At 34.3% G+C, this 72,089-nt stretch overlaps 1 pseudogene; it reads left to right on the top strand.

Moving 5' to 3' along the window:
- Positions 1–31,322: 31,322 nt before the first annotated feature.
- On the top strand, positions 31,323–49,029 carry LOC149164539 (uncharacterized; annotated as a pseudogene).
- The last annotated feature ends 23,060 nt before the right edge of the window (positions 49,030–72,089 follow it).

The raw sequence follows: 72,089 nt of genomic DNA, 5'->3' as shown, positions 1-72,089 counted from the left end.
GATCGAAGTCGGAAAGCATTCGGGCGAATCGGACGGTGGACAACAATATCGGAAGGTCGTTTGTCACCGAACTTTATCGCCCGAGAAAATTACGTTGGCTGATGTCAGGGGTGAACCACGCATCAGCACCAAATCCCATCGGAGCCAAGTATACGGAAACTGCTTTTCGCTGGAAGGCGGTCCGAGATAAAAGACGGTTTTTCTGAGTGGTTTGGGGGATGTACGTCTGCGTTGAAATTAGATTTGAACATAAAAGAAATATAATGGTTTTATTTTCCCTATAAATGAAGGAGGAGTTGATGCAGAAGGCTTCACGTAATTTAATTGAGAACAACAATCAACTAACGGAGCACTCCAAGGGTGCCCAACATCTTCTCAATTAAGGTCCCGGCTTTCCATAAAGCGGTTTCGCTTGCAAAAAACTATTCAGCGATTTAGTTCCGTTCTACACTGTTCATAACCCATTTCGCTTGCAAAAAGTTCCGTTTTACACTGCTCATAACCCAGCGGCGGAGGTCACAGCAACAGTAATATCAACGGCACCAACACCGAAGGAAGCATCTCAGTCAACACAATGAATAACCACGCATATAATCAGCATATCCACCCATTCTCACATACAGTAGAAACTCCCCAACCCACGAAAAAGTGTCCATTTACAAAGGAATTAAGTCGTAAACAATTAAAACTACCTCATATGCATTTGCTTTCTGAAAAAAGGGTACGTTTTCTTTTTCAAAAGAAAAAATTCTAAAAATATAATTATTCTGTACCTTCACTATACTTCTCTCAAGGTACCAATCTCCCACATCCTGTGCAATTAATCATCATGGTAGAGTTTGATGCGATCTCCCACATCCTGTGCAATTAATCATCATTGTAGAGTTTGATGCGAACTATGTTTCTGGATTCTCTGGTTGGCGGCAATGCAAGAATGAATTAATAAACTCTCCCACATCCTGTGTAATTAATCATTATTGTAGAGTTTGATGCGAACCATGTTTCTTGATTCTCTGATGGGCGTCAATGCAAGAATGAATTAATAAACATGCCCCCTATTTTAGAGCGCACTTCAACTTTTCCAATGCATTAGGCATCTCCAGTCGACTTGATGTGCAATAATTCTAATGGATTTTGCTTAATATGGTTAATATGCCAAGTATTGCGTGAAAATATGGTTAATATCCCACGTATTATATCTTGAATTCAAGATGAATATGGCATCTGAATATACCACAAATTTTCTTTTAATAACAGTGTGTGTCCAACTATAATTTAATTTACGAGAAACAGTCAGCTCAGTTGTATTTGACTTTTCAACTTTCTTCAAAGAGAAGAAAGAAATCTAATTTTTTTTTGTATCTTTACTAAAATTGAAGCATGCTTGCTACATTAATTATGACTTTATTTGAAACATACTTGCTACTACATTAATTATGACTTTATTTGAATTATGAGTTTATTTGAAGCATGCTTGCTATTACATTAATTATTATATAATTTTAATGTATCTGAAATGAAAATTTCAAGCATACCTTACCATTAATCAAATAAAAAATCAATATTTTATTTGAATATATCAAAAATGTTGTATTTAAATTTGAACATGAATGCCAACTACGTTTTAGAGCCAATAATAATAATAATAGAAACCTGCGAGTGCAAATGGATGGTTGTGAGGTAACCAAAACTCTCACTCCCTGTAAATTTATCTTGTGCTTTCCCATTTCGCGTGAACAACTAAGGTTGCAACTTTCCTCGTAACCTGCAATATCTAGGGACAGTGATTAATCATGTCTTTACTTGAATATAATTTTCATGTATCAAACTTTTACTTGAATATACCATAAATGTTGTATTTAAATTTTAACGTGAATGCCAGAACCAGGACACTGAACTGCTGCAGTGAAATACGACCAGCATTATAAATATACACATTATAAATACACACAGAGAGTCAATTTCTAAAAAGAACCAGCAAAAATGATGGGTAAATTACCTAATACTTATAATATTTAAGTAATACAGATCATTAACATCTCAAACTAGACCATATAAATAGATAAAATGCAATACAGTTGTAGCAAACTTGTAATGTCTGAAACTAGACCATATAAATAGATAAAATGCTATACAGTTGTAGCAGATTTGTAATGTCTGAAACTAGACCATATAAATAGATAAAACGTGATACAGTTGTAGAATAGACAATATAAATAGATAAAATGCGATAAAGTTGTAAAATAGACAATATAAATAGATAAAATGCGATAAAGTTGTAAAATACTTGTAATGTTGATTGCTTGACTCTCCGTTGTCAGGTTCTCCCGTCAAATCGGCAGGGACTGCCACTGCTTGCAGTCGTTGTTTGTTACCGTCCGCAAACAATGTCAATAGTGAGTAGTTCGTAGAAAATGTGAAGAGCGTTAGTCAATGCATGGTTAAAGTTTCAAAGTGCGTGAGCAAATAGAATAGGTGTATTGTTCATTGAACATTTCAAAATATTTACGAAGTGATATTAAAAGTTTTTTTAAAAATGTTTTTGGAAAAAGTTTTATAAAGGTATATTATAAAGGAAGTGCCTATATAGGTGGAGGAATTGTCGGGATGGTCAAAAGTGATCGGAATCTGGGCAAAACAATTACAAAAATTTGAAGTCTGGTAGCGGAAGGTGGATTTACAAAAAAATAAAATCCATGTCGAATTTTATCAAAATCTTGCCGGAATTTCCCAGATTTTCAGGGCAAAAAAAAAAAATGTCTAGTTAGACTACGGCTATTATAAAAGCGCTTTGTTAAAAGTGAATGTTTTTAAAAAATCAATTTGGTTTTATTGAAAAGAGGTTTTTCCAAGTATGACATTGTTTTTTTTAGGTGAATATTATGTTTTATAGGGGTGCATATTAATAATCATTTTTTTTTTGGGGGGGGGATATGGAAGATAACCTCATGCAATCAAGAAAGTAACTATAAGATAGAGAAAAGACAACAATCATAGGTCACAAGGCGCAATTGAAGCAGATTAAAAAAAAATGAACAAAAAGAGACAAAGATCCTTGTCATAATTAGAAAATTTCAAGCCGCAACCGAGGAACTGAAAAGTCTAACAGAAGAAAAAAGAGAGAACAAGGGTGATTGGTGTAGCGTGAATCTGCTACCACCTCTTATGCTTACTAATAAATATTTTGATTTTTGGGTTATTAAAACGCTAACTTATCTTCAAGCTAAAGAGTTAATTGAGTACTAGTCTAATAGCCCATGTGATGAAGTATGTGATGCTTTAGCATTGGATTTTATAAAACATATATTGGGTGAGAAGTTTTGTGCAAGGTAACAAAAGCTACAACTTCCAAGGAAGCATGGAAGATCCTGGAAGAATAATTTGGTGCAAGGGGGAGTGACATGCAACAACAAGACGTGTCACAATTTTTTGAGTCAATCACAGATCTGAGAGTAGATGAGAAAGGATTTGAGAAGACAACGGAGCTTGGGGAATCTCACCCAAAAGAGGATGATGGTCATGAAGACTATAAAACTGAAACCCATTATGCAGGCATGCATATGGAAGAAGAATATGCAACAAAGATTTTAGAGAGAGAAGTCAAAACCTCTGTGTCTGAAGCAAAGAAAGAGCATATAAATGCTCAAAGACTCCATTGTAATGTGGAAGGTGCAGATGATGGTGAATCCTACATTGATGAAACACATGTGGATGATGACTGCAAAGTGAGATGTGAATTGGTGAATTTAGGCGCAACTGATGAATTTGGGGAAGTTGAAATTGTTAATGAGAAAATGCATGCTTGGATATCCCACAATAGAGTGGATGAAAATTATGTTGATGTTAAATTTGATAAAAACCATTAACTAGTTATGAGTGGTTGCATATGGTGCAACGAAAAATTCTTATTGATATGTTGTTATTTGGTGAGAAACCCACGTGCGTTTAGAAACCAAGTGGAAGACAACATGTTTGCAGCAGCAAAAGTTGGTAAAAAGGCGGAAAATGAAAATTATGATGCAATGACAGAACAAAAGAATGCAGAGAAAGAAGAGGAAGAAAAGGAAGAAAAGGAAGCTCTCAATGTAGAGCATAAAGAAGATATTTCTAATATTGATCTTGAGTGTGTAGCGTACAAAAAAAAAATAGTTCCTGATGATAAAAGTGAAGAGAAAGAGATGGGTGTTTCTAAAGACAAAGATGAAAGCATAGAAACAAACTTTCAGTAATGGATTCAATAAGAGATAAGGTTCCAATATCAAGAAATATGGCAGAAAGAATGTTAGGAATATGAAGTGCAAAAAACAATGGAAACAAGACAATTTGAAGATGAAGAGTTGTGGCAGCAGTCCATGATTGAACGAATATTTGAAGAGGAAGGTGTAAAAGACAAACAGCAAGTGAAGAAAACCTACAGCAAGAAAGTGTAGCAAAGAATGAAGCAATTTCTAGGATATAGAATTTGGAAGAAACGAGAAAACAATTGTTAAATTTATAAGTCATTTTAAGCGTGGCTAAGACTTAGATTAGCAGGCATGTTTGACTGATGATTGAGCCAATTTATATTGTAAGCCTATTATGGAGTCATGTCGAGTCATGTTTGATTTATGTTGAGTCATACGGTCGTAATTAAGGGGGAATGTTGGAAATAGTAATTACTCCAGCATGAAGATTTAGTAAGATCCAATTTGAGTGATGCATGAAGAAATAAGTTGAGTTAAGTTCAGTCCAAATTTAAAGAGTGAGTTAACTAAGTCAAATTGAGTGAGTTTGAGTTCAGTGTTATTTGAGGAAAAGAAAAATATAGTGTGTGTTTGCATGTTGAAGTTATTTTGAGTGAGTCGGTAGCTAAAAAACATAAATACCCCATGTGGGTTCATTGTAATCAAGTCAAGTCAAAACAAATCAAGTATATGTGAAAAACAAGAGCCACAACTCTATAGATAGTTGTACATGAGAAACTAAGTTTGTGTGATCAATTAAAGACTCACAACATGTGTTACTGTTTTCAGTGCAAATTTGGATTTCCTCTCCCCTACCTTTCCATCAAATTTTGGGTCAATAAATCCACTCGTGCATTGCTAGTTGCATTGGTATTTTTGAACATCTATGATCTTCGACACCACGATAATTTCTTTTATCATTGTGCTCTAAGTAAGCACCATTCCTACACGAACCTTCGCTATCACATTGTTTTGATCCTTATACTCCACAAGGAATAGTCTAGACCTTAGTCTCGAGCCTATTACTAGCGCCAATGGTTGAGGTTATAATTGTTGTCTTAATGATAACATCTTAGGCTAGTTCGAAACTCAAAGTTGTAGGCAATGGACACTGTGTTGGAAAATAGTTAGGCTGGAGTCCTATTCACAAATTAATAATGAATTCCCTCATTAGTTTTTGGCTTGGCTGAATAATTTCAAATCTCTGGGAAGTCTCTGTTAAGAAAGATCAACATTCTGTTGGGAAGTCTCTGTTAAGAAAGATCAACATTCTGCCGACGCAGTTATTCAGGTTCCACTGTAGGTTAGTCCCTCCGGTCGTAAATTAGGCTACACGCTTAGTGGTTCCTTACCGTACAGACATAGCTCCAAGCATTGGCCCATTTGTTACGCCCTTTACTAGCCATACATCGATTTGCTCAACGATTTCCATGGAGAACTATAGCAAAAATAAAATTTTCACTATGAATGACAAAGGATAGGTTAGTGTCAACCCTTCACGATTATGAACACGTTGAGATATTGTGGAAGATTTTTTGTTTCAAGGGAATTTACAACCCTCTTGACTACATACTAAAAAGACATGACATTTTGGGGGAGACTTGTTTTGGTACAAGTAGCAATGCTCCTTGACATACAAACATATGCCCTCTCCTTGTGGGCATCTCCACTGATTTGTTAGAACAACACTTTGCTATCATTTATATAAGTGATCCCTCATATTTTTTTGGAGCATCATGGTATACTTTTTTATTTTTTATTAGAGTTGACATTGGAGGTTTATGTCGACGCGGCATTCACATTTCCCAAAAATTCAAGATGAAAAGTTCTTTTACTTAAACGTGTTTTTTTTTTCAAAAGTAATAATAATAATTCTTAAAATTTAAGGTTTTAAGGATTTAATTTTTAATTTTTATTTATTTTTATCAAAATGATTGAAGAATGATCACATATTTATTTGGTTCAAAGTGAAATGTCTTTAGCGTCTTTATGGTTGGTGGTTATGAAAAGATTGTTTGTTGGTTGGGCATGCAAACCCACGGGTATTGGTCTCCTTTGTATAGTGGTTGGATATATAATGTTGGTATTGTTATCATTAGCTTTGTTTTATAGTAATTTTTTTATGTGGTGAGTGTAAATACATTTATCAATTTGGTGTTATCAAGATTTGTAGAAGGTTTCATTTGCACTAAATCATTCTCGTTGTTAAAACACACACAAAAATTAATAGGAAGAATTTGGATAAATCTTGTGACTGTTGGACTTCCTCCACACAAACCCTAACATATAACATGTCCAACATTCCCCCCTTAATCCAAAGGGGCATATGCTAGTCCAATATGAGAGCTGAAATACAAAAAGGCATGGTAGTCAATGACTAAATGTGATCTTTGAAATGGTAGTTTAAGGAAGAATAAAAACCAATAGAGGTAGAAGAACTAAAGGTTTCCATCGGTGGTGGCTCAAGGATGATCACCAACTTTGGAGCTAAAGCTTGATGCAATTGCTAAAATAGTTCTGGATCTAATTAGAAATCGAACTTTTATGTGAAGTGGAAGTGTTGTTTGGTGATGATTGAAAGATGACCCCAAACTGATGTACCAGAAAAATAAGTCTTATGCAAGTGGCATTTTAGGGATGACCACCAACCAAAAATAGACTCATGGAGCATGGATTTATTTTTGGTTATAACTTTAAATATGACTATGAATAATTTTGGCTCTAGGCTTTGGCAGTTGGCTCTGGTTAAGGCTATGGCTCAGGCTTGCTTGACATATATTCAAATTTAGTAGTTCATCATAAATTCTCCCCTTGTCAGATACAAAACTAGAAGATGAACATATATCCACTACAAGACGTGTCAATGCTCGAGATTGAACTCTAAGGTATGATCAATATTTCTTCTTGGTGGTTGAATACCATTTCCAAGAAGCAATTGATCCAAGGTGAATCTTTTTCTTGCAGGAGTCTTGTTTCTAGATAATCTATCTGAATGATCAATGTGTTTTCCACAATTCTTATGAGCGCGAGGATCAAAATAGTGATCTTTCACATGGCCAACCTAATCACAATGTTGGAAACATATAAATGTCTAAACCCATAAAGTTTCAAAATGTTGGGTTTCTTTCATCGTATTAAATGAAGAGAGAAAAAGAGAGTGAGATGTCTCCCTCAAAAGAAGGCTTCAATCTCATATCCATAGATTGAAGATGAAACATCAAAGAGGGCCTCTCTCACCCCACCATTGAAATTACAATTTGAACTTGTTCTAAACAAAATTATATAGAACAGTCATATAAAATAAGATGTAGGAATATGCCCCAACAAACACCCTCTTAGCAACCTTCTCTATCTAGACATCATGTCCAGTAGTATTGACTAATTGATCGTTGCACTCCAATTTCTCACAATCCAGATTGATATTCATACACATCAGCATGTGTCATGTGCCTATACTCCACCAAATAATAGAGAACAATAATTATGCTTCAATATCAATTTATGGATGCAAAAATGATGTAGCAATGTCTAGTATACTAGAGGGTTCACATATAAAACTTGAATATCAATTTCCTTCAAATCATTTTTACCATTTTCTACAATAAACAAAAGAATCAATACATGGTAATATGTTCCTGAGTGCTTCCTCTTGCCATTTGTATCTAACTATAACTAAAAAATTCTAATGTTATTAATTATGGATGCAAAGAATGCCTATAAGAGGTCAAAATTCCATATATGATTGAATTTAAGAGCACCCATTTCAACCATACATCCAGCCAAGCCAATAATTTTTTAAATCTAGGTTACTATTTTCAAGATGATGGTCGAGTAGTGACAATATGGACAGGATTGTAGAACTTTGACAAGTGTAGGAATACACTTTTGGTGTCTTATGCTTTGGGGAGGTATTCATATGAGTTCTTCACTAATAATTTGATTCATTCATGAACCATCGTTCACATACTGTGTTGTGTATCTTTTATGAAAACTCTCATTGAAGGCACTAGAGTTTAGGCCTCCCTCACTTGCAGCAGTGAAAGAGTATTATGGTTCCCACTTAGAACTCACAACATTGATCTAGGTTACCATGAAGAATGGAGAGAACTAAAGCAAATCAGGTGCAGTGAAACACAACACAAAGGGGAAAGAGTGTCGAGATTGAGAAGGACCATAAAATCGTGGTTCATAAATTGTTAGGTATGCCAAGAAGTGCTTAGCACAAAGTTGTTGACTTCCATCTATCTTTAGCAGGAAACAAACCATAGACACAAATCTTGATAATCAGACACACAATTGCTTGGAATGGAACGAATAAGCACATGAATAAGTTACAGCAAGAAAGCAATGAGAGACATTATGGATGCTTAATTGCTCAAGAGCTCAGTCTAATTTATTTCCAAGGGTATAGACTCAATGCATACTAGGTTGATACCAAAATGATACCAGAATGTAGAGAATAGCACCATACAGAGAAATTACAATAAAAAGGAATGGTCAATGGGCATTGAGAGAAAAAAAGACTATGAGTAGAAAAATGGGCCCACCATGCTGACAGAGCATCGATAGGAGACTACACCAAAAGAGAAACATACCTTTAGGATGAACACATAAATCGATTCAATCATTTCTTTAGAATCCTCATCTATCTTTTCTATTTTGGGATTGTAAAAACTGGCTCAAATACACTTGACAGAGGGTTGATAATCACCAATATGGGTGGCATAGGGGTACACCTGACCAGCATAATATGATATCACGTTAAAATCACACACAAATTGATAGGCAAAATTATTACAACTCTTGTGATTCATTCTATTCACAAGATGTATATATTACTACATGTGATTCTAACCCTTGGTTTCCATATTCTCCTAAAAGGTCTCTTGGACTTTTGTGACTGTTGGAATTCCTCCACGCTAACTCTAACAAATTAGGTGTCCAAACACCATCTTAGAGAAAATTGGGAAGGTTGAAAATATAGATTCAATGATAGGAAAATATATCCAGACTCTTGCAAATGAGTTTCAGGAAAAGGTTGACCTCCTTGACAACTTGGAGGAGGAAGTTAAGTGCTCGTCTAAATTAGAAAATGGATTTTTGAGGAAGAAAATTTGTAATCTAGAGGAGCAAAATAATCAATTAATTATGGAGGTTTTCTATTTGAAGACCTCATTGGAACTCCTTCATGAAGAAACAAGCACTCTTCGAGCAAAGAACAATAGATTGTTGGATCAATATCGAAATCAAAACAAGATTATGATTCCTTATCACAAGAGTTGATTGCGGAGGATGAGGTAATGAAGAACTTGCAAGAATGCAATCAACACCTTCAATTGCAAGTCAATCTCCTTCATAATGCTTAGAAGGAGAATTCTATTGTTGAGCTGTCATGCTCACCTATCGATGTTCATAACAGTGCATATTTTTCGCCTAACTTTGAAAAATACACTACCAGTATTAGGTCATGATTTCTATGAAAAATGGCTTACACTCCAAGAATACTTGGAAAGAATGGATAAGGAGTTGTTGTTACTATTAACTATGTAGTTCAAACATTAAGAGTGGATATTGGATATGATCTTGTTGCTACCTCATTCCCTACATCCATCTCTGTTGAGACTAGAGAGGTGTTGTTTGTTGGTAAATGAATTTTGATTGAGGCATTCGAAGAATATTCTCCTTTTGATTGTGACTCAATAGATTGATGACACGGTTGCTAATGGAATTCCTAATGATAATGCTTCTACACATAGTTTTGAGTCCACAGAACCAAAAATTGAGCCATATCAACATCCTCATAAGATAAAATCATCTAGGCATCAAAATTATGGGTTATGTATTAGCCCTACATTTAGATCATTGTGGAGGAGACATGAAAGCATGAACCATGGACTAGTTTGATCATCAAGATTGATTATGGTTGGATCGATGGACGATCATGACATCATTTGAACAAATGCTTATAAAATTCATATCATTGTGTTGCATAAGTTGTGTTGTCATACAAATTTCCTCTTATTAGCTATTGATTTCCATTTCTCCCTCAGTTGTCCTTCAAGGGGGGATTTGTTAATAATAAAGACTATTGATTCTCACTCCTCTGCAATTGTATCTCTAGAGTGGGGCATGTTACATGAAGATGGGTATCATTGACATTTATTACATTTGATTAGTGTGAAGGTGACAATGTTCATACATCTTCATAAGTTTTCTTGTATAATGTTTGAGCTCAATTTTCCATAATTAAAGACCTCATTATTCATTTGTTGTTTGATCATGTTGCTTCTTTTTGAAGCCTTTGTCACGGTTCTTTACTAGCATGTAGTTTCCTCAAAGAATTTATGAGGCATTTGTCAGTGTTTTCCTTTCTTGTGCCTTTGCAACATATTTTACTTCAAACGTTAACCAAGATCTTTAAGGTTTAATGGCTCTCATCCTCATAGTTTTGGTACTTCCACTTTTCATACCTCCTAAGTGGAGCGATTCTCTATTCTTTCTATTTACTGGATCATTGTAGGATCTATGATTTCAAATTCATTCTTATTTGAGCATTGGCATATTTCTCTCTTTTGTAGAGGAGTTTTTTTTCCTTTTGGTTTTTCTCCTTTCTCCACTTATGAGGGTTTGCACTTGGGTACCTAATTAAACCTTGTCGTTGAGCCCCAATTTTTTATTTATGTTAAATCCCTATTTTTTCTTATGGGTGGTTCTTAGTATTGACCTTTTCAAAACCTTCTTTTCACAATGAGCTATCTATAGTGAGTTGTAAGCTCACACAAGGATTTGTATCTACCCAGTTGTCATAGTTATCTTTACCCGATACTGAGCCTCCTCCATCGCTATATAATGGAGGCCTTTTATGTACTTTTAAAAATATTATGAACAATGCAATACTCTTACAACATTTTTCTTAAATGAAGTAATGTTGTGTTTTATATTTACCGAAGCAATAGATTTTATCTATTTTTTTTCGATCATATAAAAGGTGATTAATTTCATAGGTCAAAATTTACAATAGAGTATATCAAATAAATACATAAATACGGCGTTATATATTTGAAAAGTACAGTTCAGGTTATAGATTCTATTGTAATGTAAATTTTTTTTCTATATTGGAGTAAGTTCGATTAAACATATTATTAGAGATTACAATTTTTAAAAATGGGTTTTAGATAAAAATTGTGTATTACCTACCCATAGTATTTACATTACTTCACTTATACCACATATTGTAAATTACTTTTTCTTAACCACACAAATAAAAATTTTGATGAAAATGCAAGAATATGTTAGTTAAAATGGTCTATAACCAAATTGTTTTGTCATCAAAATTAACTCTGTAATATAAAAATGGTAATTCTCATAACATCGTTTATCAGTTAAAATTACAAAGTTAGGGTTAAAATTACCAACAACCCCATTTTTAGAGATTATCTTGATTTTGATAATTAATCAAATCAACTTTCCAAATCAAAATAAGACTCATTAGTAACACTTCTAACTTTTTTAATTTCCAATAAGTCTTAAACAGACTTTATTATTTCAGACAAAATCGACTCAAAAACTAAACAAATTAAAAACAAAAAAAAAAAAGTTGGTGAAGAAAAGTTTTAAAATTAAAAAATAAAAACAGAGAAAATAAAAATAAATAAATAAATATAAACCATCGTATTGTTCCAAACAAAATCTCACTGACTAAAAAATTTAAAAAACTAAAAAAAACTATAGAAAAAGATTTAAAAAAAATACATATAAAAAAATCAATTTAAAAAAAAATTAAAATACAAAGAAAAATATAAAAAATAAATTAAAATAAAAATTTAATAATTTTTTTTTAAATATAACAAGTGTAATATAGAACGTTGTTCCTTAGTACCTGTTTCTTATGCAAAAAAGTATTTGATAGCAATATAATTTTTGTGAGAATAATTATAGAGTAGTATAATGTAGAGTTGTTATAATTAAAAAGCACGGAGCATTCAATGAATTAAAATGGTCAGCTACATGATCATGGGTATAGAATAGACAGTGACAAGGCGTTCTGTTAAGGCACTCAATGATGAAAATGTTATCGGTTCAAAACCTTGGGGGTAAAAAGGCAATCATGTTAAGGGTTGGTGTGGTCGAGGCTAGTTGTAATCACGAGTGATTTTGAAGGCTTAGAAGCACTTGGATCCTAGTTACTCAAGTTACAAGATATCTGTGTCAATCATCTCAAGAGTCACAATACCTAACAAAAGGTAATGCAATGACTCCGTTGGGGTACTCACCATGCTCGCTGGAGGTGGAGCAATGCTTGTGATTTCTTGAAGTGACTCCACTAGGGTACTGTCTAGGCCTTCTGGCAGTGGAGCAACACCCGAAACCTATTTTAAAACTCTGGATACAATAAGCCCTCTGTTTCATTCTCTCCATCATCACTAACTTCTGGCATGCATGAACTTCTAATTGGGTGTTTACTGACTAGCAGGACCTAGCTCAGACAGAAATGGAAGGCATATCTGTAAAGGTCAAGGTAACACAAGAGGTACCCATAGTGACTATTCAGTATTCCCTTACATCATTATCTAGAATCGATCTATTATAGGTATGTTGGCAGAGATGATGGATTCTACCAGTGGTTCACCATTTGTTGTAGCCACTACAATAGCAAACAAATTTTTGGCCATATCCAAAATTTTGGGACCCCCATTCTTCGCCCCAGGCTATTAGGGTTTTGATCAAGCCTTCAACTGCTTATTCTCCCCATGATCCTTCCTATTAAACCATGTTGATGTACCCATTCACACTTCACATGTTGAATTCACACATCATGTATTGTCTCAGATAATCACCCTATGATTGCATTAGGTTTTTGAAGGTTTTTTTCTTCATTGATGCGTTAAGAGTCTCCCATGATTTTGAAACTTATATTTCCATAATAAGCATCGTGATCAGTAGAGGACCTATATTTGGAAGAGCATGAATTCAATTTTTCTTTCCTTTTGATTAACCATATTAGGGTTTGGTAGAAACCCTAGATTGTTTGTATATGTTATTATAAATATCATAAGCCTAAGGGTGAAACTGATGGCCAAATGAATATATAATCATGCGAAACATGTACATATGAATTTGGTTTCAGAATGGAAATTTTACATGCTTATGGATTGTGTGATATCTCTGCACGTGTTTTAATGAATGTGTTTATATGATTGTAATAATTAACTGGTTGAGTAATTATATTTCTGTAGAATTCTTGGTATTCTTAAGATTGCAGGTTCGTGGAAGTGAACATAGTAGGAAAATTCAATTTTTCCTAAATCACTTAGAGAGGTTGTACATGTAGCTGATTTATTTGGAATATATGCAATATATGTTTTTGACATATATGCGTTGTTTATTTTTTTCATGCAACACTATTATATTATCTTGTTCACCATGTTTCATTAGAGGGGTCAAAATGTGAGCTATGGTGTTGTCAAAATGTGCCACGAAGAGTTTTTGAAAAATTGTAGTGGGGGGCACAAATCTAGTAAACCTAGGGGGAGACAAGAGTTCTTTCCAATTATGGCTTTCGTCTGAGAGGGAGACATGGTGTTGGGACTAGTGTATGCAAGCACCCAACCATGTGATGAAGTTTAAATGAACTAGGACAAGTCTACTCTGGGTGAGACACTAGATCTCAAAGATGAGAGGTAGGAATTATTAAACCAAAAGTTTGGAACTTTTTAGTAAATTGACAAGGGTTTAATATCAAATATACCCTAGATCGAGTTGAAGTGAATTTTTTCCCTGAACAAAAAAATTTCATGATAAAAGGGTCAAATCCCCTAATGCGCAAAGAACTGTAGTGGGACTTGACACTTTGTTTTCAACTACCTCTTTGAGATCTTTGAAAGGAGGTATTATCATAGCCAAACGAAGATTGCATGCCAAAGTTACGACCCCGGGAAGTTGATGTACCAATTTATCCAAATGGAGCCTACAGTTTTGTCACTTCATCTCCTAGGTTTAGGTTTTTGGATGGTTAGCGTTTTCCATTTTTTCTCAATCATAAATAGCCCTTTGAGCCTCATTGTAACATAGTTTAAAGGCATGTAGCTGCCACATATCTTCTCATAGATAAGCTACCATTTCCCAAGCTATTTATTTCCATTATGTTTGTAAGCATATTTCAGTATTCTGATATTAATGAAATGAAGCATTATTTCTACTGCATTTATGTATTTATGGTTATATGTGTAATTTGTTGTGTTCTTGTTTAAGTTCGAATCAATGATATTAGAATGATCTTCTCTTTCTACGTTTTTATTTGTATGTCCCCAGCAAGGTTGGGGTATAAGGAGTTAGTGCTCAATCTGGCTGAAACTTTGCAAGACCAGCCTTGCAAACCCCGACGACATCCCATGGAAGAAGAAAAGAAAGACGAGGGGGCATGACATGCTTTCAAAATATTGCTCGAGGAAGCCCTCGAGCAACAAAGGAATGCGATGATGGATAAATTTGCCCAGATCCTTCGACGACTACCCACAGGCGACGCATCTTCATGAAACGGTGACTCTAAAGTTGCCACTACTTTAAAGGTACATGTTAACTTCGATATTCCTATATTTGAGGGCCAGATAGATGCAGAAGCCATAGATCAATTGTTGAATCTATTGGAAGGATATTTTTGATTTCATGACTTTTCCAATCGAGAAAATATTACTTTTCAATTCTCAAATCTGCCCACATGTCAAGGACTAGTGGGAAACCTACAGTGAACAAAAGGACGAGAGGGAACCCTCACTATTTTCAGTGCCACCCACTTGAGATTCTTTCCTAGACAATATCAAGGAACAATATTACCCTTTTGGGAGATATGAAGATAAATACATAAAGTGGACCACACTACGACAGGGAAGGGACCAAGATGTGCCAAAGTTCACAAATGTTTTCCATACCCTCCATACGAAGTTGGGTATCAAGGATTCTGATTGGGATTTGGTACTCAATTATTGTGGCTGTCTACACATGTTCATCCAGGACAAGATGGAGTTCATGGAAATCTCCTCACTTGGAACAACATACCGATATGTTATCAAGATTGAGCAGAAGTTTAAACAGAAGAAGCGAGACATTGGATCTTCAAATTTGAAGCAAGGAAAAGGCACTCCCAAACCACAAAGAAAAGGAAAAATCCAAGGTGGGGTGACCCAGGACAACCCCCCGAAGCCGAAAGTAAAGAACAACACCACGAAGATAAAGAATGACATGGGAAAATGGTGTGAGTTCCATAAGAGCTCCACTCACAACACAAGTGAGGAGCTAAAGGATTGAGAATCAGACACATGTTCCGACTCTGAGTCAAAACCCAACAAGGGGAATGAGAAAGGGAAGAAGATCATTAATGTAAGCCTAGTGCCACCGTGCCCACCACCAAGATCCAGAAGAATGAGCCTTAAAATCCAAAGGAGGGGGAGCACCTCTTTCACTCACAGATGTGGGTGAAAGGTTCTCTACTGTAGTTCATTGTTGACAGCGGGAACCAAAAGAATCTCATTTCAACAGAGGGCGTGAAGCGGTTGGGCCTACCGATGATAGTACATCTACAGTCATACACCATTGGGTGGCTTCACCAAGGATGAGATCTCTTTGTCAGCCAACAGTGTCACCTTCCCTAAAACATCAAGCCCTTCAGAGATGAGCTACTGTGTGATGTTTCTCCTCTTGAAGTTTGTGATGTATTATTAGGACAACCATACTTGTCAAAGTGATATGCTATATATGAGTCTAGACCTCGCTCTGTGGTTATTACTTTGGGCAATAAGTTGTACATGATATCAGAGGTAGCCTGACCTACTACCATCTCTTTGATCACTACAATGCAATGCATTAAGATCATTTCCTAGACCTGGAAATTTGTTTTCCTTTTGATTTGCCCTTAGGGCAAGAAGAAGGTTGTGACCACGACTTGCAGACAGGGCTCCGCTGCACAACAATAGCAGATGGACAACGTGATGGAGGAGTACAGGGACATTTTCGCCTCACCTACATGGTTACTTATGCACTGTTAGGTCAAGCACTCCATTGATATGACCTCGGGCATGCCACTACCCAATGGAACAATCTACCAACACTCTTTTCTAGAGAACGATGAGATCAAGAGGCATATTTAGGAGTTGTTGCAGAAAGGGAACATCAAGCCAAGCTCATGACCCTGTGGGAGCCTAATTGTAGTGGTACAGAAGAAGGACATGACCTAGCGACTATGTATTGACTATTGGGTGCTGAACAAGATTACTATCTAGAATAAGTACCAAATCCCACATATTGATGACCTTCTAGACCAGCTCAAGGGGGCCATATAATTCAGCAAGATTAACTTGAAATCCGGTTATCACCAGGTGCTTATTGAATCCTCTGATGTTTGGAAGACTGCCTTCAAATCCACAGAGGGCCTTTTTGAATGGTTAGTCATGACTTTTTGGTTGACGAATGCCCCTGCAACCTTCATGAGATTGATGGAAGACATCTTGTGACCCTTCACCAATGCATTTGTGGTGGTGTATTTAGATGACATCTTGATCTTCAACCAGAGTTGGGAAGAGCACCTCTTCCATATTCGACAGGTCCTTCAAACCCTATGACAATACAAGTTGTGTGTCAATATGGACAAATGAACTTTTGGCATGACCCAGGTTCAATATCTGGGGTACATCATTGATGAGCAGGGTGTGCATGTGGATCCAACCAAGATAAAATTCATTCATGATTGGCCAGCCCCAACCACTCTAATAGAGCTCTGTAACTTTCTGGGTCTTACCAATTTCTACCACAGGTTCATGTTGGGGTTCTCTCATATCACTTGGATTTTAAGTCAAATCATCAAGCGAGGAGCGAAAGAAAAGTTTTTTTGATTTGAAACCCAACAGAAGGCATTTTCTGATTTGAAGCATCGTGTTTGCTCTACACCTATGCTAACATTACCAGACCTGCAACAACCATTTGAGATTGAGACAGACACCTCCAGCTATGTTATTGGTGTAGTTCTTACTCAACAGGGGCATCTAGTGGCTTACCATAGTGAGACACTTTCAGACAGTCTGAAAGTATCCCACTTGTTAGTGTCAGTATTTGCATACTGTTGTCAGTGAGAAAAACTCCTCTTTTCATATTCATATTAGGGTCTCGCTCGGAAATTTTAGTCATTCCACCTAGGTCCTTGTTCAAAAATTTACTCACTGATGGTAGCCCTAGTAAAACAAATCTCACTCACCTCCACTCCATCTACCTCCCTTGACCTTTTCCCATGCCCATTCCTCTCATTTCCCTCTCCTAGGGTTTTGAGGGCATTTTTCTTGGTTTCATGACCTCCATGGTTAAATCATCAACAAAACTTGTATCTTGATGCTCTTACACCTTCCCCTATCCTTAATATACCTTCCTAAACACTTCCCATCACTCCTATCCCTCAAAATCATCATTTTTCTACAAACCCTAGTCTATTGCTACACTTTTCACACTTTTCTAGACTAGGCCTGTGTTTTTCCCTTTTGGACCCCTTCCCCTCACTCAATCCTTGAACTTCTAGTTTCCCCTACTTCCTAACATTCCTCCCTACCTCCCAAAATTTTCCTAATAATTTAGAAGCCCCCTATCCCCTTTACTTCCCTTAATTCCTATAAATTTCCCAAATCCTTGTTTTGCCTACACTAAACCCTAATTTCCTCTCACATTGAGCTAGTGTTTTCTATGGAATCAAAGACATATAAGTAGAGGAGACATAAGGGAGGTCATATCAGAAAATATGAGGCCACCAAAACTCATAAACATCATGTCTCCATCATTTTTCAAAAAAGTCATTCCAAGGGACAAAATCATTTGCCACACATAGTGCCAGTTTTGCTTCAAAGTATGTTTCCAACCAAACAAAGATGCATCTTACCAAAGTGAGAGAGTTTTTGTCCATAATAGGCTAAGGAACAACAACCCCCTTCTTTTTTTACACAGGTGTTATGTTTTTGGATAAATGGAAAACCTACAGGTGCTACAAGAGGTTTTCTGCACTTCTGGATTGACCTTGGGAAAATCAATTTTTCGTCTCGCTGGATTATCCAAATGAATTTCTTGTTGCATTAAATGATAACTATACAAAACTAGATTTCAAATGAGCTATCATGAGCTTAATTTGGAGTTGAGGAAGACCTCCACACGTTTCCTGCAAGAGAACACTTCATTTTTTCACCCTCATTTTGCACTTTTTGACTAGTTTTGGGAGAATTGATTTTGGAGGGGATATAATTGATCATTTTCAGTGATTGATAGGTCCATTGTGTAGCCAAGAGTGATATAATTCCAATGCTCTATCATGGGTTCAATTTTGACTTAGGGAAGGCACTCAAAAGTCAATCTGAAGTTGCTGTTGTGCACAGACCAAAGGTGTTGCGCATAGACTACTGGTGCTGCGCACAGGAGCAATGTTGGGAGAAACACTTTTTTACAAGGAAAATAAACTCTATTCTACAAAATAAAGGCATATCTAGAACGTAGACAGGATAAAATTTCCCATGAGATATCATAAGCTCAATTTGGACACCGCGAATCCCTTCAAAACTCAGCTGGAAGATGGCGCCCACACAAACCAAAGGCGTTGTGCATAGGACCAGAAACTGATATTTTGCTACTTTTTCACACTTTCTCAATTACTCAAGGAATTTTATGAAGTTTTAATGATGTAATTTATGTTGTAAATGTAATTATGGTCCTTTTACTATTACCTAGGGTAAATACATTAGGTAAATAGACTCTATGAGGTGTAATGAATTAGTTTCATTGTAATTAGGGATGAGTCATTTTGACCACCCTATACTCTAGCTATCAATTCAGATTTTGGTGGAACTGCTCCTCCTCTCATGGATTCAACCCTTGAGGCTAGGAGGAGTTTGTTTTGAGGCCTATATCTTGTATTTTTAAGTCTTTTCAAAGGTTGGACTCAGTTGGATGTTGTACTAGTGATAAGAGACACCATTGTATCAGATTTTGGCCAATATTAATAGATGAGTTACAACTATTTCTTTGGGATACATGTGGTATGGATGTTTAGCATTGTTTCTTCTTTGTTATCATTTGTATGAATGTTTTGTAATCTTATAAACCATTTCATGTCTATTATATGGTAATTTTCAAGTTGATAGATAGAATAAATGTTTGCTCATGCTCTGTTTTGAGAAAGTTATCATAATTTGTCCATTTCTCTTCAGTTTAGGAAGAATACATCTCCTATGCTCTTCCTAACTCCTCATTAGTCTTAAACCATCTCACCAAATCACATTTTAAGTGCTAAGCCTCCTATCTACCTTGCCCCTTTGAATGTCTGCAATCATATCTCATTTTTCCTGACCTAGCCTCTTTGACCTAATACCCTCATCCAACAATAACCCCACTAAATCAAAACAAAACAAACCTCTGCAATTTAAACCTAGCCTAAAACCCTAATCCATCAATCCCTCTTGGCTGTGATCCTTTGGAGAGAGATGTCTCTGACCTGGTAGGGCTAGCTACCAAGTCAAAAGATTGGTCTGTGGTTACCTCAGTTGGACTCTTCCTCAACCTTGGAGATTTGGAGGAGTGATAACACCACTTACGAAAAAGAAATGTATTCCATTGTGCAGGTGATACAAAAACACAGGATTGACTATTTTCTCAATTTCACCAAATATTAACTAAGGTTGCTTTTATGTGAATGAACGAGAAAAATTGAATTTTTTAAGTGCCTTTAAACATAAAATTGAAATATGAACATAAGCATAAACAATAGAGAAAATAAGAAGCAAACTCAGGATATTTGATGATAGAGTTCATCCCTCCTAGACTACATCTCTGGGTATGCCTCCAGGTGGGTGTCTGTTGTATTAGGAATGATCAAAAAGTCTCTTTACATAAAATTTAGCCATTTTGGACCTTGCCAATGGCTACTATCAGAATGAAGGCCTCAACCTCTACTCTCCAACGCAACTTTCCATTCTTAAAAATGCCAAAAGATGACAAAGTTATGCCCAAAAATGCATTTACAGGCACCAATAAAACCAAGTTCTGAAACTCAATGTACAACTCCTTTTGCACTGGTGCAATGACATTGTTTTTTACAGGCCCACAGGAGGTCCCTGGGTCAAACCCACGGTCCTCCCGAGATTCGCACTGAAACTTGACATTACATTACACCCGACGCACATTTGAAATGGGTTTTCATTATAACCAAACATATATTTTTAACATATAGTTTCAAATTGTATGTTTGTATTGGACCGACGACCCATGGCATATGGTAATAATATATATATGGTATGAAAACCATATCATATGGTTTCAACCCTCGACGGTGTGTTAACAACTCTGGACCTATGGTATATAATGTTTGACTAGTGACATCATGTGATAGGCTTTACGTATAACGTTAATTCGACAGTATCGTGCCATTTATGGAGTTTGTTTGGAGCGATGTTAACTTATCGAAGGGTTTGGCAGACCGTAGAGCCTGACCATTCTGCCAACCCTTCCCCCATACACATACAAACTTGTCTTTAAATATAATCTTTCACCATAGTATATTAAACATTGACCTATGGGCCTATGGTAAGATTTTGTAATATGTTATTGGAGGTCATGGGATCGAGCTCGACCTACCCATCTAACCTCTGCGTTGAATTTGAACTACCATGTGTCACACTAAGAGACTACCATTTGGCCTGCGAGGCCCATTTTTTTACCTATATGCCATAAACGTCAGAGTGTGTTTTCTCCTTAATATGAAGGCCATTTTCGAAAAAAAATATACTATCGGAATCAACACGATGAACTCTTTGACCTGGCGTTTTTTTTGCGAGCATCTGGTACTGTAAAATTTTGAGCATTTTGAGGATCCTCCTAGATCGTTCCCCTCCACTAGAAGCTTTTGGACCACCAAAAGTTTGGTTTTAAGCAGACATGAGGTGAGAGTATAGCTCCCTCACACTTATGATCTCCATCCACCTTGCTTTGCTTGGATTCATGCCTTTGAGCCCCACTCGAAGATACTCAACATCTCCACGCCTTGAAGTGCAGACCTTTCTGTCTAAACTAGTATCCTCCTATATCTCAATCATACATTCAGGTGCAAAATCATCAACATTTGGAATTTGAGCATTTTCCTCTGGACCCATGATCATTGGAGGTTCATACAACTTCAAATTTTCAACATTTACAACTGAATATATGTGCATATATGGAGGAAAATTTAATCGGAATGCATCATGCCCAATCTTTTCAACAATCTTAAAAGGACTATACCTGATAGGTTTCAACTTTTTACCTTCACCTTTCATCCTTTCTTTGCTGACATGTAGCCATACTTGATCACCAACCTCGAAGTGATGATCCACCCAATGCTTGTCATGGTGTATTTTAGACTTCGCTTGACTTTTCTCCAATTGATCCTGCACCACTTCATGAATCGTTTGGATTCTTTGAATGAACTTGATTTCTTTGTCAGAATCTCCATGTCCATCCTCTTCAGCTTCTTCACCAAACATGAAGTCCATTGGTGATTTTGGCAGGCACCCAAAACATGTCTCAAAATGAGATCTACCTGTAGAAGAATGGAAGGCTTAGTTGTAAGCATGTTGGACATAATGTAAGGATTCATCCCAAAACTTAGGATGCTTGCTACAATAGCCTCTGAGAAGATGTACCACTATTTTGTTCACCATATCGGTTTGCCCATCGGTGTGTGCATGAAAATTTATGCTCTTTTTCAACTTAGTGTTCATGAGGCCACACAAAGTGGACCAAAACTCTCCCATGAAACGAGAGTCCCGATCTGAAATGATAGAGGTAGGCAACCCAAAATGAACCCATACATTTTGAAAGAACAACTGTGTAGTCTGTTCAGCAGTAACTTGCTTTCTACATGGAACAAGAATACACATTTTGCTAAATCTATCAACCACAACATACAAATAATCATGCCCTTTTCTAGACATTGGAAATCCTCCTACAAAATCCATAGATATATTGTCCCATGGTCTAGAAGGAACTGGAAGTGGCATATACAAACCTAAATTTCTATTGTTTGGTTTTATTTTTGAACAAATGACACAACCTTTCTCATACTAAGCAGTTGTTTCAATCATTCTAGCCTAATAGAAATACCTTTGCAATTGTGCAACTATCTTACCTACACCAAAATTCTCTGAAACATGAGAAGAATGTGCTTCCCTGATCAGATGCACTCTTTTCTCCCTGTGGTATGCATAACTTTCCAAGATTGTACAATAACCTATGATGAACATGATAATTCACTTCTTCAAGCTAAGCAACATGAGTTAGTGATTCATAAATATCTTTGAAATCAGTATCTTCAACATATTGTTCAATATAACTTTCATGTGCTAAAGAAATATTTTGAAGAATAACTAAAGAATTCAAAGAATGTATTGATAACATATCAACTACTTTATTGGTGGTACCTTTCTTATATTTGATTACTAAGTGGAATTGCTGCAAAAACCCCATCCATCTATAATGTCAAGATTGTTGCAACTTAGTTTGAGATTGAAGGCATTGAAGTGGCTGATGATCTATATGAATCACTGTTTCTTTGCCCATTAAATAATGTTTCCATTTCTTAACACTTTCCACTAATGCATATAATTCTTTATCATATGTTGGATAGTTAACAACTGCTTTAGAAAATGTTTCTGAATGAAAACAAATAGGCTTTCCTTTTTGCAATAACACTGCACCCATTGCATACCCACTAGCATCAATTTATATTTCAAATGGTTGTTGAAGGTCTGGTAAAGCCAAGATTGGAGTTGTCACAATTTTCTACTTTAAAGTATCAAATGATTTTTTTTGTTTTCCTCCCCACTAGAAGGATACTTTAGAACTTGTTAAAGCATGAAGTTTTGATGTAATAAAAGAGAAATGAGAAATAAATTTCCTCCAATACTGAACTGCACCCACAAAACTTCTAACTTCCGTCACATTTTGAGGTCTTGGCCACTTAATGATTACATCAATTTTAGCTGGACCTTTCTTTAGATGACCTCCTGTCAAGATTGCTTGGATTCTTAAGAAGTATGATATTCCCTCAACCTTTAGGCCCCTCAACACTATTCACAAATCCCTCAGATCAGTGAAGGATCCCATTGATCCTAAAGATATGAAGGGTGTCTACTTGATCCCATATTCTTGTGGGACCCCCTATATCGGGGAAACAAGGCGCTCCATCCATCAAAGAATTAGTGAACATGCAGCAGACCTAAGACATGGAAGAACCAAGTCTTCAGCGTTAGCAGAGCATGCGGAAAAGACCAAGCATCATGTATGTATTGAGGTGGCCGAGGTTATTGCCAGGGTTGCTCAATTCCATCACCGTAAATTCAGGGAAGCTATTGAAATTGAAAGAAGGCCGAGCAATCTCAATAGAGATGACGGTTGGAAGATCAATAGTTGCTGGATCCCAGCCCTTTCTTCCTAGTCTTACCCTTTCTTGCTTTCGTTGGTTCCCCTTTTTGTCGTTGTTTTTCCTTGGCACCTTGTCTTCTCCTTCCTCCTAGGGTCTCTCATTTTGTCTATGTATATATTTATATATGTTTTTTAGTATTATTATTATTATTATTATTATTATTATTATATATATATATATTTAATGTTGCTCACTTGATTTATTTATTAATTTAATTTTCATTTTTATTATTACTATTATTATTAGTTTTTTTTTCTTCGCTCGCTTGTTTTATTTATTTTAATTAATTATTTAATTAATTAATTATTATTATTATTTATTTATTTTCATTTTTATTTTTTTTGTCGCTCGCTTAATTTATTTATTCTAATTAATTTATTATTCATTTAATTTTCGTTATTATTATTATTATTATTTATTTATTGAAATGAAATAAAATCTTTTTACCTTTTATAACTTTCGCAATTAACCTTTATATATTATTATTTTTATGTATAATTCAATTTTATTATTCCAATAATTTTCTAACTAGCCTTTGTATATATTTCTTTATATATATATATATATATATATAATATATATATATATATATATATATATATATATATATATATATATAGATATATATATATATATATATATATACTGTAAGTCCCATTTAAATAACAAATTATAATTTTTAATAACTTTCTAACTAACCTTTAACATTTTTAAAATTATTTTATATTGTTATATATTCACATAATTTAACTAATTTCCATTAAATCTTGACTTTGGTCCTAAAGTCAAAATTAGACGTTAGTCAGGATAGCCTTTGGAGTCTCTGCTCACACTATTTAACATGCTAAGCTGGATCTATTTCTTCAACTTATCCTGACAATGAACCACACTTGTTGGTTCGAAACGCGTCGACAAATGATTTATCTTGTGATTTACGCCGAAGAATTTCTCTTAAAATAGACTAAGGATTTTTTCCCAAATTCACACTTAGAAAGTTTGAGATACAGTTTCTCTCTTTGCAACACATCAAAAACCTATTTAACATGCTTTACATGTTCTTCCAAACTTGAATTGAAAATAAGAATATTATCCAGGTAGACTATGACAAACTTATCAAGAAAAGGACGAAACACATCATTCATTACTCTCATAAAATTTGTTGGAGCGTTGCATAAACCAAACATCATAACCAACATTCATAAAGCCACGTATCTAGTCTTAAATGCAGTTTTCCATATATCATTCTTTGCAATACGAATCTGATGATAACCACTTCTTAAATCCAGTTTTGTAAAGTAAACAACATTCTTTAACTGATCAAGCAAATCGTCAATCCTCAGAAGAGGATAGCTGTTCTTAATGGTGATTTTATTTAAGGCTCTAAAATCAACACACATTCTCCAAATTTCGTCTTTCTTAGGGACTAATATGATCGGTGATCCACATGGAGAAGAACTAGGTCGAATGAAGCCTTTATCAACCAATTCCTGAATTTGTTTCTTAATTTATTCATTTTCTATGACCGACATACGATACATGCCAATATTCGGAAGAGGGGCATCAGATTGTAATTGAATCTCATGTTGTATTTCTCATTTTGGAGGTATAATTTTTGGTTCTTTAAACAATTCTTTATAAGAATCTACTATTTCAATCAATTTTTCCTTAATCTAAGAATCACACCCTTGGAAAGCATCATACTTATATTTAGGTGGTTCTGTAATAAACATGAGAACATACTTTTTACTTGAATTTATGAGTCTTTTCATTTGATTTACATTGATTAAATCCAAGCTTGTCTTCATTTTGTATGCCCTCACAATGTATTCAATTCCATTTTTAAAGAGATGATACTTATTCTCCTTTCTATGAAATATGGCATCTCGATCATAAAGATAAGGACTACCCAACACAACTCCACATATATCCAAAGGAATCACATCTAGCTCAACTTAATCAACAAAATTAGTTGTAATTGCAAACCTTAAATGACATTGTTTTGTGACTTGCATCTGAGTGTTTTCTTTCAACCATCCTAAAGGGTATGGTTTTTTATGACTTTTAGTTTCCAATCCCAATTTCCTTACTAGTTCCTTAGATATTATATTTTTTTGTGATCCACTATCGAATAATGTATCTATCTTAGCGTGCTTGGAGATAATCTTGATATGAAACAATTCAACTATCTTCTTTTCTTCAATCACATCATTAGATTTTGAAGATGTAGAACAAGTAGAACTAGAGCTAGATTCAGAAGGATTACCTGTCAAACCCATAGCAGTTATATTCTTTTCATCACCGAAATCAGATCCCAAATCTTGTTGGATTGTGACATTAGCTTTCATCTCACCCTTCTTCTTAAGGAAATTCTTTGGCTTGAGTTCCGGATGAAGCTTCCAACACTTGGAGTCATCATGTCCGACCCTTTGACAATGAGTACAAGTAGGCCTTTCTCCTTCTTTCTTAGTTGTTGCTGATTTCTTCCCTTTCAACTTGTTCTTCCCTTTGCATTCTTTGGAATCTTTGTTCTCTGAATGATTGAATGATTTCTTTGAAAAGTTTGACTGAAAAGGTCTGCCACCTAATTCAATATGAATGGCTTGTACACACACTTCATCAAAGTCAGTTGGATTAAACATAAGCAATGTATGTCACAAATAAGAATGAAAAATTCCAATATACTTTAACAAAATATCTCGTGTGTTTAATGGAACATTAAGTGCTAATGCCTCTTTCCTGAATTCCTGTGTAAACTCTTGCACAATATGTCCTTTACCTTGCCTTATATGTTGCCAATCCATTACATCCTATTGCATATATCCTAACGGATAGAATTTCTTTCTAAGAGATTTAACAAACTTAGATCGTGAAGAGATAATTTTACCTTTATGCTTCAAATCTAATTGAGTTTTACTTTCCCACTAAATCAAAGTTGCTCCCCCCTTTCTAAGTGTAGCTAACTGAATTTTTGTAGATTCATCAACAATATTCTAAATTTTACAATACACCTTGAGTTGTTTTATCCAGTTATCTAACTTTTTAGGATTCATTTCACCATCATATATTAGCAATTCAAACTTAACATCAAGCTTCAAAAAGTGAGATTTCTTTGGTTTTTTTTGTGAGTCTGAATCTGAACTGGAATGATAAGAGAATGAGGAGGAAGAAGAAGACGAAGATGGAGGAGAAGGAGGTTCATTACCATCAACTTTTTCCTTTCCCTTTTTCACTTTCGTGCCTTTAGAAGATGAAGTTGCATCTCTAGTCTTCTTTTCTTCATAAAGTTCTGCAGTCATCCTTTTCATATTAAGGAACATCTACTGAAATTTCTCCTCGCTCTTTGTCTTAGGAGCTTCTCCTTCATTTGAACCTGCCATTTTTTGTTAGACTTTCCTCTTTCCAATCTTTGGATTTATCTCTTCAAGTTTCCCTTCTCCACGTTGCGACCTGGATCTAGTCAACATTCACTTTGGCAAATATCCTACTTACACATGATCAATCTTGCTCTGATACTAAAATATGATCCAAAAACACAAGATTGACTATTTGCTCAATTTCACTAGATATTATTTAAGGTTGCTTTTATGTGAATGAATGAGATAAATTGATTTTTTTAAGTACCTTTAAACATAAACTTGAAATCTGAACATAGGCATAAACAATAGAGAAAATAGGAAGAAAAATCAAGATATTTGATGACAGAGTTGATCACTCCTAGACTACATCTCCGAGTTCGCTTCCAAGTGGGCGTCTGCTGTATTAGGAATACTCAAAAAGTCTCTTTACATCAAATTTAGCCATTTTGTACTATGCATGCAGACACCAATGGCTATTGCCAGAATGAAGGCCTCAGCCTCTACTCTCCAACACAACTTTCCGTTCTCAAAAAAGCCCAAGGATGACCAAGTTATGCCCAAAAATGCATTTGCATGCACCAATAAAACCAGGTTCGGAAACTCACTGTACAACTCCTTTTGTACTGGTGCAATGTCATTGTTTTTTACAGGCCCACAGGAGGTCCCTTGGTCAAACCCGCGGGCCTCCTGGGATTCACATTGCAACTTGACATTACATTACACTCGACGCACATTTTAAATAGGTTTTCATTATAACCAAGAATATATTTTTAACATATAGTTTCAAATTGTATGTTTTTATTGGACCAGCGACCCATGGCATATGGTAATAATATATATATATATATATAGTACTAAAGCCATATCATATGGTTTCAATGTTAGGTCCCTATACTACTAGTGTAATCCCTTGTTATTATTAGTACAACCCCCTTATTATATTGTTGTATCCACGTAGTCCCCATATTGTTATTACTGTGCCCCTTAGAAGCCCACTATTGTTATTATTGTGCCCTTATATTATTATTGTTATGTCAGCTCTGATTATATTATGACCCCTTAGACTCCTATATATAGAATGGAGGTCTTGTCATTTGTATCATCCAAGAATTGTTCATTTGTTTAATGTAAAGGAGGTTGCCCCGTCAACGAGGTTGATTTCTAAGGCGTCCATCTATCTTTTATATCTTTTTGTGAGCTGGTTCCATAACATTTGGTATGAGAGCTTTGGATTCTAGGGTTTCACTGCTCCAAACAGATGATTGTGGAATTTTGGCTATAACTTTGTTTCTGTGACGTTTCAGAAGCTAAAAACAAAACCCATTTGATACTAAATCTTGTTGAACCTCGGGTCCAAATTTTAGAGCTTGTCGCGGTATATTTTCAGAGATATGATCTGCGAAATTTATAGTTTTTGCAAACTCTAGAATTTCATCTAAAACAGGTCATCGTGGAATTTTCGCTATAACGTTTTCGCTACGAAGTTTCTAAAGCTAAAAAAAACCCATTTGAGAAGAAATCGGTCTGAACCTTGAGTCCGAATTTTAGATCTTGTTTCACTAAATTTTGGGATATATGATCTAAGGAAGTTAGGGTTTTTGCAGACTCCCAAATTACATCTTAAACATGTGACCTTGGGAAAATCGTCATAACTTTCTCTCGGAGCATCAGATTAAAATTTCGTAAGACGTTACAGAAAGAGCACAGACTATAGTTTTTTTGTGTATTTTTCAGATCCAAAGATCAAAACAATGACACGTGGTACTTCATACAAGTTCACTATTCTAAAAAGGTATATAATCAGGTCATTTTGGGAGATTGTGCATAACTCTTTCTTGGAGAATCTAATTTCGATCAGACTAGTGGAATTGGAAAGAGGACGCAAAGGTATATTACAGGTCACGATTTCAGAACTGGAAGATCCGAAATTACAGAGTTACAGTCGTTTCAAGTTCGAGCTCCTAAAATCAAGAAAAAGCGAGATGAGGAAGTTTGATGGCAAGGATCCGGTAAATTGGATACTACAGATAGAGAAATATTTTGATCTACATGGTGTACCACTGTTACAAAACGTATGTATTGCGTCTAATTATTTAGAATCGAATCAATTTTTATGGTATAAAGGGCTTTGTTCTCGTAAACCACTTGTCACGTGGTCAATTTTCACGGAGGAAATGATAGCACATTATGAGGTTACAAAGACAAACACATTTAACCAATTGATAAATCTCAAACAAAAGTGTTCAATCGCAGAGCACATTGAGGACTTTCAAAAATTGAATATAAGGGAAAATGATATTCCAAAGAAGCAGAGGATTGATGTCTCCATAAGGACTTTAAGGATAACATTCAACATGAGGTTCGTCTTTCGGAACCTGATTCATTGAAGAAAGCATTTAGGTTGGCAAGAAAAGTGGAAAGAAAAATTATGGAAACAAGGATATCTACCCCTCATAGCTATAAACATGGAAGTGTTGTTTCTCCTAGCCTTCCACAACCTACAAGGGTGACACCACAACAATTGGAAGAAAAAAGAGCAAAATGACTTTCTTACAATTGTGATAACAAATACATTAAAGGTCATAAGTGTGCTGAGAAGAAATTATTTTATATTGATTGTGAAGAGGAGGAAGAAAAGGATCAAGAAACATCAAAAGAAGAGGATATACACCAGGAACCAACCTCGGAGAAAGAAGAAATGAATCTAATCATATCTTGTAAAGCATTGGAAAGAATTACCACTCCTCAAACTCTCAAGATAGAAGGACATATCAAGAAGAAAAAGGTTCAAGAAGTGAAATATCACATTGAGAAAGAAGAAATGAATCCGGCCATATCTTGTAATGCATTCGTCGAAATTACCACTCCTCAAACTATCAATATAGAAGGACATATCAAGAATAAAAATGTTCAAGAATTGAAAGATCACATCGAGCATCAAGAAATGAATCCGACCATATCTTGTAATGCATTGGAAGAAATTACCACTCCTCAAATTATCAAGATAGAAAGACATATCAATAAGAAAAAAAATAATAATGTTGATTGATTCAGGTAGTACCCATAATTTTATTCATTGTAAAATAGCCAAGGAATTGAATTGCTTCCTATATCTAGCACCAGAGTGTCAAGTGATGGTTGCAAGTGGAGGAACCATAAATTGCTCTCGAAAGTGCCATAATATCAAGCTATCCATGGGAGAATATGTATTGAAAAGCCCAATGCTTTACATTCCAATGGGTGGTGTTGATGTCTTACTAGGCGTCCAATGGCTACAATCTTTGGGTACGATAGCTTTTAATTTTCAAGAGCTTTTCTTGAATTTTTTTTGGGAAGAAAAGGAAGTTGCATTGAGGGGCATCGAAGGGAAACCTGGAAAGATAATCAACTCTAATGCCTACAAGACCATTCATAATAAAATAAGTTTTGATATATATTTTCATGTTGTTAACGTGATTGATATTATATGTGCATGCAAGTGTTTTGATTGGTTAAAATTTTCCATTATACTAATTCACCCCTTCCCTCTCTTAGTATAATCATATTTCCAACATTGTGTTCAGCCTGTTTTAGATTTGGAATCACTTTAATCAATCTCATTTACATTCTAATATCTATGTTCACCAGTTTGATCACTGGAATCTCATTTATTTTTGTTGAATGTAACATGTATCCAATTCATTTTAGTTAGAATTAATGCTTATATGTTTGTTACATATTGTTAATTGTTGTGAGTTTTTAAGTTAGTTATTTTTTAGTTAATTTGTTGAATGTAACATGTATCCCATTCATTTTAGTTAGAATTAATGCTTTACATGTTGTTAATTGTGGTGAATTTTTGGGTTAGTTATTTTTAGTTGATCAAATCCAGTTCTATACAATCTAGTTTAATCTGTGAGCTATTCTCATATATAATCATTGTATGATCAATAAAAATATAGGGAGATTTATGTTTAATTTGCAACTATGTTTTTCACTTAGTACTAGAGCTAGAAGGTCGTATATTTGATAAGCTCGATCCCAGATCTTAGTTGAACTTACGTCTCGGATCTATGTGTGATTGTTAACACAATAGTGCTCTTAAGAAGATTTTTCCTGTAAAATAAATAATATAGATGCTAAAATACTTTCCTCCATTTTTATGTGATATGGAAGGTGGTCGGTAACATTTTTCATGTTCGCACATTGTCTCATGGCCACTTTTGATTACCATGACGAATGTCGTTCAATTTGTAGTGCTGACACGTTTCTTAAACTGTTACAGAGACGATGGCTGGAGATTGGAGTTTAGTATTGGAAGGGTTGCTGGCCTTGCTTGCAATCATTGCAGTGGACATAACTCTATCAGTGTTACCGGTCAATAGATGCCTAAAACTTATATTTCTGATGCTCACTTTGATCTGTGAATTTATTCTACTAGCCTTTTGCATTTGTCTTCCTTTACGGCGTCTTGAAGAACGGAACCAAGGAAATGAAATTCCAGACATCGGCAATCGTGGACTCACCAAGATAATGATGGATTTCGTGGGCTATCTAGGTTTGTTGGTCGTAGTGGTGGCTAAAGTCACTGCATTGTGGGCAGCATGTAGAAGTCAGGACAGAAATTGAGAGTTTACGAGTTTGATATAATTAGCCACCCCTACGATATATTGATAATTAAGAGTTGAGATGTGATATTTTTTATTTTATTTTATATATATATATATATATATTTATTTATTTATTTATTTATTTATTTATTTATTGTGTGAGATAGAGAGTTGTTTTAATTGATATTTATCCCCATAGAAGTTTAAAAAAATAACCTTTTTGTGCTTCATAGTTTTTAACATGAGATCATTTTCTTACCAAATTTCGTTATTATGATATCTCTTAAATTTTATTTAGCTCAATTATGATTATGTAATTATATTGATAGATATGATTATTTGGAGATTTTTATAATTTTAATTATTGATAGATGTGATTATTTTGGAGATTTTCATAATTTTAGTTTAATTATCAATAATTATTAAATAGATAATAAATATATTATTTTTTTGGGATTCCACTGCATTAAGTAAGTCATTCATCTATGGCCATTTCCATGAGAGGTAGTCGACTAATTTCTCATGATTTTTTGAATAGTTCACTCAACACTCATTGCATCAGGTAATCTATGACCATTTTCATGATAGGTAGTCGTAACTGACTAATTTCTCATGATTTTTTGAATAGTTGACTCAGCTCTCATTACATCGGGTGATGCTCACAGGGGTGAAGAAGTGGGATTGAAACTAGTGAAATGAATCACATAGTGTCAATCATCACTTTCGGGGCTTGCACCCGGTAACCAGGACTTCCCGGGAGGTCAACCATCCCAGATCGCCTCTGGCCCAAGCACGCGCTTAACTGTGGAGTTTTCCACACAATCAAGCCCACTTAGCTTGCTATCCCATTTGCAAAAACTTAGCAAGTATTGTGCCTCATGAACCATTCAAGTAGAGTTCCCTTCACTCTGTTTGAATTTAAGTATAGGGGTTTTCGTAGTGCATTATATTGGATATCATTTTTTTGGGATTCAGCTGCATTAAGTAAGTCATTCATCTATGACCATTTCCATGAGAGGTAGTCATAACTGACTAATGATTTTTTGAACAGTTGACTCAACACTCATTGCATCGGGTGATGCTCAGGGGTGAATCCCAAAAAAATGATATCTAATATAATGCACTCGAAAACCCCGATACTTAAATGGATAATAAAGATTTAATCTCCACATAATATTCTAGAATATTCGTAGTAATATACACAATCAAAAGTTGAGATTTATATTCAAATTGGTTTTACTCTTTTCACCCTTTTAATTAAATTAATTAATTAAAACAATGTCATATGAACACGTCATGAAATGAATTATAGATTTTTACATCGATATACTATGATATTAACCTATAATATTATAACAAAACCTATTTACAAATTAAAAATTTATATAAAAAATAAAATGCTAATAAATTTTTATGATTAAAATTTTTGTTCCATATTTTAAAAAATATATATATTTAACTTATATTAATTCTTTTTATTTATTCATATAGTAAATTTTATAATTCTTATTATAAATCCTAATTTACTAGCCATTTAATTTTTATATTCAAATTAACATCACCTCAAATTAGTTATCGTGATTTTCCTAACCGTTTGTGCTAGTTTTTATATCGAAATTGGCATTCCTTCAGAGATGTATTTTGTTAGTTACTTATCATGCCTTTCCTAAACTCCGTTCCTCAAGTAATTAGGATTATGCAAATTTTATGTTGAAATTGGCATTGTTGTGCTCAACAATCCCTAACATTGAATGCTAGGTAAGTAGATGTCTCGAATATTAAATGCCAAGAGAGCAAATGTCCCTTCAATGAGATATTTGTTACATATTTTAAATATGATCTTTCAAATATAATTTTTCCCTTTAAGAATTACCTCGAAGATAAGTTTTCCTCAATAACTTGTCCCAACCATAATAACTCTCATAATTCGATCTAAAATGTGAAATATGTCATACAAGTTTAAGGAATTCAAACCTTACGTGTTTAGATTTACACACCGCAAACTCTCATATCTCGTTGTCAAATGTATCATTTATGTAAGATTCATAAATATTGATTGTATACGCTTAATATCATTACATTCACTACAACAAAACCCTGTGATTAGCATCCCTTTTTGCTTCCTTTTTTGCATATAGAGCCCATTTTTGGTGCTATTTGTGTCCATTTATCAAATATGGCACAAAACTTGATGCAAAAGTTTCACCGAGCTTTGCACTAAGTCTTACACCAAGTTTAGCACCAGGTATTGTAATAGGTTTTTACACCAGGTTTTACGCCAGGTTTTATGCCAAGTTTTGTGCCATTGTTTACACCATGTTTTGCAACAAGTTTGGAAACTAATTTTGTTTCACCAACATTTGAATCCTCTATTGCATCCACTTTTTGCACCTACACTTGCATCAACTGTTTCATCATCTCTTGCATCCTCTTTTGCATCATTTTTTAAATCATTTTTTTCATCCATTTTTGCCTCATTTTTTGCATCCCCTTTGCGCCAAGTTTTGCATCAAGGTTTGTGTCTAGTTTTTCATCTACTTTTGCATCGACTTTTGTTGCATCCACTTTCACATCTGGTTTTGCTACCATATTTACATCCTCTTTTGCATCTATTATTGTGTCCACTATTGCTTCCAATTTTTTGGTGCCATAATTTGCACCTAGTTTGGCACCTTCCTTTGCACCCATTTTTTCTTCTAATTTTGCATCCACGATTGCATCCTCATATACATCTAGGTTTTCATCGAATTTTATATATATTTTTGCATCCATTTTTGTATCCACTTTTGCATCAAGATTTGCATCAGGTTTTGTGTCTCATATTGCATCTACTTTTGCATCGAATTTTGTTGCATCAACTTTTGCATCCTATTTTGCATCCATTGTTGCACCCATGTTTACATCCACTTTTGCATCCCTTTTTGCATCTTCTTTTGCATATTCATTTGTTTCTTTTTTTGCATCTATCATTACATCCACTTTTGTTGTGCCACAATTTGTGCCATGTTTTGCACTTACTATTGTACCCATATTTTCTTCCAATTTTGCATCCATCTTCGCATCATGTTTTGCATCAAATATTGCATCTATTTTTGCATCCACTTTTGTGTTGGGTTTTGTGTCTCATTTTGTATCTTCTTTTGAATCTACTTCCATTGCATCCATATTTTGCATCCAATTTTGTTTCTCATATTGCACCCATGTTTGCATCCACTTTTACATCCCTTATTTCATCTTGTCTTGCATCTAAGTTTGCATATTTTTTTGTGTCTATTATTACATCCACTTTTTTTGTGCCACAATTTGTGCCATATCTTGTGCCTACTGTTGCAACCCACATTTGCATTCCACTTTTGCATCCAATTTCGCATCATCTTTTGTGTCCAAGTTTGCATCAAATATTGTTTATGCTTTTTGCATCCCATTTTGCATCTACTTTTACATCCACTTCTGATGCGTCCAATTTTGCATCTAATTTTGTGTGCACTATTGCACCCATGTTTGGTCCATGTTTACATCCCTTTTTGCATCCAAGTTTGCCTCCTTTTTGCATCCAATTTTGGGTCATTTTTTGCATTCGTTGTTGTATCCACATTTGTTTCACCACAATTCATGCTAAGTTTTATGCCTACTATTTCACCCATGTTTTCTTCCACTTTTGCATCCACGTTTGCATCCTATTTTGTGTCCAAGTTTGCATCAACTATTGCATCTACTTTTTCATCCACTTTTGTGTAAGTTTTTCTATCTTGTTTTGCATCTTCTTACGTTGTTTCCACTCTTGATCCAATTTTACATCTATTGTTGCCCCCATTTTTTTGTTCACTTTTGCATCCCTTTTCCAACGCTCATCATATTTTTTGCATTGATGATATTTCTTATTGTTGGAAGAATCACCGCACCTCTATAGAATCCGTAATTTGCACCCTGGGGATCCTAGTCACTGGTTTGTAATGTTTACCAAAACCTACGGGTTTTGGTGTAACGGCAAACCTCCACATCGTATCGGAGCTTGGACCCAGATTCGATTCCCCCGAGTTGCATTTGAGGCGGGGGTGTTGGAAGCATCACCGCACCTCTATAGAATCCGTAATTTCCACCCTGGGGATCCTAGTTACTGGTTTGTAACGTTTACCAAAACCTACGGGTTTTGGTGTAACAGCAAACCTCCACACTTATGACATTGATAATTATGAACAACTGATGACAATGTCAATAATTAGGATGATGATGATAATGAAGATGATGACGATGAGATGAATCGTGATTATGGTGATAATGACAATGATGATAAAGACAATGGGGGTTACAATGACAATGATGATGACGATGCTAATGACCTTGTCCAATCTTCCCAATTTTTAAATGTTTTCATGGTCATAATCAAAATCATTATCTTTGGCGTCATCTTCCAAGACATCATCATCTGATCATCATTGTCATTATTTCAATCTTGGTCATTATCAACAATAATAACAGCATGAATGATGATCAGATGATGTCCATGACGACGATGACAATAATGATGATAGAAATCACATTAATTATGATGATGGGGTTGATGAAAATTATAATGATCATGATAATGGAAGTGATGATTATAATCATCAATCATCTCTAAAAAATAGAGTTGTTATTTCTCTTGCATATATCATTTGTCCTAGCAACCCTTTTTTAGCACTCGTAATTTTTTGGGTTGATGATATTTCTTATGACACCTATAATTATGAACAATTTATGACAATGTCCATAATCACAATGATGATGATGATGAGGAGGAGGGCATGAATGGTGATTATGATGATAATGCAATGGTGACAATAATGATGACAATGATGGTGGTGATGACGAAGATAATGAAGATGATGACAATGATTATGATGATGCCAATGACCTTACAGTCATAGATTTATGAACTTACTAGTTTCAAGATCATCTTCTGCATACGTATCATTATAAAAATTTTTACATTTTCTGTCTCTCTTGGGATATTTTCCTCTTATCCATAATATCTATTATCTTTTCCATATACATTAAATAGAGTTAGAGGGTCACCTCATCTGTAAATGCCCCATTTATTATGAGATTCAAGGGATGTTTTATTGTCTTTATCAAGACTTGGAAGGATCATTTTTTACTCTCTTTCAATACATGTCTAACTCTATTTATGAGGGAGGTCCTTGGATTTAGATATTTATATAAGGCCTTATGTGGCCTTCCCTTTTTCAACTTTTCCAAGGGGATCACCTCCTTCCATGTTGTCTTTCCTACATAGGGCAAAAATTGACAAACCAAGATTTAAAATTCTTCAACTATAAAATTGGTGATGCCTCATACCTCTTCTTGACCCCCTCAATAGGACATCTTTCTTCAAAGAGACTATTGAGGATTTCCCATCATAGATTGCAGGTTGGATGTAATAGGACCTATTTCCCTACTTCATGTTGAGAAACCAAGTGTTAGAAGAAAATGATTGATTTATTTTAACTTGATAATTACTTGTGAACGATGTATGGCTTCTTATTAGTTAGATTGTCTTCTTCATCAAGTAATTACACGAAAATGAAAAACATAAATATCACATGGAAACAAAGAACACCAAGAATTAGGCTCCGATCTAGGGAAAAACCCAAAAATACTTCTCTTATAAAATTAGATCAAAATGAGATATACAAGACCCAAGACCAAGACCAAGATTTCCACAAATATCCAAGTCAACCCTACTCCAAGTCTCCTCCAACCAAGTCAAAGTCAATGAAATTTAGCGTTGATTAAACACTCTAAAATAAGGTCAAATAATAGAATTTTTGGACCTATAGTGAAGGATGAAGTTCAGACCTGTAATTTTCATAGAGAAGCCACAAAATATTCACACGTGTGTGCAGAAACAGGCTAGAAAAATCATAGTTTATCTATCCTTTAATTCCAGTTGTCTTTTATTCTTGTTTGGCACAAGAAACAATGTTTTGTGATGATAAGTGATTGGTATTCCAAGTGATCGATTTGACTGATATATATACCTATCCAAGAGGGTCGAATAGATGCCTCTCAGGCCAACTTGTTCAAGGAGGGCTGACTTGGTCTTGTGTTGATTCTTTGACTCAAAAAAAAATCCTTTTCTTTTTCTTTCAAAATTCCAAATGGGACTTGACTCAAATACATTTCTCTTGACTCAAAATAATTTCCTTTTGACTCTATAAGCATGAAGAAAATGCTTTGACCAAAATGAAATAATAATAATGAATATAATAATAACTATTAATGATAAAAAATACATTTTATTGCATTACAAAGACCGACACTAGTTACATTTTTCAACACTCCCTCTAAACTAGGGAGGTACTCATAATGAGACAAAAAAGTACTCTCAAGTTGAAATATTCATATAAGAAGGGATCTGGATTGATAAGCATCAATGATGATTTACATCATCATAGACAACATTGTCAAAATAGCAAGGCCTTGACTAACAAGCTCTATCTCTCCATTAGATTAGAGCATAATGTTGGGAGGCATAAATTTGGACACCACTACCTCTCTAGGAACTTACCCCACTAGGATGTTCACCAGGTATGTCCTCACATGATCATTTCCTAATCCACTTTCATAATATGTGACACCAGTAAATGTTGATCCTCATGACTATTCTTATCTTGGATTAATGTACTTGATTTATGGTGGTTAGTCCTAGTCAAAGTACAAATTCTAAAAGAATATTGGGCCTGGATGTTTATCCAACCCACCATTCTCCCTACTAGTGTCTTTACTAGGCTTATGATTATTAGTCCTGGCCATAGTACATGACACATGGATAATATGGTGTCCACCCTCACTCCCTCTCAACTAAGGAGGAGACATCCACAAGCATAAGCTTTTCTCAAGAATACCCATCATTTTCATAGAGAATAACATCATTAATTTTTTTTCATTGCATGAAGCCTTTATGATTAAGCATCCATAGATTTGTGGAAAAATATTCCCCCTTTTGTCATTTGTGATGAACGAAAATCAAAAAGTGAAAGCCAAAATCATTAAAGATCCACTAGAATGATTTATCTAAGTCTAAAATCTAAAGTTGAAGTGAAAATTCATGTAAATCTTATATCTATGAGTTGTTCCAAACTTATGAAAACCTCCTTCCCTAAGTCCTATATATAAGAAAAAAAGAAAGAAAGAAAAATAAGGCCCAATGAATGGTAGCTCATGTATTCACTCCCTTTTTGGCAAACATGTGAATATATACACTCCTAGTCACACTTGATCACATGCTTGTAATGATTAAATAATGAAGTCCTCTTTTCCATCATTTAAGCACCTCGTTGAGGATCTAGGGAATGTTTGTTGCCTAAGGGTTTCATGTCTACTCTTGGTTTACTTATGTCATACTATGGTCAATTTATGTGATGGAGTGAAATACCTAAGTTTGTCGAGTTATTAGAATAGTGTATTAAGTTAGTCACCACACACACATGTATTACATCTCATTAATCCACATGTGTGGGTTGGAGACTCATTGCTTGAGAACTTTAATGGAGACTACTTTAGGGCTTTGATGGTATTGCTTACAAAATCTCTTGGTAAACATGGTGATTCATCCTTTCCTTCCCTAAAGACACTTGATAATATTGATGTCACTCCCAATAATCCACGGAGATGGGGAGTATAACTTAATTGTGCTGGAAATAGAATTCAAAAATAGAGGTTTTGCATTTGCGATATTGGAGTCATAGACATTGGATACATGGTAGTAGTCATGGATGCTAATTAACTAAAATTGTATTTTCATAATGCGAAAAGAGGTAAACATATTGGTAACCTTGTTGTCCTAATCATTCCAAATAATAGCCATTCCACCCAAGTATCTCTAAGCATCAATCACTATTGCTTGGAAATTCCTCCCAGATTTGATAATTATATGAGGTAGAACCTCACTTAATATTTTTGTTTCTTATATCAACATTATTGATGGGTGCTTTGAATACCATTTTTCTTTTATGATTCTTTATTTTACTTTAATATTGAGGCCCCTCATGTTCCATGAAACTATTTTCATGGAGAATTTACACAGAAAGGAAGTATAATGTGACAAAAAAAAACATGTTTAAATATTTAAGAGCTTAGACAATGCCACTCCTATATTTCCTTAACCCGGGACCAAATGGTGAACTTGATGGCCTTAAGGTAAATTGACCAATGAAAATCTCAAAAAGAGGCGACTTTTGACCTTAACACATACAAGTTAATATAATAAAACAAAATATGCATAAGAATTTAATCAATCAATGAATCATTAAAAAAATATCCAAAACAATTTCATCAATCAATGAATCATTACATTATAGAATACAATCTATAAACCTTTTGGGAACGTTTTGCTAAACCATGCTCAAAACCAACATATTTAATATTACTATTTAACAATAATATGGACAATAACACATTTTCATAAATTAAATAACATGTTATCAAGCCTAAGAAATGTCACTAACTGAAAACTAAAAGGCATGCAACTAATGGGAGAGACCACTCAAGGCCACCATAAGACAATGAATCTATTATGACCAAGATTAATGGGGACAAAGGTCTACAGAGGAAAAAGACAAACCTATTTTAACTTTATTGTTTTATTAGGTACAAGTTGAACATCTCAAGATATAATGAAGAGAAAAAATTAATTTTATTGCATTAAGAAAACCCAAGCACATTCTATAACTTAGCAAGGAAGAGATGTATAATACCCAATGCCCATCTCAACGACACAATGCATGGCATTAAGTTAATTTTTTATATATAATTTAAACTTCTATCATAAAATCACAAATTTAGCATGAATGGAATGTTTAAAATCCATTTTTATAATATATATATATATATATATATATATATATATATATAGATATCTATATATATATATAATTTTTGTTATAAAAAAATACCAAAAACTAAATATGTTTTTTAGAAAATAAAAAAAATACTAAAACTAAATATATATTTTAAAAAAAACTAAGACATAAGCAAATAATTATTTGTTTATGTTTTAGTTTTTTTTTTTAAATATATATTTAGTTTTAGTAAGAAAATAATAATTTACCAATCATGCATGGACATCATAAGAAACATTGAAAATATAATATGAAGAACAAATGGGTACCTACTTCATATGCATTAAAAAATGCTTCTACTATTGAATGTGAATTACAAGTGTAATCTTAGTTGGATCTCCAATATATCTTAAACCTTGTTTTCATTTTATTTTTTAGTACTATTAAATGTTATTATGTTCTACCTCATTTTATGGCTAGCATTGTAACAAAAATATGCATTGTCCTATAGAATTAGTACTAAGATGTAATATATATTTTTTTTTCTAGAACGCTGCAGGTAATGGCCATGAAGATGATGATACAGACTATGTTTAGATTACATCATATATCAGAGATGAGGATGATGAGGATGGCGATGGCATTGGTGATGATTATGTGGATGAGATGATCAGAATGATCAGGATGATGATCATGGAAATGATCATGAGGATGATATTGACTATGATTTTTATGGTGCTAGCTAGCCATGTGTTATTTTTTATATTTAGTTGGGATGTCTTAACATGGTAATCATATATTTGAATTTTAGTTGATTTGAATAATGATGATGATACTATTGGTACTATCTTGTTACCTTATGAATATGTTGAAAATTGTTTACATTTTTTAATGAAGAATTATTGTGTATGACGAGATTCCTATTTTTTTATGGATGTTATGAATTTACCTTAGAATAATGATATCTATGAAACATTTTGATTTGGTAATCATACATTGACTTTTAGTTGATTTGATTAAATATGATGATGATATTATCATTTTTATCTTGTTATTTTATGTATATATTGAAAATTATCAACATTATTTTGATGGAGAATTATTATGTATGATGATATTACTATCTTTTGATGGATGTTATGAATTTACCTTAGAATAATGGTTTTCACAAAATATTTTGATCTAATAATCACACATTTGAATCTTAGTTTATTTGATTAAAGATGATGAGGATATTATTAGTATTATCTTGTTACTTTATATATGTGTTGAAAACTATCAATGTTTTTTGATGGAGAATCATTATGTATGATGATATTACTATTTTTGGATGTAATGTTGTGAATTTATCTTGGAATAATGATATATGCGATAAGTGTTGATTTAGTAGTCATATATGTATATTGAAAATTGTCAATGATTTTTTTATGGAGAATTGTTATATATGAAGATACTACTATATTTTTTATGAATGTTGTCAATTACCCTTAAATTTGTTTACAAATATTAAGCTATCAATTTGAATTGTGATATCTTCTTAAATATGTTATACATGAAAATACCTCCTCATCAGCTTGGAGGAGAATACTATATTGTTGGCTGAAATACCCCTATCTCCTAGACTATATAAGACTATAATACAAGTTATGTACTATGAGGACCATGTTATCCTAGTCTATAACAAGTTGTCCCCTTCATCTAACTTTTGTTACCAAAATTCTCACTCAGTCACGAGGAAAAAAGCTTGAGTTAACTAGAATTTCACACTCTTGTTCACTTTCGGAAACTCATATGGTGGAATGTGATCTCTTTATCCTCATCTTTAAATTTTTCCTAAAAACGAAAAGCATTCAAAAGGAGGAAAGAGCCATAAAGCATGGAAAAGCATTTTCCTAAGCACAAAAGCATCTAAAAAGTGGAAAAAAATTATTTTTATATGAGGAAAAATTATTCACCCAAATGATTTTGCCCAAATTGAACTAATGAGAAATTTAGGAAATCTTCATAGCCTTCACTTTCCTATATATTGGAGGCTTGGCCATTGAGAAAAGGATGGAAATTATTGTATTGTCACGCTGCTGAGATCTATCTTGAGAGGGAGAGTTTTGGAGCTAGGAGTTGGGGGAGGTGTTGTTGTAACTGCATCTGATGGTTGTAACTTTCCTCCAACTCCTTTATTAATATAGATCGGTTGTTCTTCCTTCCATATGTTGTTATTCATTCTTTACTTATTCTATTTAACTAATGAATGTATGGGATTTTATTTTATATTTATTTATTCAGTAATATTTATATGTTTATGATAGTTTCGATTATCAAGATATTATGTTGTGAAGGTTTCTTTGTTCTCTCTCTTATGTGTAGGACCAAGCTTTGGAGCTAGCTAGGAGCGCTTCCCAGCTACACTGAAAACTCCAACAAGACCTGCATGCGAGGACTCACAGGAATTACTTCTCTTCTTCTTAATCTCTACTCTACATCTTGATCTACTAAGAATCTTGAGCCTTAGAACAACCTTTCTCTTACTCGGTTTGTCCTAGGTTTCTAGGATAAACTGAGAGGGTTTTATGTTCATCTAACCATGCATTAAATCCTACACCAAAATGATATTTAGAAACTGTAATACTATGTAATTGAAATTATTAAAATGAACCCATAAAGGGGGTCATAAATGGAAATAAAAGTAAAACTCTAAACAAGAAGCCAAAAGTGGATGTAACCATGGATGCAAAATTGGGAGTAGAATTGGATGTTAAACAAGCCATAAAAACAAGATGAAAACATTGATGCAAAAATGGTTTTAAAATAGAACTAAAAAAGGGTGCAACACTAGATATAAAGAAGGGAACAAAATAGGGCATACAAAAGGATACCAAATTGGGTGCAAACAAGGATGAAAAAATGGACACCAAATTGAGAATGCAAAGAAAGGTGTGAAATTAGGATGGAAAATTGGGTGCAAAAAGGATGTAAGAAAAGATACAAAACAAGATGAAAATGGGACTAAAAAGAGAAACCAAGGATGCCAAAAATGATGCATAACTAGATGAAAATTCAAACTAAAATCTGGTTACAAAATGAGATGCAAATGTGGACACAAAATGTGGTTGAGAAAATGATGCAAATTTGGATACCAAAAAGGATGCAAAATTAGATACCAAAAAGGATGCAAAATAGGATATAGAAAATAGTGCAAAATTAGACGCAAAAGTAGCAAAAATGGGCATAAAAATGGCTGAAATTTTGATACAAATTGATATGCAACCTTGGATGAAAAATGAGGTGCAACAAATTATTCAAAACTTGGTGCAAAAACAAATGCAAAAGTAGACAAAAAAAAAAGGCTCAAAATTGAACGTAATATTAGAGACAAAATGGAATACAAAGGTGAACACAACACATGGTTCAACATAGGATGAAAATTTAGATGCTTAAAAGGATGCAAAATTGGATGCAAGAAATGGTGTTAAAAATGATGCTAAATTGGATGTAACAAATGATGCAAAATATGGTGCAAAATAGGATGCAAAAAAGGGAGACAAATAAAACGCAAAAGTGGTGCAAAGATGGATGCAAAATTTGGCATTAAATTAGATTCAACATATGGTGCAAAATAGGATGAAAAAAATGGTGCAAAAAAAGGTAGAAAAACTGGCGCAAAAATATATGTAAAAATAGGTAAAAAATTAGAAGAAAAAAATGGCATAAGACTAGATGCAAAAACTGGCACAAACTGGATGCAAAAAAAGGCACTAAATCAGATGCAAAAGATGGTGTAAAACTCGATGCAAATTACGACACAAAACTAGAAGCAAAGAATGACACAAAATAGGAAGCAAAAAATGATACAAAAATAGATGCAAAAAATGCCACAAAACTAGAAGCAAAACCTGTTGTAAAACCAAATGCAAATCTTGGTGCAAAAAATGATGAAAAATTTGGTGTAAAAAAAGATGCAAAATTTGGCGCAAAAAAGGACGCTTTAAAAATTGTACAATAGAGCCAGATTTAGCGCCAGGCTGCTCATCCCAATTGAGAAAAAAATGCACTAAAATCTGGTGCTAAATCTGGCGCAATTTTCTTGTTTTGTTGTAGTGATTCTACACTTAAAACCTTCACCTTTACCCTATTTGTAAGGAAACCTAAGTGCAAATTCAATGTGAACCAAAATTTTAAAATAGTTATTACTCTTTCTACGATGATACAAACAAAAGTTATAAAAAAGAAATGTGTTAGAATTGGTACAAAAGAAGGCCCATTAAATGGAAGGTGGTGTTGGAATTAATGGAGAAAGCTAAATTTAGATTACTGTTATGATGATGATATGATTGAGACTCTAATATTAGATCTTAGATCCTACTATCTAGCGAGTGGTTGAAACCACCCTGATTGTGTGAAAGCCTATATGTACTAGGCTATTGAAGATAGATTGTGTATTGTGCATAGTACTTGGGCACTGTCCATGTATCTGACCTAGAGAGCCATTTAATTAATAGAATATTCAATTTTTATCATGGTATCAGAGCTTCAAGGTTGTCAATCTTGTAAGCCGATTGGAGAGCGTGACTGAGGCAAAATCATCGCTTGGATTGGAGGGCTAAACGTACCGATACCACTGTGGAACTACACATTTTTTTATTTTGTCAGTCGTCGCAGATGTGAAGTGTACAGTTGCGAAGTTCTTCTCGAGACCGTGGTGTATAAGAGCGCCGACTGTGTAAACATAAAACAAGGCTGCATGTTCAAGGAAGGCGGTGACTGTGTTATCGCCGATGATTGAAGTCCAAATCTGTGGGGAGCGCATGGAGAAACAAAGTTGCACGAAGCTTCTGATCCGTCATTTACTTCTGAAGTGTTTTGGATTAAGTAGCAGCCCGATTTCTTAGCTGCGCGATAAGTTTTTTCAAGAAGATTTGCATCTTCCATCGAACTGCTACAATGCATTCTCCCCAGCAAGGCCCACACCTATTTTTCCTGGTAGCCTCCATAACTTGTCTCAGGATCCCCTCTGGACTACACCATGTGTGTTGTGGCTGCTCTTCATCTTTCATCTCGAAGCAGGTGAAGTTCACAACTATTCGATGTTTCTTTGACATGCGTGCATGACCGTGTGGGAAAGCACTTTAACCTGAGGCACCCAACTTACAAGCAATGTCCGATATTTGATTCGTTCTTCAAAGCTATCAGGTAAAACTGCAGTCTTCCCATCTTCAATCTCTGAGTGGAGAACCCACAAAGAATGTGATGAAAAATCCACGTATAACCAGCAGTTGCGCCAAATTCATGAGAGCGTTAACATGACCTTGCACAGGAAATGGAAAAATCATTGTGTGGCAGCTGTGGCGTGGTTAAAGGGATAAACATTTGATCTGCTCCTGAGGTTGAGGTTGCTACGGTCTACCGAGAAGGTTTTGTCTTGATTGAGGCCAAACTGTTTAAGACCAGCACTGAGTTGATCATGGATTGGTGGTTCCGCGTGGATTCAATTGTTGGTGCCTTTGATCATTGTAGATTCATGGTGTCATGGATTGGTAGATCTGCCTCTGGGTGTAGCGTAAAAGAGTGAAAATCACTGCAGGATCGGAGGAGGGCGGTTGATTGCAGAACGTTGGTTTATGTTTCAGTGGTAGCTTGCTCATCCATGTGGCAATGTTTCTCTTGTAGCAAATTTGTCCTCAAAATTTAAGTGTTTGAGACACTTAAGTTGCAAGTTGTGGAGATCCCAAAACTAATTCAGTAAATTTTCTTGTAAATTATTATATGCCATAGAAAACGCAATTTTTTTTTTTTGCTGATTTGAATCCATCTTCAGAAATATGTGCATCAGAATTAGATATTGAGAAAGCTTGTGAGAGGTCATTTAGTTGCTCGTCGCCAGAGCTGAGGGCACTAAGACCTACGTGGCACAAAAGCCACAGTCTACAAGGTTCCATAGTTGAAGAGCTTCCAAAGGGAGAATTTCCCCCCGCGTGGTAACCGGGTTGTTGGAGCTCGTTAGAGGACTGTGTGGAGCCAAAAAAAGAATCTCGAAGCACGATAAGCTGGACTTTAACAACAAGTCTATATTTTTAGATATTTTTTATTCTAATGATGAAGATTTTTTCATGTGGCCATTCAGAGGCATTAGCATGGGCAGTATGTTCGAGTCAGAAGAAATTTTATAAAAACAATGTGGTTCTTAAGTATGGGGGATTTACGCAGTGCATTATATTAGATATCATTTTTTTTGGGATTCAACTGCGTTAAGTAAGTCATTCAAACGTATGACCATTTCCATGAGAGGTAGTCGTAACTGACTAATTTCTCATGATTTTTTGAATAGTTCACTTAGCACTCATTGCATCGGGTGATGCTCACAGGGGTGAAGAAGTGGGATTGAAACTAGTGAAATGTGGAGAACAAATCACATAGCATCAATCATCACTTCCGGGGCTTGCACCCGGTAACTAGGACTTCCCAGGAGGTCACCCATCCCAGAACTCCTCTGGCTCAAGCGCGCTTAACTGTGGAGTTTTTCCCACAATCAAGCCCACTTAGCTTGCTACCCCATTTGCAAAACCTTAGCAAGTATTGTGCCTCATGAACCATTCAAGTAGAGATCCCTTGACTCTTTTTGAATTTAAGTATGGGGGATTTGCGCAGTGCATTATATTAGATATCATTTTTTTGGGATTCAACTGCGTTAAGTAAGTCATTCAAACGTATGACCATTTCCATGAGAGGTAGTCGTAACTGACTAATTTCTCATGATTTTTTGAATAGTTCACTTAGCACTCATTGCATCGGGTGATGCTCACAGGGGTGAAGAAGTGGGATTGAAACTAGTGAAATGTGGAGAACAAATCACATAGCATCAATCATCACTTCTGGGGCTTGCACCCGGTAACCAGGACTTCCCAAGAGGTCACCCATCCCAGAACTCCTCTGGCTCAAGCGCGCTTAACTGTGGAGTTTTTCCCACAATCAAGCCCACTTAGCTTGCTACCCCATTTGTAAAACCTTAGCAAGTATTGTGCCTCATGAACCATTCAAGTAGAGATCCCTTGACTCTGTTTGAATTTAAGTATGGGGGATTTACGAATGTGGTTCTGTTGATGACCACGAGAATTAAGAGGCACAATTTGTTGTGCAAGATGCTGAGCTTGAAGACAGACGAGCTGACCTTCAGGAAGGGTGTAAATAGGAACAAAGTGTTGAAGATCAATGGGACAAGCCACATGAAGCTGATTACAAAGACGTGGCAGAAGAAGACAAAGCTGGAGAGAATTTAGATTATGATGCTCTCATTAATATTTCTGTGTGTACAGGCGTTACATCAATGAATGATGAAGACATCATAGCTGACTTTCAGACGGTTGACACCGGAAATAGTGAGAGGGAAAATTATCCTATCCAGCCTGCCACAATCTTGAGAAGGACGAGAATAAGAATTCAAGCTTTCCATCACTGGGGAAGGAATGAGGTGAAGAGATATCACTACATCATGGCGAGGAAAGAAAAGATGAAGCCTCGACTCGAGATGAACAAGTATGGGCTCTGCTGCAAGACGACAAAAATGAAAACCTCTATTACCGAGTTTTTTCATTTTTTAATTGTGAGCATAGGTGAGACTAGACCAACAGGCATATGTTATTGTTCAGTACCCTTTCTCCATTAAGCGGGAGTGTTGGAATGAATGGAGAAAGCTAAAATTAGATTACTTTTATGATGATGATAGGATTGAGACTCTAATATTAGATCTCAGATCCTACTATCTAGGGAGTGGTTGAAACCACCTTGATTGCGTGAAGGCCTATATGTACAGAGGTGATCGGATTGCAATATTGTGCAATAGTCTCATAAGGTGAAGGAAAAAGAAAGATTGATTGTATAATGAGGGATTTTGGCATCTGTTATCTCAAGGTACGACAAGAAGTCCCCACTCTCTGATTTAAGTAATCCTCTCAACAAGCCAATCACCGTAGTTTATGGAGATGCAGATCAGTGTAGAGATTTCAGTCAATCTAAGAAAAGTAGAAGCAGAAGAAGCCTATATAGGTCTATTATAGAATACTGGAGTGAGAAGGCATGGGAAACGAAAAGATATCAAGATATATTAAAGGAATTTTCTTGTGATTCTAATTATTTCAGTGATTTCTAGTCCTCTAAGACAACTTCTGACTCAACCAACAAAGAGGCCAAAGTTGATTGTCCTTATTCAACTTTGACACATACTTCTAGCACTCCTAGAGTTAATATGCTTATAAACATTGAATTAGATGAGTTGAATGGGTATCTTTATCTGGGATTCAGTTTTAATTATGAATAAATGCCTGAGCTCTCAATACCTTGCTAGCCTTGGAGTTATGTTATGCAATCAGCAAACAGTTTCAAGATGAACACCATCAAAAATTTTGTCTTGTGTCTACTCTTGATAAAAGGAAATATCCAAATAATGAGGGATATTCATAATCTCCTATTGCCAAGTGGAAAATCTCCATCACAAGAGATGATCCCTAACAAGTGAAGGAACAATTGAAATTTTGGGCTCAAGTTGTGGCCGATATTTTTCATCTTTGTGGCTAATACTTAAAAAATGAAAGCAAAATCTCTATTTGAGGCTTAATCTGTGAGAGATTATGTCATATTTTGTTGGAGAGTGATGAAGTCTAGTGATTTCCATTTCATAGATATATCTATGGTGCTGCTAGAAAACTATATGACCTTTACATTTGCAACAATTTATTCTTCTTCTTGTATCGGGAATCCTCCTTTACTCATGCCCTTTATTACTATATCAATTGACTTGTAAATGTGTTCCTATAATTTTTTGTGACAAAAAAAATAACATTTCAAAAATCAAATATTTAGTGATATGATGCTTATTCCCAAGAAAGTTAACTGTTTTGAATCTTGCACGTTCTTCCAATTCAACAATAATGATAGAATAGCTAATTTTTTTCCTATTTAAGATATTGCTACAATTCATATTTCAATTAACTCTTCTTTTGGACACTGTGCAGATGACTTTCATGGAAAAACACCTCAATACCTATCTAATTCTCCTGAGTTTAAGATGTTCAATATATAGTTGATGTGAAATTTCAACCACTGCCATCCTATCCATTTCATCTTGGAAACCCTCCTGAAGCTCCATCATCACCTCATGTATCTCTTCCACATCTTCTAACTTCCCAACCTGATCACATAATTCTTTAAAGAGTGCTAGCTCAATGGAAGAGCACCTAATTTATATGTAGGAGGTTGGTGGTTTGATTCCATTGTGCCCTAATATGAATTAATCAATGATATTGTTGTTTATTTTTAATTAAAAACATTTTATATTGATTTATATCAATGGTGAGATATTTTTCTGGATTCATTGTTTTATATTGTCTTTAAAAAGACGAACGACATATTGTCTCTATAAAGACAATATGTCTTTAATCCAAATTATTGTCTCTGAAGACAGAAAAATGAAATTGTCTCCTAAGAGACAATAACACTTGTGCCATATATTGTCTTTTTAAAAACAATTTTTTAAGACATTAATTTGAGACACTCGCTTAAAAGCAATATTTAAGACAATATACAAGTTTCTTTTTGTCTCAAGTTAAAACAATTTACCAAAAAATTGTCTCAAATATTGTCTTAAAACCCCCTTGTTGTAGTATCCACACCTCACACTCTACTTTACACAAATCGAACCCTTTTTGAAATAAAAGGAATTATTATTGCCCTTGTTATTATTATTAAGTTTCTTACCAAAACCTGGTGGGTGTGGGTCATTCACGCACAAGTGCACAAGTTCATCAATAGGATGGAATGCTTTTTATTATAAGTGAGCCTTCATGCACATAAATGCTATATTGCTTAATTCTAAGACATAGCCAGCCCATGTATGCCATCTCATCACAAGTCCTAAAGGTTTAGGTCTCAAGAATCATTCGGTTCGGTGTTTTGACTTCACAATAAACCATCAACAATGTGCTTCTCACCGACATTGCAATTCACATTTTCTCCCTTTTATGATCTTGTGTACTAAACATTTTTATGACATATTAAAATGTTTGCATTGGTTTTTGTTTGTGGTAGCCTTGAATTTGTTACTCTTTGATTATTATTTTTTGTGATACGTATTCATTATCCTTGGGTAGTTCTTGGCCTTTTTAATTAAGCAAGAATATTGAATTTTGCAGGACTTCGGTGCAAAGTGGGTAAACAAGTAGCAGCAGCATAGAAGCAACATAGAATCATGAAGCAGCATAATTTCCTTTTACGATTAAAGTCACATGACTTAAAATAATGGACAAACGGAAACTAAAGTCACTTGACATGAAAAATAATGGAGAAACGGATTGTTATTTAGATGTTTGATTAAATAATGGAGAAACAGATTGTTATTTAGATGTTTGATGTAATTAGAGATTAGTTTTTTTTTTTTTTTTTTTTTTCTGTGAATTAGTTTTAATTATCTTAGTCTTATTCATATTTATAAAGATTTAATTAATTATGTTAATTCAACGAATGTATTCTTAGCTATGAGAAGCTTCTGGGTCTCCAATCCTGAAGTTTGCCAATTTTTGTCTTCCTTTCTTTCTAGACATAAACATAGAAGATAGTTAGAACATTTTGCAAGAGAAGCCCTGAATTTTGATCTCAAAAATCTCAAGTTATTTGTGTCTATTGTTACATTGTCTGCTGAAATGGATGATGCTAATACATGTTTTGTGGACTTTGAAGTGTCCATTCATATGACATGCAATAAGGACACATACAAAAACTTCAAGGAAATTAGCAATGGTGTAAACATCTACCTTGGAGATGATCGTGCATATAAGACTATGGGATATGGAGATATACCCATGACTTTACCCAATGGTAGCATTAGATGCATCTATAATGTTATGTATGTACCTGGGATCAAGAAAAAAATGATCTATATGTCTACAATTACATATCAGAACCTGAAGGTTGAATTCTTTAAAACACATTGCATAGTGAAAGATTTGTTGGATCACTGCAAACCAGTTGCTTCAGGAGTCAGAGTCGGAGGCTTGTACAAGTTTGATGTTAACAGCAAAAATCATCATGCAATGACTTCTACAACTATGTCAATAGAAATTCTTTGGCATCATAGGTATGGTCACATCAATTATTATGATTTGTTGTTGTTGCAGAAACAAAAAATGGTTGAAGGTCTCCCTATGCTAAAAATAATATGTTGCTTGTGAAGGCGGTGCGTTAGGTAAAATTCACAATGATGAATTCCCTTCTAATTCTGATAGGAGAATAAGACATGTATTAGAACTTGTGCATTATGATGTTTGTGGACCAATGAAGACCAGATATTTAGGAGGAGCCTATTATTTTCTGTTGTTTATTGATGATTGCATAAGGTACACCTAGGTGTACTTCCTCAGGAAAAAGAGTGATGTTTTTTAGTACTTCAAAGGATTAAAAAAAAAGGAGAGAAGCATACAGGGAATTTTATAAAGATTTTCTGCTCAAATCAAGGGGGAGAATACATATTAGGGAACTCCGTCAATTACTGAAAGGATCATGGACTAGTGCGACAATTCACAATACCCTACAGTCCAAAGTAGAACGATGTTGCAGAAAGGAAAAACAGGACATTAGTGAAGTGTACATGGAGTATGATCAAAGGTAAGAACCTCTCAAATTATTTTTGGGCAAAAGCCATTAGTATTGTTGTTTATCGAAATAATAGAAGTCCAACGAGGTATCTTGATTTCAAGGCTCCATTCGAAGCCCTGTATGGTTTTAAACCAACGATTGATCATTTCAGGATATTTGGGTGTAATGCCTTTCCACATATTCCAAAGGAGAACAGAAAGAAACTTTATGCTAAAGGTATCAAATGTATTTTTGTAGGATACTGTTTAGAATTTAAAGCATATAAAATGTTTGATCCATCTACTCACAAAGTATTTACGAGTAGAGATGTAATTTTCCATGAATAGGTAGATGAAGGCAATAAGGATAATGACTATGAAATATGACACATTCTTCCTGAAGTTGATGACAATAAAGCAAAAGAAAAAGCAGAAGACAGTGAGAAACAAAATCTTGGGGAGGAATCTAGCGATGTGGACATCATCACCAGTCAGATCCTAATCATAAATGGAGAAGTACTTTCAGAGAGTACAGGTGAAAGTAGTGAAGCACGCAAGAAATCTATTCGGCAGATTCGACTATCTGAAAGGTACAAGGAATATGCTCTCATGACCAGTGCCTTGAATGTCATAGAACCCATGCATTTTAATGAAGCTATTGAATATGAAGAGTGGAGAAAATTTATGGATGAAGAATATGAATCTATAATTAAAAATAAAACCTCGGAATTGACTGGAATTCCTAAATGAAAAGAGCCCATATATAGGATGCAAATGGCTATACAAACCCAAGTTTAAAGAAGATGGAAGTATAGATAAATATAAAGCTAGATTGGTCGCAAAAGGGTACTCTTAGAAATAGGATTGATTATGAGGAAACGCTTGAACCTGTATCTAAATTGAACACTATTAATTTGTTAATTACGTTAGCTACAAACTATCATTGGAATTTGCAGCAACTAGATGTAAAATCTTCTTTTTTTAATATTGACTTAAAGAAGGAGGTGTATTTGACACAACTTGAAGGGTTTGTCAAAAAAGGGCATGATCATTTAGTTTGTAGATTAAGGAAAGCTTTGTATGGGCTGAAACATGCACCTAGGTCATGGTATCAAAAGATAGATTCTTTCTTTTTCTAGTACAGTTTTATGAGAAGTCAAAGTGATCCAAATTCGTATACCAAATTTGATGCAAAGGGGTATGTGGTGCTGATTTCTTTATATGTTGATGATTTAATCATTACAGGAAATTCAGTGAAGTTAATTAATGAAATTAACATGCAGATGTCACAAGTATTCGAGATGAAAGATCTCGGTGAGTTGCATTACTGTTTAGGTCTTGAAGTTTGACGAGATGTTGGTCAGACTTTTGTTTCACAGGGTAAGTTTGCTAGAGAAGTGTTTAAAATGTTTAATATGGATTAGTGCAAAGATACTTTTGTTCCTATGCAATAGAATGTGAAGTTTCATCTTGATGATGGTTCAAAATAGGTTGATGGTACATTTGACAGACATGTAGTTGGAAGTATGAATTATCTTACTACCACTAGACCTGATATTGCATATTCAGTTAATGTGCTGAGTCAATTTATGACCAGACCTCTAGAAATCCATTGGAGAGCAATGAAAGAAGTACTCAGGTATCTTAAAGGTACAATTGGTTTTGGTCTTAAATATACCCTTTCATTCGGTGTTAAGAGGATAGGTTACTTATATTTAGATTGGGCCAGTAATCCGGATGATAGAAGATCTACTACAGGTTATGCATTCAGTGTTGGATATAAGATTTTTTCATGGATCAGCAAGAATAACCCAACTGTATCATTTTCATCTACAGAGACAGAATATAAAGCTTTTTGTGAAACAACTTGTGAAGTTGTTTGGTTGAGGCGAGTTCTTCAAGATGTTGGAGAAGAACAAAAGCATACTATAGTGATCAAGTGTGAAAACCAGAGCTCAATCAAGTTGGAAAATAATTTGATTTTTCATGCAAGGACAAAGCATGTTGATGACCAAATCCATTTTATTAGAGAAAAGATATAGTCTAAGGAAATTTTTATTGAATATTGTAATACTTGTAAAAATGTCGTTGACATTTTCACAAAACATTTGAATCGTTTAGTGAGGTGCTAGGTTTGGAAATCAATCCTTTCTCCATTAAGGGGGGAAATTGAAAATCATGGAGAAACATATTTTTGTTTGCATGTTTTCTTCAATTACGAATTAGTTCCTAATTTCTACGAATTAGTTCTAACTATCCTAGTCCTATGCATCTTTATAAAGATGTAATTGATTATGTTAATTCAATGAATGTATTCACAGTTGCAGGCAACCTCAGGTCTCATCTCTTAAGGTTTACCAATTTCATTTATCTCTTAGTCTTCCTTTCTTCCTAGTACATGAAGGTTGTTAAGGTTGATGGACAATTTTGTGGGGGATTGCAGAAGGAATGCAACTTTATCATTTCTGCTATTTTGGAATAATATCATCCTCCCCCAAAATGCCCCATGTGTTCAAATATTCCCCCAAGAGAATGAATACCCAGTAATATGGTACATAATGCAAAAATTTATCGACCGTTCATCAATCTTGTTAACTTGCATCAATCTTGTTCACTTGGAATCACGTAATAACTTCCATTTCAAGTTTTTGCGTAGTTTAAAATATTCATGTAAGTTTATAAGGCATGGCTCGGTTTGAGAATCACGTAATAACTTTCATTTCAAGTTTTTGGGTAGTTTAAAATATTCATCTAAGTTTTCCTTTTCAATTAGATGCACGTGGTAAGGGTGGAATGCAATGGATATATCTCCTTCGCATTACTATCCAATGCATCCACATTGCCATTTCGGAGGAAGTTCAACACGCGGAGGTACTTCGCACTCATCACAATGAATGAATTTCCTCTGAAATGGCAATTCAAGCACTACAGAGAGAAATGTGAACAAAATGGTTTTAAATGGATCTCGACCCCCACACCCTTACGAGTATTAGAAAAATATATGACAGTATTTTATTAGAGCAATGTTTAAATATTAGAGCATTTGAGATGTTTTCTTCTATTTCAAAGCTAATAGCTCGAGCGAAACAACGAAGCCAATCGCTATAACAAACCCCCAATTCAACAGGGAAACCTGAAACCATACCCGCAATGAAGCTTTCAGAAAAATCCGATGGCATAGGACTTGTAAGGAATCCATCTCACCCTGATTTGATATTGAACGAGCGCCCGCCATTGTTGCCTCTCACTGCAAAAATCATAACCAAGGAAAAATATGATAAAGCATGTAGAGATAAAGAAGCAAAAAAGATGAAATGCCATAACAGAGAGCTCAAATCCAGAATCCATTCTTTACAGGTAGGTTCTTCTCATTCTCATCATAAACAAATTCCTTGAAAAAAAACAGAAACACTATTAATATAGTTGAAAATGCGATGTTGTTGAAAATTATGATATGAAAGTGATTTATTGTGTGCTCTTAAAGAAAAGTTGAAAATTGTACACTAAATGAGGTATATCCAAGTAGCCACCAACTCGCAATTGGTTCATATTGTACTTTTTCTACACCTAGATAAATAGTTGTATGGCCCATACCGAATGGGCAGTTGCATATTTGTTATGTAACTTTTAGTTAGTCTCTTTGAGCTAATTCTTTAACCAAATGCATCTGTGCTTATATAAAGTTATGGAACTAGTTTTCTCCATAAGCCTTTGGTGTTACATAGTAGTGGAAATAACATGTAACTCTTTTTCTTCGCATCTATATTGCCATTTTGGAGGAAATTCATTGTGTAGAATGTGGAGCTTGAACAACGTTGATATAGTTGAAAATGTGATAGGGTTGAAAACGATTAGTGTGAAAGTGATTTTTTTTGTGTGTTATTGAAGCATAATTGAAACCAACACACTGCAAGAGGTTTATCCAAGAAATGACCAAATAGCAATTTGATCATATTGTATCTTTTGACACCTAAATAAATAGTTTTATGGCCCATAGAAAATGTGCGGCTGCATATTTGTTAGGTAACTTTTACTTTGTCCCGTTGAGGTCATTCTTTAAAAAGTGAATTTGTGCATATATTAAAGGTATGGAACCAGTTTTCTCCATAAGCCTTTGGCATTATTTAATAGTGGAAATAACATGTAACTCTTATTGTCTAGATCTGCATTGTCATTATGAGGGAAGTTCATTGTGCGGAGCATGGAGGTCCTCCACACTCCACACAATGAACTTCCTTCAAAATGAAAATAAAAAGTTTGAGCAATGTAGAGGAGTGTAATGTGAAGGAATGCTATCCTCCACATACTCCACACTCTGCATAATTAACTTCCTAGTTTGAGCATTGAAGAGGAGTGAAATCAGGAGGAGATCTATCCTCCACGTTCCAAAAGATAAAAAATAATGTTGAAATATTTGAAAATGTGAACTAGTTCAAAACAATGAGTATGGAAGTGATTTCTTGTGTGTTCTTGATGAAAATTTGAAAACGATACACTACAAGAGGTCTATCCAAGGAGTGACCAACTATCATTTTGATCATATATTTTTTTTTTACATCTGCATAAATATTGTTATGGCCCATACCAAATGGGTGGCTGCATATTTCTTAGGTAACTTTTACTTTGTCTTTTTTAGCTCATTCTTTAACAAAATTCTTTTGTTGTATAAAAGTATGGAACCAATTTTCTCCATATGCCTTGGCATTATAGAGTAGTTGAAATAATGTGTAACTCTTACGATGTGGATAAAGGGAATATGTTATTTATGAGTGGAAATAACTTGTAACTCTTACAATGAGGAGAAAGGGAGTGCGGGGAAAGTCAAGGTCATTGGATTTCTATGTAAAAATTCATGAATCCAACATAGTACAGAGGTGCATAGGTTAACTTCATGAGTTTAGAAGTGCGAATCTTTGCACAACTAGAGAAGCTAACTCTCTTCCACACAATTATTGTAACACATAAATTGAGGTTCTTGATTGTTATTTCTTATCTATGATTTTGGGAATATTGAGGTTATTACCATGAATAGGTGGAAGGCACACATTTTGTTTATGAAAATGCAGAGTGCATAGGTGTGGAGAAGTGTGTTTAGCGATACCTCTATAGATGAGTTTTATTATGCAGAGTGCGAAGTTGGTGTGGAAGCAGGAATAATGAAAGATTATGGAAACAAAACATCCTTGAATAAAGATAAAATGTAAACCTCACATTTTCTTAATCAATTACTTAGTGGTAGAGGTATGGACTATGCTGCATTGTAGCTATTAATATTTCTATCCATTGCTCTCGCTAGAATTCGTATTATATAAACACATTATACCATTACAAATAAAAACTTGAAGTATATGAAGAGGGTAAATATGAATTTTTATCATGCCTTGAGTTCACGGTGCAAAAACTAAGTGGCCAATTATACACTAGTACCTTTGGAAAAAGTGTGATGACGTGGACCAATTAAATAAGAAATTTGAAATCATTTAAATTTTATTAAAAAAATGAAAAAGTTTAAATGCTTGCTCTAAACATGAGAAGGGACAACAACTATTTCATGTGATATGTTGTCAACTATTTCATGTGATGTGTTGACTCCAATATAAGTGTAAGTAGGTCAGACATTGTAGGCCATTTCTTCTCTGGAAATGGAGGTATTTGTTCTACTAAATTTAGATTACATTAGTATTTGGATTCAAATAAAATTTATAAAATTGGTATAACCATGTGAACAATATGATCAACAGAGGAGAAAAAATGATTTTTTTAGTATTTAAACACTAAAAAATAATTCACAATAAAGGACAATAATATACACAATAGTATATATTAGAGTTGCGGAATTGTAACTCAAATTCTCATTCCTTGAATGCCTTGAGGGTACAAGAATAAATGGACCCAAAACAATCATGGAGTATCCTATAGAAAGATCATGGATAATTATCCAATATGATCACATATAATTTTCTAGAAGGACCTTTGAGAATGATAATTATGGTTATGCTAATTTTAGCTTACACATGCACCAATAATTTTACTAAATTTAGACTCTATTGGAAACTTCTAGAAACTATCAGCCAACTAGGAGTATTTACCACACTCCAAGACTCCCCTTTAATTACAAACACTACCAACTAGGAGTATTTAACACACTCCAGGACTCCCCCTTAATTACAAACACTACTACATGTTGGTCTAAGTCTTCGCTAGGATTACACGTAATCAAATTTTGTTTTTAATTTATTAATTATTTTATACTTTTACATGCTAGTGCACATTTTTTTCATATCTATGTTGTATAAATGTTTTCTCCAAAATTTGTATTCTATAGAAACTTTTTTATTCTTTTTTTTCTTTTCAGTCTTATTCTAGTCTTCTTCTTCAATATTTATTCTTCTTCAATGTTATTTCCATCTGGTTATTCTTATATATCTACTTTTACTTCAACTACTACTGATTGAATTGTTTAATAAACCTTTCTAAGATAAAAGAAAACATCATTTTCTTTCATCTTCTCTTCTATTGTTGTAATAGCTTCAACAACTCTCATTGTTTAATTTTTTTTATTCCTTTTTTTATGGTCTTTATGATGACCTTTCCATACTCACTTTCCTTCTCATCATAAATGGACTTTCTGTTGAAACTATAACTAGGTTTGGTATTCATAATGATTGTACTTGTATAAATATGTATTTTCATGTAAAAGCAAAAAGACGATATTTTTTACTATTATTTTTATTATCAAGCATGTTCTTCATGCTTTGTTTTGGTAAAAAAAAAGTTTTAAAGGGTGTGCTTATTGTGACCCTTGTGAAAAGAAGAAAAATTGAATTTTTGTAAGTGTTATTTGTCCTTCCTAGTTTCCAAGTTTTCCCACGAGGAAGGTAAGTCCGCCTACCCAAAATACATGTCCTTTTAGATGCAAGAACAACTATATATTGGAACCTATCCTCCAACAATTGGCAACCAATTCAGTGATCTTTTGTGGAAAAGTAATTCAAGTTTGTCGTAGATCTCGAGGTACATATGCAAGCTACCTATGGAAGATTATGAGGCACATATATTCAATTTTCTGAGGCACATATATCCAATATTCATGAGGCACTTGATTGAGCATTTTGTAGCATATGAACAAAATTATAAGGCACAAATATCTGAGTTTTCTAAGGAACCATACTTCTGAAGTATCCAAGTTATTTGTGGTAGCATTGTTTTGTGATTATACAAGCTTCCAAAGAGACAAAACTTATGGGAAAACATATGGAATCTTGATATACCTCATGTGGATAGTTATTTGGAGGGTTGACTTGGAAATTGGATTTTCTAGTAAGTTAGATGTGACATGGAATTCTCTTTTCGATGAAGAATATATAACGAAAGGATTAATGGGTTTTAGCCTTATGTTTTTTTCCTTAGCCTCTAGGATAAACTCTTGTGTTTCTTATGTCTTATATTTGAATGATAATTTCTTGATGAGTATTAAATAAAAACTAAGAAGAACACTAAACATATTCACAATCAATTACCATGTTTAGAAATTTTCTCTTATATTATAATTTCAACATGGTATGAGAGCTAGTGAAATGATCTGAATATTGAATCTATGGTCTGAGTAGAAGCTTGAAGTTTTGAATAGTTTTGAAGGGCCAATATTACAACTCTATGGTGTGATGTTTTGTGAAATCTACAAATCTAAATAGTATTTCTCTATGAAAACTAGAAATATATCTAAGTTTGTAAAAGAACCATAAAAGGAATATAGTAGTGTTCCTTACTTAAGTTCCTTGTTTATGAAGTAAGGTTCTGTATAAATATGACTTTATAAATAAGACATTCATCTTCTCTCAAGAAGAACTTGTGTATGCAACATATGAATTATCCATCTCTAAAATGCTTGAAGTACCCAAGCAAGATAAGAAGGTCGAAGTATAGTAAGATAAAAAGACATTTGTATCCCCTTGTTGAAGGAAGAAATGAAGGACGAAGTATAGTCATAGTTTCTGTAATGTATTCTTTTGTTTATTGTAGAAAATGCTAGAAATGATGTGAAGGAAATTGATATTCATGTTCTATATGTGAACCCTCTAGTATACTACACATTGCTACATAATTTTTTCATCCATAAATTGATATCAAAGCACAACTATTGTACTCTGTTATTTGGTGGAGTATAGGAACATGACACATGTTGATGTGTATGAATATCAATATTGATTGTGAAAAATTGGAGTGCAAGGATCAATCAGTGACTATTACTAGACATGATGTCTGGATAGATAAGGTTGCTAAGAGGGTGTTTATTGGAGAATATTCACGCATCTTATTTTATATGACTGTTATATATAATTTTGTTTAAAACAAGTTCAAATTGTAATTTTGATGGTGGGGTGAGAGGTCCTCTTGATTTTTCATCTTCAGTCTATGGATATGAGATTGAAGCCTTCTTTTGAGTGAGATATCTCACTCTCTTTTTCTCCCTTCATTTAATACGCTGAAAGAAATCCAACACTTTGAAACTTTATGGGTTTAGACATTTAAATGTTTCCAACATTGTGATCAATTTGGCCATGTGAAAGATCACTATTTTAATCTTCACCCTCATAAGAATTGTGGAAAACACATTGATCATTCAGATAAATTCTCTAGAAATAAGACTCCTACAAGAAAATAATTCACCTTGGATCAATTTCCTCTTGGCAATGGTATTCAACCACCAAGAAGAAATATCGGTCATACCTTAGAGTTCAATCTCAAGTATTGACACGTTTTGTAGTGGATATATCTTCATCTTCTAACATTTTATCTGACAAGGGGGGAATTTATGATGAATTACTAGATTTGAATATACGTCAAGCAAGCTCAAGCCATAGACTTAACCAGAGCCAATTGCCAAAGCCTAGAGCCAAAATTAGTCATAGTCATATTTAAAGTTATAACCAAAAATAAATCATGCTCCATGAGTGTGTTTTTGGTTGGTGGTCATCCCTAAAACACCACTGGCAGAAGACTTATATTTCTGATACATCAGTTTGGGGTCATCTTTCAATCATCACCAAACAACACTTCCACTTCACATAAGACTTCGGTTTCTAATTAGATTCAAAACTATTCTAGAAATTGCTTCAAGTTTTAGCTCCACAGTTGGTGGTCATCCTTAAACCACCACCGATGGAAACCTTGAGTTCTTCTACCTCATTTGTTTTGTATTCTTCCTTAAACCACCATTTCAGAGATCACATTTAGTCATTAGCTACCATGCATTTTTGTATTTTAGCTCTCTTATTGGACTTACATATGCCCCTTTGGATTAATGGGGGAATGTTGGGCATGTTATATGTTAGGGTTTGTGTGGAGGAATTCCAACAGTCACAAAAGTCCAAGAGACATATTAAATCACAAGATTTATCCTAATTATTCCTATTAATTTTATGTGTGTTTCGACATCAAAAACAATTTATTGCAAATGAATGATCTCATTGCAAAGTTCTTTGGCTTCTTTCTTATCACAAAGTTCCTACAACCTTCTACAAATATTGATAACACCAAGTTGGAAAATGTATTTGTACTGGCCGCAAAAACAAATTGCTATAAAACAAGGCTAATGATAACAAAAACAACATTACATATCCAATTACTATACAAAGGAGACCAATACTCGCGAGTTTGAATGCCCAACCAATAAGCAATCTTTTCATAGCTGCCAACTATAAAGACACTAAATACATTACACTTTGAACCAAATAAACATGTGATCATTCTTCAATCATTTTAATAGAATTTTATTTTTTTAAATCCTTAAAACCTTAAAATTTTAAAAATTATTATTATTATTATTAAAAAAAGCATTTTAATTAAAATAACTTTTCATCATGAATTTTTGGGAAATGCGAATACCGCATCCACATAAACCTCCAATGTCAACTCTAATAAACAATTAAAACGTATACCATGATGCTCCAAAAAAAAAAATTGAGCAACCACTTATATAAATGATAGAAAAATGTTGTTCTAACAAAACAATGGAGATGCCCACAATGAGAGGGCATATCTTTATATGTTAAGGAGCATTGCTACTTGTAGCCACCGAACAGGTCCCCCAAAATGTCATCTCGTTTCAGTATGTAGTCAAGAGGCTCGTAAGTTCCCTCAAAACAACAAAATTGACCCAATATCTCAACGTGTTCATAATCGTGAAGGGTTGACGCTAACCTATCCTTTGGCATTCACAGTGAAAATTTTGCTACAGTTCTCCATGGAAATCGTTGAGCCAAATCGATGTACGACTAGTTGAGGGCGTACCAAATGAACCAGTTCTTGGAGCTATGTCTGTACGGTAAGGAACCACTAAGAGTGTAACCTAATTTTCAACGGCAGGGACTAACCTATCATAGAGCCTGAATAATTGCATCGACAAAATGTTGATATTTCTTAACAGAGACTTCCCAGAGATTTGAAATTCTTCAGCCAAGCCAAAAACTAATGAGGGAATACATTATTAATTTGCAAATAGTACTCCAGCCTAACTATTTTCCAACACGGTGTCCATAGCCTACAACGTTGAGTTTCAAACAAGCCTATGATGTTATCATTAAGACAACAATAATATCCTCAACCATTGGCGCTAGTAATAGGCTTGAGACTAAGATCTCGATTGTTCCTTGTGGAGTCTAAGGATCAATACAATGTGATAACGAAGGTTCATGCAGGAATGGTGCTTAATGAGCACATAATGATAAAAAATTATCGTGGTGTTGAATATCATAGACGTTCAGAAATCCCAATGCAGCTAGCAATGCAGAGTGGATTTATTGAACCAAAATTTGATGGAAAGGTAAAGGAGAGGAAACTTAAAATTTGCACTCAAAACAATAGCACTAGTTGCGACTCTTCAATTGATCACACAAATTTAGCTTTTCACATGCAACTATCCATAGAGTTTCGGCTCTTTCTTTTTACATACACTTGATTTGACTTGACTTGACACGATTACAATGAACCCACATATGGTATTTATGCTTTTCAACTAGCAACTCACTTAAAATAACTTCAACATGCAAACACACACTATATTTTTCTTTTCCCAAAATAAGGCTGAACTCAAAATCACTCAACTCGACTCAGTTAACTCACACTCTAAATTTGGACTGCATTTAACTCAACTTATCTCTTCATGCATCACTCAAATTGGATCTTACTAAATATTCATGCGGAAGTAATTATTATTTCCAACACTCCCCCTTAATTACGACTGTATGACTCAACATAACTCAACAATAAGCTTACAATATAAATTACCTCAATCATCAGTCAAACATGCATGCTAATCTAAGTCTCAACCATGCTTACAAAGTCTTAAAACTTTAAGAATTTTTTCTGTTTCTTCTAAATTCTATATCCTGGAAATTGCTTCATTCTTTGTTGCACTTTCTTGCTATAGGATTTCTTCACTTGATGTTGCTAAAATCTGTCTTTGACTTGTCTTGAATTTGTTCTGAAAAACAATCTAATCATGTCTTCTACACCTTCCTCTTCAAATATTCGTTCAATCATGGACTGTTTTCACAACTCTTCATCTTCAAATTGTCTTGTTTCCACTATTTTTTGTGCTTCATATTCCTAACTTTCTTTTTGCCGTATTTCTTGATATTGGAATCTTATCTCTTCTGGACTCCATCACTCAAAAATTGTTTCAATGCTTTCATCTTTGTCTTCGAAAACATCCATCTCTTTCACTTCACTTTTATCATATGGTACTTTTTTTTTCTTGTACTTTGCACACTCAAGATCAATGTTAGAAATATCTTCTTTATGCTCTACATTGAGAGCTTCCTTTTCTTCATCTTCTTTCTCTCAATTCGTTTGTTTTTTCATTGCATCATAATCTTCATTTTCTGCCTTTTTACCAACCTTTGTTGCTGTAAACATGTTGTTTTCCACTTGGTTTCTAAACACAAGTGGGCTTCTCACCACATAACAACATATCAATAAGATTTTTTTGTTGTACTATATGCAACCACTCATCACTAGTTAATGGTTCTTCATCAAATTTAACATCAACATAATTTTCATCCACTTTATTGTGGGATATCCGAGCATGCATTTTCTCATTAAAAATTTCAACTTAACTAAATTCATCAGTGGCGGCTAGATTCACCAATTCACATCTCACTTTGCAGTCATCATCCACATGTGTTTTATCACTATAGGATTCACCATGATCTGCACCTTTCACATTACAATGGAGTCCTTGAGAATTGGTATGCTCTTGCTCTGCTTCAAACATAGAGGCTTCGACTTCCCTCTCTATAATCTTTGTTACATATTCTTCTTCCATATGCATGCCTGCATAATGGGTTTTAGTTTTATAGTCTTCATGACCATCATCCACTTTTGAGTGAGATTCTTCAAGCTTTGTTATCTTCTCAGATCCTTTCTCATCTACTCTAAGATTTTCCACTGACTTAACAAATTGTGACACATCTTACTATTGCATGTCACTCACCCAATCTCTACTTTATAAAATCCAATGCTAAAGCATCACATACTTCATCACATGGGCTATTAGACTAGTACTCAATTAACTCTTTAGTTCGAAGAAAAGTTAGCATTTTGATAACCCAAAAATAAAAATATTTATTAGTAAACATAAGAAGTGGTAGCAGATCCACGCTACACCAATCACCCTTGATCTCTCTTTTGTCTTCTACTACACTTTTCAGTTCCTCAGCTCGGGCCTGAAGTTTTGTAATTATGACAAGGATCTTTGTCTCTTCTTTTTTTTAATCTACTTGAGTTACGCCTCGCGACTTGTGATTCTTGTCTTTCCTCTATCTTATAGCTACTTTCCCGATTGCATGAGGTTATCTTCCATATTCCCCCCCAAAGAAATATGATTTTTAATATGTGCCCCCATAAAACATAATATTCAGCTAAAAACCTATGTCATACTTGGCAAAACAAGAAAATTTGCAAACGAACAAAATTTGCAAATGAACAAACTTTTCAAATCCATAAACTCTCTTTTCAATAAAACCACATTGATTTTTAATTCTCCAAAAACAACCACTTTCTAGAAAATACTACTAAACTCTTTAATCAGATCGATGCCAAACCTTTAAAATTTTCTCGAAAAACCCTTGATAAATTTTCTATTTTTCGAAAAACCCTTCTTTTAAAAACTTTATAAACTCCCTTTTAACAAAGCGCTTTTATAATAATCGTAGTGTAACTACAATTTTTTTTGCCCTGAAAATCATGGAAATTCTGGCAAGATTTTGATAAAATCCGGCAGGGATATTTTTAAATCCACTTTACGCTCTCAAACTTCAAATTTTAAGGTGTCCCAGAGGTTTTTGATGATGTTGAACCCATTTCCACCATCAAAAACATGATTCAAACATTGTAAGTGCAAGATTTTTGGAAATTATTTTGCCCAGATTCCAGCCACTTTTGGCTAGCCGAGCAATTCCTCCACCTTGGTAGACAATTCCTTTATAAAAAAAATTCAAAAAACTTAAAATATTTTTTTATTATCACTTCATAGATCTTTTGAAATGTTCAAAGAACAATACACGTATTCTATTTTGCTACCATTTTTGACCTCCCAGAAGTAGTGTTTTTGAAACAAATCCACCCCCTTTTTCGTTAATGCCCAAATAGATGATTTTGGGATTGAGTTATTTTCTCAAATTAGGTCATGCTAAGTTGTATGAGAGGAATAATTATATTTCCAAATTATCTTCCAAATATTCGGCCCTCTTTTGAGCAACCACCACCAAATCTTTGCTTTGAGAGCTGTAGTCATAGTAGCTGGATCATGGAGCCCCAACTTTCCCTTGAGCATAGGCCGGCATTAAGTATCTCAAGCCATCAAGGACCACTTATTTTGTAGACAAGTTCCACCCCAAAGAAAAGGTCATTGAATTCTACAAAACTCTTGTATTATAGAGGATGGTGCCATCATTATAGAGCACATGTAGATAGTTAAAGGTTCTAGGACCGATTTCAAGAGCACTAATCTTCCAACTATGTTAAGGGATCTAAATGTCCAACTTGTTTTGAAACTTTGATAGGAGCTCCTCCTATATATTCCATTTGGTTGTGGTTTCTCAAAGGAGAGCCTAATATTTGAAAGATAATTTGGAAATATAAGTATTCCCCTCATGCAACTTAGCATAACCTAATTTGAAAAAATAAATAAATAAGATCTCTTACTTCCTCATCAATAATTTATTAATAAATTATTGATGGGAAAGTAAGAAAGCTTCTTTAAAAATAATTTAAAATAATTTAAAATCATATAATATATTGATTATTAAAATTTTTAATGCTATAGATTTATGTAAAAAAAATTATATATATATATCTATATATAAAATAAATGTGAGCAGAATTTTAAAGTAAAAATTATTAATTAAAATTTAAACCATTAAATTAGAAACAAATTTGTTTGAAAAATAAGCATTTTATTATTATATTAGAGTGTGTGCAAAAGTATTATTTAAAAGACAAAAGTTGAATATTTATTTTATTAATTTTGATAAACTTAAATATTTTTTATTAAAACATAAAAGTTGCGTTCATTAAAGAAAAAAAATATCATCAAATTATAATGATTTATATAATTTAAATTATGAAAAAATAAATTATAATGAAAATTTTGAATCAACAATTCATTAATAAGTGTGGCTATTGTATGGTTATTTTAGTTTTAGAAAATGAAGTATTTTGTGGAGCTATCTAGTATTTTATGGTTATTTTATTTTTAGAGAATATATTTTTTTGGGGATTATTTGGTGTAGACTATGGAAGGAAAGGAAAAGGGTCATCTGAACTATGGAGAGGAAAAGAAGAGCAATTAGTTTATTATTTTATATATTTATAATTTATTATTATATAAAAAAAAGAATAAATTTATCATTTTATATATTTATAATTTATAATTATATAATATTTTTATAAATTGAGTTGATTTTATTTTAATAATTTAATGTTATATAAATAAATTAAATATATTTAATAATTAATATATAAAATAAGTTTAAGGAGTAGCGTAATTTATAGATAAAATATACGTTCAGATTGTTGTTGCGTGAAATCATGACAAATTTAGAAAAAAAAACATGAGTGGATTGCAACTATTTTAAGGGAGAAGAATGAATGAAATCAGGATTCGACTCGCCTCGAATGCCTGATGTACGCGATCCCTCATCTTCCCAATAAGAGAAGCTTTTCTGATCCCTTATTGTCTCACTAAGCGAAACTTTCTGACGTGCGAAACTTTTCGTAGTTAGTATAATAGTGGACATGCTCCTCAACTAGCAGGAGTAAACAGAGAGGTGCAGCTATTAGAATATAAGAATTCAATCAATTACAATGTCTAATATAATTAGGCATTCAATCAAATACAAACAAAACTCATATATCTAATATGTTTCAGAATTGTGTCGGCTACATAAATACTTTGAAGCAGGTATAAATAAATAAATCTACATAAATACTTTGAAGAATGTATAAATAAATAGAAATAGTTATGTTTGAATCAAGAACATGGCTACCAATTATCCTTGGCTATCATTCCTTTGATAGTATAAAGTCTAACACAAGCTTTGGCTGCAAACAGTACAACATTAACCCAATGCACGAAAACATCCCTAAGATGGACCAAAATATAACTCGCTAACCTGATCTTCATTCTCTGTAGATTGAAATTGTTTGTTGTAATTACTGTTTTAAGATGTATAAAAAGCCCTCTTCTCAGATCCCCTGTTCAGATTGCAAATATTTTAAAAGGAAAATCAAAATGCAGCATACGGCGTGATTTCAGAAGTACAGATACGATAGCTTACGTTCAGTACAAAATTATAAAAAAGATATTTAATTTGGTTAGGGATGTATGAGAACTGAAAATCCCGATACAGAGGATAAGGGATCATACACAGCACGCATTCGAGGATACAGAGGATAAGGGAGCGAGGATACATCACTCATTCGAGGTGAGTCGAATCCCGGTTTCATTCATTCTTCTCCCTTAAAATAGTTGCAATCCGCTCAAGGTTTTCCTAGTTTGTTATGATTTCACACAACAATCTGAACAAACGGCATCATTTGTAGCCCGCCCATACATCCTAAACCAAATTAAATATATATTTTATAATTTTATACTAAACGTAAGCTATCGTATCTGTACTTCTGAAACCAGGCCGTATACTGCCTTTTGATTTTCCAATTAAAATATTTGCAATCTGAGTAGATTTGGTTTTGTGAACAGGGGATCTGAGAAGAGGGCTTTTCATACAGTGATTACAACAAACAATTTCAATCTACAGAGAATCAAGAACAGGTTACCGAGTTGATATTTTGGTGCATTTGGGGATGTTTTTGTGTGTTGGGTTAATGTTATATTGTTTGCAGCCAAAGCTTGTGTTAGACTTTATTCTATCAAAGGAATGATAGCCAAGGACAATTAGTAGCCATGCTCTTGATTCAAATTTTATAATAGAGTATATCAAATAAATATATAAATGCGGTATTAGATATTTGAAAAGTTCAGTTCAAATTATAGATTCTATTGTAATGTAAATGTTTTTTCTATATTGGAGTAAGTTTGATTAAACATATTATTAGAGATTATAATTTTTAAAAATGGGTTTTAGATAAAAATTGTGTATTACCTATCCATATTATTTACATTATTTCACTTATACTACATATTGTAAATTATTTTTTCTTAACCAGGCAAATAAAAATTTGGACGAAAATACAAGAATATGTTAGTGAAATTGGCCTATAACCAAATTTTTTTTGTCATCAAAATTAACTCTGTAAGATATGGCCACCCTGAAGTCTCGTTCCCATAGGAGTCGAGCACAATGATCAATAAATATATGTTAACTCTAACACACATAAGGGAATTTTGAGGTCTAAAATGGGTCTCCTAAGAAAAATGTACAACCAAAATAAACTTTATAAGAACTAATAGGATTCAAGATGAAGATGTCAACCATGGGGATGATTCACCATTTTTGGAGTAAAAAAGTAAAAAGATTAAAAAATAATAAAATAACAAAATTGCTTTTTCAACTCGTATTTTCAACTTATCTCCCTAAGGTTTTACTCAAATTTTAGGCATGAGTACTCGTTAGATGCAAAATTTAATTCCTCATCTAAGGAGTACCTATGTTGCATACTTTCGATGAACCCTGCTACATGAAAAATGAGAAATACATAAAAAAAACCTTATTTCAATCACATTTTTCATCTAGTAGAGCCCATCGAAAGTATGCAACATGGGTACTCCTTGAATGATGAATCAAATTTTTCATACAATGAGTGTTGCTTCTCAAAATTTTAGTAAACCCATAGGGAGATAAGTTGAAAATACGAGTTGAAAAAATAGGTTTTTCTTTTTTCCCTATAAAATTGGATGATGTAATCTAATCTTATTTTATTATTTCCACTATTATTTTATAATTTCCTTAGGAGGCCCATTTTAGACCTCAAAATTCCCCTAATCTCTTGGTCCCTTCTTTGTCGAAGAGTGGTCCACTTTATGTATTTATCTTCATAGCTCCATATAGGGTACTATTGCTCCTTGATGGCATCTTGGAAAGAATCTGAAGTGGGTGCGGTTGAAAACAGTGAGGATTCTAGCTCGTCCTTTTGTTCACAGTAGGCTTCCCACTAGTTCTTGACATGTGGGGCATCTTTGAGAAGTGAAAAAGTAATCTTTTCCCGATTCGAAAAGTCATGAATTGAAAAATATCCTTCCAATAGATTCAACAATTTATCTACGATGTCTGCATCCATCTGTCCCCTCAAATACAAGAATAACGAAGTTAACATGTACCTTAAAAAGATTGGTGCCTCCAGAGCGGTTTTTGGATGAAGATGCATCACTTGTGGGTAGTCGTCGAATGATCTGGGCAAAGTTATCCATCATGAAATTCCTCTGTCGCTCGAGGGCTTCCTCAAGAAATATTTTGAAAGGATCTATTGCCCCCTCATCTTTCTTTTCTTCCGCCATGGTAGGCCATCGGGGTTTGCGAGGCTGGTCTTGCAAAGGTTCAACCAGATCGAGCCCTAACTCCTTATACCCTGACCTCGTTGGGGACATGCAAATAAAAATAGAGAAAGAGCATACCACTCTAATATCACTAATTCGAACATAAACAAGAACACAAAAAATTACACATATAACCATAAATACAAAATGCGGCAGAAATAACACTTCATTTCATTAATATCAAAATACTAAAATATGCTTACAGACAATGGAAATAAACTAGCTCAAGCAATGGTAGCTTATCTCTGAGAAGAGATGTGGCAGCTACATGTCTCTGAACTGTGTTACAATGAGGCTTAAAGGCATATTTATTATTGAGAAACAATGCAAAACCCTGAAAACCCAAAAACCTAACCCAAGGAGATGAAGTGCCAAAATTGTGGGCCCCGTTTGGGTAAATTGGTACATCAACTTCCTAGGGTCGTAACTTTGGCATACGATCTTTGTTTGGCTATCATAATTCCTCGTTTCGAAGGTTTTGAAGAATAAGTCAAAATCTAGATACCAAGCCAACTTGGGACAGTTTTGGTCTCTCCGTTTTCCCTAAAAATGTCGTTTAGGGCCTCAAAATAGCTCTGGAAGTTCAAAACTCTGAAAACTACCAAAAATAGTAAATTGTGCTACAATTAAGGAAACCAAAAAACTAAAAGAGAGTGTTTGGGGTCCAATTGGAATAGGTAGGTGGCCACGAATATCTATCTGGATCATTCCTCCCCCCTTAGGAAGCAATGGTCCCCATTGCGTTGAGTGCCTCCATGAGATGGGGAAACTTTTGTTGAACTTGGTCCTTGTTGAGCCACTTGCCTTGGTGAAGGATTTGCCCTGCTTTGAAAACTCGATATAGATGGATCTTTTGTTGGCGAGTGTTCTTGATCTGTGTGTCCATGATTCGATCAGTTGTGGCTTATTCCATAGAGTCTGGGTTTAGCTCTATTGGTGTTAGTTGTTCTGCAACATCGGATGTGTCCAACAATGGTGGAAAGTATGGCCGAAAGCGGTCTACATTGAACACTGGGTGTAGACCAAGGAATGGTGGAATGTTAAGCTTGAAGGCATTGTCTCCTATAGCCCTGGTGATGGTTTATGGCCCATGTTGGGCGCGAGATTGTACAATGGAAGTTTTAGGGCTTAGAGAGCAGATTTTGGTCAAAAATTGTAATTTCGATGTAAAGACTCTGCATTTTGTGGGCGCAGAGCGTGTAGCTTGTAAAAGAGTCATAGGGTTGTCCACCCTTAATTTTGTTATTGTAAAGTAAGCTATAGAGATCTACCCATGGTCCACAGACCATGGGATTATATAAATAGAGCTAGGCTCTAAGTAGTTTGATAACATAGTGGAAGATGGACATATGATGTATGCGAGATAGATTTGAAGTGTAAAGTCTAGCTTTGAGTCATAGGGTAGGAGAAGGCTCTTCAACAGAGTGCATGGAGGCCTAGTAGTCCGCAGTTGAATGTGCGGACCCTGCAACTGAGTGCACAGGGCGAGTCGAGGCTGTAAGAGTTGGAAGTAATAATTAAGAGAAGTTTCATATCATTTTTGCGTATTTATTTCCTGTATTATGCATTGAATATATTGGGTATGAATTGCACTTCTACTATTTATATGATGCACGAATGTATATAACCATGTTGATTAAGTGAATGCAAGATAGAATATATGTTTACGCCAAGTTAACTAAGATCTATTAAGAAAATAAGTAAGATACGTGGTGTAGTTTGGGGAAACAGTGTAGGTCGCTGCCATAGTAACGCGAAAGCATCTCAGCCGTTGGTTAGGGCTGCGTGAAATACAATTATAACAAATCGTGAAGGTATTGAAGATTAGAACAATACGTGAAGTGACCTATGCGAAGGTAGGTCTAGTTGGACTAAACCGACATCACAGAGTTCTCAAGGGTGCAGAAACTTGGTTCCAGCATCCCCCCATACTGCTTCAGGTGAGACTTCAG

Source organism: Pinus tabuliformis, chromosome 5_1 (assembly GCF_031772625.1).
Source record: "Pinus tabuliformis cultivar Carrire ecotype Pingquan chromosome 5_1, CPIR1, whole genome shotgun sequence".
Lineage (NCBI taxonomy): Eukaryota > Viridiplantae > Streptophyta > Pinopsida > Pinales > Pinaceae > Pinus > Pinus tabuliformis.
Note: the sequence above shows the minus strand (reverse complement) of the source record. Positions and strands in the feature narration are given on the sequence as shown.